The 72,089-nt window shown below is 35.1% G+C and overlaps 4 protein-coding genes across 7 annotated transcripts; 2 read left to right on the top strand and 2 right to left on the bottom strand.

Moving 5' to 3' along the window:
- Positions 1-11,400: 11,400 nt before the first annotated feature.
- LOC110632625 (6,7,8-trihydroxycoumarin synthase) lies at positions 11,401-13,448 on the top strand. Its single transcript, XM_021780901.2, is given in 2 exon segments — positions 11,401-12,351; positions 12,715-13,448. Coding segments are annotated over 2 exon segments (1,506 nt in total). The 5' UTR covers positions 11,401-11,451; the 3' UTR covers positions 13,321-13,448.
- A 10,936-nt stretch (positions 13,449-24,384) lies between these two features.
- On the top strand, positions 24,385-46,025 carry LOC110632640 (RNA cytidine acetyltransferase 1). 2 transcript variants are annotated; one of them, XM_058150374.1, is made up of 26 exons: positions 24,385-24,828; positions 24,997-25,088; positions 25,276-25,447; positions 25,561-25,683; positions 36,728-36,901; positions 37,169-37,279; positions 37,387-37,520; positions 37,644-37,737; positions 38,394-38,492; positions 38,620-38,756; positions 38,913-39,010; positions 39,636-39,759; positions 39,884-39,971; positions 40,071-40,170; positions 40,247-40,299; positions 40,962-41,138; positions 41,236-41,273; positions 42,358-42,451; positions 42,716-42,895; positions 43,022-43,130; positions 43,256-43,325; positions 43,408-43,561; positions 44,383-44,511; positions 44,851-44,976; positions 45,385-45,450; positions 45,538-46,025. In XM_058150374.1, exons 1-26 carry the CDS (start codon positions 24,724-24,726, stop codon positions 45,784-45,786), a joined length of 3,096 nt encoding a protein of 1,031 aa, XP_058006357.1. In that variant the 5' UTR covers positions 24,385-24,723; the 3' UTR covers positions 45,787-46,025. The 2 variants fall into 2 exon arrangements, with proteins under 2 accessions (XP_058006357.1, XP_058006358.1); XM_058150375.1 differs by lacking the exon at positions 24,997-25,088 and having other exon boundaries at positions 24,416-24,828.
- A 17,465-nt stretch (positions 46,026-63,490) lies between these two features.
- LOC110632644 (probable ATP synthase 24 kDa subunit, mitochondrial) lies at positions 63,491-67,925 on the bottom strand. Its single transcript, XM_021780938.2, has 7 exons — positions 67,759-67,925; positions 66,736-66,829; positions 65,799-65,943; positions 65,238-65,348; positions 64,754-64,900; positions 64,309-64,431; positions 63,491-63,808 (listed from the first exon to the last, which is right to left on the bottom strand). Exons 1-7 carry the CDS (start codon positions 67,795-67,797, stop codon positions 63,745-63,747), a joined length of 723 nt encoding a protein of 240 aa, XP_021636630.2. The 5' UTR covers positions 67,798-67,925; the 3' UTR covers positions 63,491-63,744.
- A 1,112-nt stretch (positions 67,926-69,037) lies between these two features.
- On the bottom strand, positions 69,038-71,079 carry LOC110632643 (ras-related protein Rab7). Of its 3 annotated transcripts, none has more exons than XM_021780935.2 (7): positions 70,667-71,077; positions 70,477-70,503; positions 70,053-70,152; positions 69,823-69,969; positions 69,658-69,738; positions 69,428-69,573; positions 69,038-69,357 (listed from the first exon to the last, which is right to left on the bottom strand). In XM_021780935.2, the coding sequence occupies exons 1-7, from the start codon at positions 70,726-70,728 to the stop codon at positions 69,285-69,287; spliced, it is 636 nt and encodes a 211-aa protein (XP_021636627.2). In that variant the 5' UTR covers positions 70,729-71,077; the 3' UTR covers positions 69,038-69,284. The 3 variants fall into 3 exon arrangements, with proteins under 3 accessions (XP_021636627.2, XP_021636628.2, XP_058006359.1); XM_021780936.2 differs by having other exon boundaries at positions 69,038-69,348; positions 70,667-71,066; XM_058150376.1 differs by lacking the exon at positions 70,477-70,503 and having other exon boundaries at positions 70,667-71,079.
- Between the last annotated feature and the right edge of the window lie 1,010 nt (positions 71,080-72,089).

The following is a 72,089-nucleotide window of genomic DNA, read 5'->3' as shown; positions in this document are numbered from 1 at the left end:
CTAACTAATGGAAATTTGCCAAGTCATTTAAAAGGGATAATTATCACTAATTGAGACTAGAAAAATGAAAGAAAATTCTGTTCTTCTTCTTCATTTTTTTGGCAGCTCTCTCTCACACCTCTCAACCACCATTAAAGTCTTCTTTACTCTCTCTCTTCTTTAACCTAGTTCCATACCATAAAACCTCATTCTCCCTTCATGAAAAATTGTCCCTACCACTAGAGCAAGCCTTGGACAACAATTTGAAGAAGGAAAAAGGAAGTTTTAGAGACTTGGAAGAGTTAGCAATTGAGGTTAGTGTCCAGTCTTTTACTTTTTTTACTTAAGCCATGTTTAATACCTTGAAATAAGTGGAAAGTGTAAGAAAACAAAATAAAAATTTGTGTGTGTGCATCCCTATAATTTTGGCAGCTTAAGAATGGTTAGGGTTTGATGAATTTGCTTAAAGTAAAGTAGTTATGAGCTGCCCTTGGCATGAGATGAGTGGTTGAACATGTGAGAGCAAGTGTAATGCAAGTGTGATGTATGAATGAACCTTGAAAATGTGGACACTTGAACAACATTAGGGTTTTCTCATGAAATGGTATATTAACTTTGTAATGGTCAATTAGTGACCATTTGAATGTGTGTGGAGAGGAATTGAAGTGAGTAAGGATAATGGAGTTGAGTTTAGGCATGCTGCCCTTGGTGACTTGCAGGACTGGTTGTGAGTCCAGTAGGTTTGGGCAATTATAAATGGAGTTGTATAGGTTCAATTGGTGCAAGACCAATTGAAAATGAAACTAAACACATAATGACACAACTTTGGTGAAGAAACTCTACTTAGAAAACCAAACCAAGTTGACCTAAAAATTAACCTAATCCTGGTGACTAACATTCTGCTTGGGCAAAATGACCAAATGAATAGTGTTCATTCATTTGGTCATAAATCAGTGTAGAAAGGTCCAATTGACCTAAAATTTTACCAGTAGAAAGCGGAGACATAGCCCTACAACTTTCATGAAGAAAACAAACCCAAATTTTGACCATAACATGTCTAAAAACTGACCTGCAGTCAGTGTACAAAAAGGGCAGAATTGGTTCTGCCAAGAAAATCTGGAAAAGTACAATCCGGCCAGTTATGGTGTTTAGGCCATAACTTGAGCTACAAAACTCCAAATGGAGTTATTCAAAAAAAAGAAATTTAACTAGACACAATAAGAAACAACTTTCATGAAGATAATTTTGCCAAATTTCTACTATACAAAAACCAATAGAATAGTAAACTTAGTGCTTGAAATTTAAAAATTGTGAATAACTAACACTAAGCTTTGAAATGGTATTGGCAACCAATACCAACAACTTTAGAATGCAAAATGTGGTATATTGGGGATATTAGAACCAATGTACCTATTGTCTATGTAAAAGTTAACATTTTAGTTGACTAATAAAATGAATAGTAACAATTAAACTTCAATTTCAAGAATTGTAAAATTTAAAAGTGTAACATGCCCTAGTACACCTAGTAAGATTGGTTTGAATAGGTTGGCATGCCAATAGGGTTCAGTTAGTAGTACTGCACATGACATTATGTCATTCTGTGATTTTATGGCTTTTAGCCATTCTGATATTATGATGATACTTGGCCTTGTGCCTAATGTTTATTACAGCTTATCAATTATTCTGTTGCACACCGGGAGATATATATATGACCAATGGTGTGACGGCCCGAGGTACTTGATACCCAGTGCCAATTTACCCGTTTATCCAGTCCAGTCATCCAGTATAGGTTACTTGGGCAATCAAAAATGAAAGTTGATAAATTTAATGAAATAATGAATCTAACAAGTACCAAATAAATAAGACTACAAATAATTATCAAAAATTTGTCTGCATGAGACATCAATTTATTCTCCCAAAAGTTTATATGGAGGACTTAAAGAAAAGGAATCAGGAAGGAATTACTGCTGAAAGACATGACTGCTTTTATCCATGGAAGAAACAAACAGGTAAGGAACCTCTTTCTTTGACTTGTAATGATGTTGGGCCAAAGATAGATCAGTTAAGTATGGGCCAGGTGGGCTAGAAAAGGAGAATGAGTCTTATAACAAGCCCCTCCCACTTAGCCAGCCTAACTCATAAAGATAGCAATAGCCCCACAACATGGGAAGTTCGAAAAAAGGCCTTTTCAACTTTCTTTACCCAATTTGGAGATTAATCAGCCCATTTCTCAGGAGTCGATTTCTATAGAATTGAAGCCTTTTGACTTCCTAGTGCATCTTGCTTGTAGCATTAAAAAACCTGAATCCATTATTTTCAACCTAAGCCCAACTACCATAGCTAAGATTCTAGGGGCAGAACATCTTCTCTTCCAATCTTCTCAACTGGATAACACCTATAAAACATTTATACATCAAAAGGGAGGTTTTCCAAATCATGTCTCGAGTTCATCCAATGATAAAATAATTCAAGAGGAATCTAGAAATATTATAGTTCTAAAGAAATGGAAAAGGAGGGCTAGAAAGATTAAGCATGATGAGACAGAAGCCAAGGAAGAACTTATGGGGCTGAAGGAGGTTGGAAAAACAAATAGTCAAGAAGATGACAATGAGGCAGAGAAAGCACAACACCTCTCTGAGGCCTTAATGGCTAGCCTTAAGCCACCATAGGTGCCATGACGTATCTGGCCTAGAACTGCCAGGGGTTTGGGCAGGCCCAGGTGGTTTGAGCTCTGAGGAAGCTCAATTTCAAATATCACCCCTCCATTTATTTATTTAATAGAGAGAAAGAATAAAACAAATTATATGGAGAAGGTTAGAAGAATATAGGTTTTGAGTAAAGCTACTATGTGGAACCAATTGGAAAATCAGGTGGTCGGATGAAGTAGATATTTCTGTCAATGATGCCTGTAACTATTTTATTAATACTGTGATTAATATTAAGGGTAGAGACTTATGCTCGCATACCACCTTTATTTATGGTTGTCCACAGAGAGAAGATAAAAGCTGGCTACGGAATAGAATCAAAAGTTTAAAATCGAGCCAACTAGAACCATGGGTTTGTTTGGGGGACATAAATGCCATTTTGTCTCATGAAGAAAAATTTGGGGGTAGTCAAGTGAGATGGTCCCAGGTGCATGACTTTTATGAATTTATTATTGACTATGATTTGATAGATATGGATTTCAAAGGCCCAAAGTTTACTTGGTTCAACAAACACTTTGGCCCTACTGTAATTCAAGAAAGACTAGATAGAGTGCTAGTTTTTGTTGAATGGCGAGAGTTGTTTCTGAAAGCTTGGGTCTATCATGAATCTCTTATTGCATCTGATCATAGACCGATGGTTCTTTACTTAGATCCAGCTCCTCCCAAGAAATGCTTTCTATTTCGGTTTGAAGCAAAATGGCTCTAACATCAAGATTATACAGATATTATTTTTGAGGCTTCGAATGTTGATCATAGAGGTATTCCCATGTTTACTTTCATGAAGAGACTAAAGGGATGTCATGCCACTCTTAGTCGTTGGAATAAGGATCATTTCCATGGGAATAAGGCTGAAATAAATAGTCTGAATCAGTAATTTGAAGCAATATATGCCAATCTATCAGATGAAGAGAATAAGGAAACTAAAAGGGAGGTCCTGTTGCGCCTCCTTTGGAGGCACAGGTCTAGATTGTCTTGGCTTCAGTCTAGAGATCACAACACCAGGTTTTTCCATATGACCACAATTCAAAGGAGAAGCTGTAACAACATCTTCAGATTGCAAAATCATCAGGGGATTTGGTTAGACACAGAGGCTGATGTTAGAGCTGAAATTTATTCTATATAGAGCAATACTATAATCACTAATCCTAGCATAGTTATCAATCTTCTTCCAAGTCTTATTACTCATCAGATTAATTAACATCTTTTAGCTCCTGTCAGTGATCTTGAGATTCATGATGCAGTGTTTGGGTTAGGGGGTTTGAAGGCACCGGGTCCATATGGTTTTTCCGGTGTGTTCTACCAATATAGCTGGGATGTTATTGATCAAGTTGTATGCTCTATTGTTAAAAGCTTTTTTGATAGAGGGTTTATGTCTAGGAGATGAATAGAATGAATATTGTTCTTATTCCTAAATGTAAAAACCCTGTTTCAGTTAATTAATACAGACCAATAAGTCTGTGTAATTTCAATTACAAAGTGGTGTCAAAAATTATTATTAATCGTTTGAAACCATAGATGAATTCTCTTATTTTGCAAGATTAGGTGGCTTTCATCCCTAATAAGGCAATCCAGGATAATATTCCACTATTTGTGTTGCTCTAAATCAAAGGATCACTCCATGGCCATTAAACTAGATCTCCACAAAACCTATGATCAAGTTGACTGGGGTTTTCTATAAAGGGCTCTCTTGCAGTATGGGTTTCATCCTAGATGGTTGCATTAGGTAATGCAGTGCATAACTACTGTTTCCTACTCAATTTTAATCAATGGCCGGCCTACTGAAGCTTTTACCCCATTAAGCTGCCTCTGCCAAGGCAACCCTCTCTTGCCATACTTATTCCTTCTGTCACACCTTACCCCTCTGTAAGGCATAACATGATCCCGTAGTATACCTAATGAATTACCGACTCCGTCTACCGATAACCCATTAAATACACTACAAGGGATTTTAAAACAATTTTGTTACCTTTTGAAAGTGGTGAGCTTTTATAGCAGGTATTAAAAACATTTAATTGAAGTTTAAAAACTAGTTAATATTTTTGTCCGTTTTTATTTTTACGCAAATCTTAGAAAAATTTCGGCAAAGTGTCTTCTATATTTGGAAAAAACAGTTCTTCAAACTCCTGTAAAAATACTTCCAATATTTTCAAAACAACCACAACTCCAATACACTCATTTTCATATCCTCATTCATCACAATCAATTCAATTCACTTATCAAGCCAAATTCATCATAAGAGAAACCGTCCATAATTTTCAATTTCCAAAAGAAAGTAAATAATACATTCATTAAGGTACTAAAATTATTGTTACAATTAAATTTGCATTTCCATTACACACCCAAAAAAACATTTTAAAAGTTTTATACATCTGCTCAAATAATTTACACACATACATTTACATGCATATTCAAAATCTAATATACAAGGGTATATCTATAATATACCTGAAGCTAATTCCAATGAGTCTTCAAGGCGCAACTATCGGAAATCTCACTCGGCTGCTCTAGCTTTGCTTTTACCTACGACAGCATACAGAGCTATCGCTGAGTGATGAACTCAGTGATGCACAACTATAATTTAAAATTTAATATAATATACATTGACAATAATTATACCAAAAATGTTGGAATCTCGAAATTTAACCAATTTCTAAATGTCAAAATTTTCATTGCCAATAATAGTAGTCACTTGTTAAAATAACCTTGATTAAAATTTCAGTTTGTCAAATCACAACTGAATAATAAAAAAAAATAATTCCTGCAATTATGGAAATAAACAATTACTTTAACAAAATCATTTGTGCACAATCTCATTTAAAATCACAATTTCTTATCAATCAAAACCTATTATTTATCTCACTAACTATGTAAGACTACTTCGAAAGGGTCATCTTCGGGGTGATTCTAACTCCTTAAAGTCGGGGAGGTCGAATCGGGATTCTAACTCCCTATGGCCGGGGAGGTCGAATCATCGTGCACAGTACACAACACAATAATGAAACTTCTGACGGGACCATAACAATTACTTAGATCTAACCTCTAATAAGAGGAAGATCTAAGCCTGTGCACATACCATGGTATTCAAAACAAAACAAAGCTAACTCCATTGTCTCATCAACAAATGATATAGAGATGGGTAATAACCTAGTCAAGCATCTATAGTGAAATATAAAACCATATCATGCATTTCTTTGTCCTTTTTGTGAGCATAAATCACAACACAATATTAATTCAAGATCAATTCCAATGTTTCATAATTTTTTTTATGCTCATCACAATCCAAAATAAAATTTTGTATTTTATTCATACAAATTGCCCGTCACAATTCAAAACATAATTTATCCAGTCCAAAACAATATTTAATAATTGTTGAAATAATAGTTTACAAAACAAAACTTATGCTTGTTATACCAATTTCAATAATTATTGAAATAAATCTCATAATTAATAAACATAGTGCATAAGGAAAAATAAAATCATTTACTTATGTAAAATATTCAAAACAAATTCAATCAAAAACTAGTTGTGTATAAACTTCTTTTATCGACTCAATTTACTCAAACTTTCGTTTCTCCTTCGAAGATCCCTTTCCAATTGAAACACATAAATTTAAAGTGCTTTAGCATCCATTTCTAATACTTAAATTTTAACAATTTCTTTACAGACTTATTCTACCTATTACGGTTTATAAATTTTGGGTCTTTCACATTTTTGTTTATGGTGGCACTATTTATGGCACTATTCAAGTCAAAATATTGACTTTTCCATACTTAATAGGTTTATTAGTTCTAATTACACCCATATACCACATTTTGGGTGTTAATTTTATTGGCATTGATTGCTAATTCAATTTCTAAGTCTCCTAAGAGAAATTATAATTTTTCAGTTTTGATCCTCTGTATTCTATTATTCCATTGTTCTGGTTACTGTGAGAATTTGGCTAAGTGTCCTTCATCAATGTTGTTCCTTATTGTCTTAAATTTATTTTCCTTTTTGAATCACTCCATTTAGAGTTTTGTAGCCCAAGTTATGCCTATTTTCCTAAGGCTAGTCGGATTTGGTGTTACCCAAAATTCTGGGCATTTTCTGGATATTGGTAGTTTTTGGTAGTTTTTGGTGTGTTGACTGCAGGTAACTTTTTAGATAGGTTATGATCAAAATTTGGGTTTGTTTTCTTCATAAAAGTTGTAGGGATATATCTCAACTTTCCATCGATATAAAATTCAGGTCATTTGGATCTTCCTAGACCAAGTTATGGTCATTTATGTAACTACTGTTAGTGTACCCTAATCCGAATTTGGCCTCATGGTTCACTAAGTTATGGTCATTTTCTAGGCATGATTCTTAAATAAAAAATGGTCCATTTTGTGTCTAGTTTCATTTCCAATTGATCTCACACCAATTGGGTTGGTAAATTTTCAGTTTTGGTCCCTGAAATGGACCTAGGTCAAGTTGTCTGCGTATTGACCCTAACCAATCCAAATTGAAACTTGGTTCTAACAATTCACACACACCACAAATGGTCACAATTGACCATTTCTCAACTCAAATAAGGTCATTTACATCAATTGACCAATTTTCAACTTTTTCCCTAATTTTTTACATGTTTAAAACCCTAATTACATAGGGTTCAAATCTAATGTATTCAAAACATATATCCATACTTTATATACACAACTCAACCTAAACAACCATTCAAACACCTCAAAATCATTCATTTCAAACCCTAACTAAGGCTGGCCAAAATTTTTGTTTGGTCCCCCAACAATTGTTTTCTTTTGATTTTAAGTTAATTTTTAAGTTACACTAAAAACGTAGGTATTAAACATAAATTTTCAATTAAATTCACTAACCTTAAACTTTGAAGTTCAATCTTCCCTTTCTTCATTTTTTTCTTTTCTTTCCTTCTTCTAAAGCTTCCTCAAGTTGATCTAACAAGTTTTTATGGATTAGTTTGGGATCAAAATAGGTTTAAGTGGTTGAAATCAAGCTTAAACTCAAGCTTTCATGGTGGTGCTACAATGGTGGTTTAAGAGAGAGAGGTAGGGCGGCACACTTGGGTGGAAGAAGAAGAAAATGGTTTTTCTTTTCTTTTTTTAGATATTTTATGTCTTTAAAAATGCTTTTGACTTTGTCAGTTTAGGTAGGAAAATTAAAATTGTATTTTGACATCATTCATGATGTCATCCAATGATGTAAGCATGATGTAATCAACTTTTTTCTTTTTCTTTTTCTTTTACATTTATTTTTTCATTAGTTCTTTAATTTAATTCTTGATCCTGAAATTTTCTTCTCTCTAATTTTATTGGACAATTAGGTCAGGAGTCAGCTTTAGGGGTGAATTGACCAAATCGTCCATCGCTGGTTCAATCTGGTTTGCAAGTTATTCAATATTTCTTTCAAATCCTTGACCTAATTATTTGACCTGCTTAACAACTCTTTTTCACGATTTTCTCTTTTCCATTGTGTTCGTAATAGTCCTAAGGATCGCGACGTCACATTTTCCGATTCAGAATTCGGGTTACGATTGACCTCACAGTCATTTCCTGAGAATGTCACCCATCGTTGTGACTCCCTGCTCATTTAACTTTTTATGCTTTGTTTTTCTTTTTTATACTTAACTATTTGGCAATTACTAATTATTTGCATTCAAGGCTTATCTAGGTGTCTTAGATGTGATTCTAATCCCTTTAATTATCCGAACCGATACCGGTCACCAAAACAGTAAAATATACCAGGCTATGCAAATAGGGGTGTTACACCTTCTTTATGTCCTAAGCACTATTTTATCTTATTCAGAAGGAAGCTAGTGAGGGGAATTTGAAAGGAATTAAGTTAGCAAGGAGCACTCCAAGAATTACTAATATTCTGTTTATGGATGATTCTTTGCTGTTCAGTCATGCATCCTGCCAAAAAGCTCACATCTTTAAAAATATTCTGGATAAACATTCATTCTCGACGGGTTAAAAAATAAATCTTCACAAATCTAGCATCCAATTCAACAGAAAGGCTCCTCTCAATCTGAAGAGAGAGATTTTACAATTAATGGGTATGCAGGAAATGGATAAGTAAGAGAAATACTTAAGTCTCCCTTTAGTTTGGGGACGATCAAAATCTCAAGTCCTTGATTTTGTGAAGGATAGAATTATGGTGAAAATGCAATCCTGGAAGCAAAAGCTTCTCTCCCAAGTAGGAGAAGAGGTACTTATCAAATCAATGCTTAGTGTTATCCCCTCTTTTTCCATGGTTCTCTTTAATTTTCCAAAAGCATGTGCTCTACCTTGAATAGTTATATTTTGAGTTTTTGGTGGGGAAGGAAAGATAAAGAGAAAAAAATGTGTTGGCTTAATTGGATTACACCAAGCTGCCCTAAAGCTTTAGGAGGGATGGGATTTCGAGATTTTGAGAAATTTAATCTTTCATGCCTAGCTAAGCAATGCTGGCGTCTTTTGAATAATCTTACCAATTTATGGGCTCAGATCCTCAAAGGATTATACTTTCCACATAATTCCTTTTGGCAAGCTCAAAAACCTCATAATGCTTCATGGATTTGGCAAAGCCTTCTTGCAAGTAGGATAATTCTCAAGGAAGGATATCATTTCAATATTGGAGATGGGTGTAAAACATGATTTGGGATGAACCCTGGATTCCTTCTCTTCCCTAATTCAAAGTTTCTCACCCTCATAATTGCCCTACTAACATTAATCTTGTGTTAGATTTGATTGATCATAGAAGGCTGGAATGGAAGATAGATGTGATCAATGGTTTATTCAGTTAAGATGTGGCCAGTGCGATCACTTCTATCCCTATTACCCCCTGAGGCCATGAGGAGCACATAGTGTGGCACTTTGAACAACATGGGAAATATACTGTAAGATTAGGATATCTACTGCTTCTTAAAAAAACCATGGCTCTTCACAATTCTTAGCCGAGAACATCCATTCAAACCCCAGCTCAGGTATGTAAAGGCATTTGGAAACTGGATCTGCAACCAAAGATTAAGCATTCCATTTGGAGGACTATGCATGATGCTCTCCCAGTCTAGCTAAATCTTAGAAGGTAAGGCATGCCTATTGATCCCTTGTGCCCAATTTGTTATAAAGAGGAGGAATCTTTAGAACACACAATTTTCTGGTGTGATCATGCTAGGGCAACTTGGTTCCTTAGCCCCTACAGTTACAAACCAAATCCTGTATGCTTTTCATCAATAGCAGAGTAGTAGAGTAGAATGTTTCAAGAGTTTACTGCTGACTCCTTTTTTTAAGATCATTTGAAGTATTTAGCTATTACAAATTGGCAAATCTTGAAGGAAAGGAACAAGGTTGTTTTTTTTATTCTTGTACTCTTAATCCTCATTCTACTGTGATGAGAATCAATGGTAGAGTTCAAGAGATGGAAGCGGAGGGTAGGTTCTCCTTTAGAAATCAATTGAGTCTTGCTATGGGGTCCACTCCAATGTTACGGTCCAAACCTGTTAGGTTCAATTGTGACGTTGCTTAGACTGATTCCTCTTCCTTCTCATCTGTTGCTGCTATTGCTAGAGATTGGACAGGTAGAGTTATTGATGGTAATGTTAAGAGAGTTAGATGTTCTTCCCCTTTGAGTGGAGAGGTGACAGCTGTGTTGGAGAGAACTTGTCTAACTTATGATATGGGGTGCATTAATATAATGCTGGAATCGGATTCTCTTAAGCTTATCAAAGCTTTGAAAGATCATAGTAGGAATGCTTGATGGGAAATCTGAGCTGTGACCCAAGCAATTCAGTCTTTTGCTCCTTTATTTAGAAGGATAAGCTTTTCTCATGTGAAGAGATTTGCAAATGAGGCTGCACATATTCATGCTAAGCTTTGTAAGCATAAACTTTTGCCTTGTAATTGGTTAATTGCCACTACTCATCCTCTTCAGTTAGCTTGCTGTAAAGATGCCCTTAGGATCTTGTAATGTAACTTTTATTGCATCTTAATATATATATATATATATATATATATATATATATATATATATATATATATATATATTGAAAAGAATGGCTCGATGCACGAAATATTTTTGAGAATGATTGATGGATTCATCTTTATTTTTTAAAAGGTTGTGATAATATCATAAACACGCAGCTTTTAATCACAAGTGAAATAGTTGTATTATTATATCAAATTAAGTCACAATTTTAATAAAATTAAATCCAATCATTTAAAAAAAAGAAAATAAAAAATCTACTACCAATGAATTGATAGCTCTTTTAAATATTAATTGTTCTGGTTGTTTTTAACCATTTAATTAGTTATCAACTATTTTATTAATCGTTGATTATTAAATATTAATTTTTAATAATTAATTATTTATATAATGATTTAAAGTAAAAGTGTTTCGTAGAAATGACTGTTAGAGCTGTTAAATATAAAAATAATTATGTTATCTTTTTAGATTTTAATTAAAATACTTTTATAACTTTTAAAAGTTAAAATAGTAATATTTTATGAATCACTATTTTAATTTTTAAATGCTATTATAAATTATGCACAAAATTATATTCAATTAATTAAAATACTAAAAGCTAACTTAAAAACTTATTGCGGTGCCCATGTCAAAACAAAAATTTCAAGGTTATAAATATCCAACCTTAACGCATGAAGTGAGAGATGCGTAGAAACAGTAACTCATGACTGTTCGAGAGTTTTGAGTTGATCTTGGGTTATTGAGTTCATAAACAGAGTCTTTCTTTTTTTCCTCACTTGTGTAGAGGAAGGAGAGGTTATAACTCAAACACATGATCATGGTTTCTTTTATCTTCCTTGCATTAGCTCTTCCTATCTTCCTCTTGTTTCTTCTCCGAAATCACAAAACTAGAACAAATATTCATTTGCCACCAGGCCCCCGAGGGCTTCCCTTCATAGGCAACTTACATCAAGTTGATAACTCATCCTCTTATCTCTACCTATGGAAACTTTCTCAGAAGTACGGACCTCTAATGTCCTTGCGTATAGGTTTTGTACCAATCCTAGTGGTTTCCTCAGCCAAAATAGCTAAAGAAATAATGAAAACCCATGATCTTTTATTTTGTGGTAGGCCTTCCATGCTTAGCCAGCAGAAGTTGTCCTACAATGGCTTAGACTTAACCTTTGCACCTTATGGTTCTTATTGGAAAGAGATGAGGAAGATATGTGTAATTCATCTCTTCAACTCTAATAGAGTGAGAAGTTTCCGTCCCATTAGAGAGTCTGAGGTTTCCCATATGCTTGGAAAGATCTCGAATTCAGTTGTTGCTTCCAAACCTGTAGATTTGACTGAGGCTGTGATGTCCCTTACAAGAACTATAACTTGTAAGGTTACTTTTGGGCAGGGGTACAAGGAAGAGGGGAGTGAAGAAAGTACTAGATTTCAAGCTTTACTTAGGGAAATTGAAACCCTTTTCACAAGTTTCTTTGTTTCAGACTATTTTCCTTTCATGTGTTTTGTTGATAAATTTACTGGATTGATCCATCGCTTGGAAAAAAATTTCCAAAAATTTGACAATTTTTATGATAAGATGATTCAAGAACACCTTGATTCTTGTAGATCAAAGCTTCATGATCATCAAGAAGTCATTCTTGATATCTTGCTTCAAATTCAGAATGATCCTTCTCTTAAAGTTCATGTCACCTTCAATCACATCAAAGCAATGCTAATGGTTGTTATTACATTACTTTTTATTCTTTTTTTTTTTCTAATATATCATTTTAACACAAAAATAATTAATCTTACCTTTCCTTTCTTTTCTTTTTCATAACCAACAAACACAATTTTTTGGATTTTTCAATGAATTTATTGATTAAAGTTTTCCTTATTTTTGTGGTTTTTTCACTTTATAATAACTCAAATTTAACAATTTGTTCACTTATTCATTAATAAAATGAGAAAATTATACAATTTATGGATGTAATTAATAAGCTTTTCCCAATTAATTAATTTCGAGGTAAACTTTTGTATTATAATTTTCTCATATGCTTCCTTGCACCCATTGATAATTCTACCTTTTCACCCCATGTTACAAAATATATTTTTTGGTGGAACAAACACTATTGCAGCTACTGTGATTTGGGCCATGACATTCCTGATGAAGAATCCGATAAAAATGAAGAAAGCTCAAGAAGAAGTCAGGCGTATTGCAGGAAAGAAAGGTTTTATAAATGAAGATGAAATCCAAAAACTATCTTATCTGAAAGCAGTGGTGAAGGAGACAATGAGATTACAACCTACAATTCCCATAATCCCAAGAGAAACATCTCAGCATTGCAATTTAGATGGTTTCCGAATACCTCCCAAAACTGTAGTTCATGTGAATGTATGGGCAATTGGAAGAGACCCTGAAGTTTGGGAAAACCCAGAAGAGTTTTGTCCTGAGAGATTCATCAACAAATCTATTGATTTGAAAGGGCAAAATTTTGAGCTAATCCCATTTGGAGCTGGCAGAAGAATGTGTCCTGGTATGGTTACGGGCCTGACAACTGTGGAGTTAGCTCTTGCTAATTTACTTTACATATTTGACTAGGAATTGCCTATTGGAATGAGCAATGAAGACTTGGACATGGAAGTGCAGCCAGGCCTCACCATGCATAAGAAAAATACTCTTTGCCTCATGGCTAGGAAGTATATTTGAGATGAATAAGAGTTTTAAGTGTTACTTACAGCTATAATATATAGGTGCATTATGCCTTATCTGTTTTTCTAATTTGGTGTAAATTACCCTTGTGCTTAATATATATGTTTAGTAGTTTCTTTGTAATATGAAGTTGGATGATAATTTATGTCACGACCCAAACTATGGGCCGGACCGGCACTAGGACCTGGGCCAGCCTAAAGCCCCCGAGGCCCGTAGTAAGCCTAACTATTCACTTAACCCAACTCTAAGGCCCATTTGGGCCCAATTTCAAGAAATCAACCAGACAGAGTCCGGCCATAAAATGGACCTACCAACGGGGAGTTTTTGACTCACCCGACCTGTAAATACAGTAAATACTCAATTGGGGAGCTCAGCTCACTCTTCACATACTCATATCATCATAAAAACATATGGGAGCTCAGCTCCCTCATCCAGTCCATCAAACATACATATCATTATATGTTTACAGGTCCAACATGATAATAATATTACAGACCAAAATCAAATAAATACTTCTAACACATGCGGAAATTCTAGGAGTTAATAAAATTACACAAACATTGATAAACCACCTGCGAGGGAAGAAAGCAGGTTAACCTCAAAAATATCCTCCTGTGGCCTGGAAAAATATAGAACAGGAGTGAGCGTTCGACTCAGAGAGTAAAATATCAATTTTAACCATAATCTCAATAACTATCTAAAACTAGTGCACCCTGTAGAGTGAAATGCAGCATTAGCAATAAATTCATATCATAACATCAAAAAGGTAATTTGGAGCACTCACACACCCTGTAATATCATTCATAATATATGGGAGCTGATCCTCTATACAGCTCTCTAAAATCCAACCTGGTGCCAGCGAAGAACTCAAGCCGGACTTTCGCTTAATAAATCAAATCGGGGGTCCCAGCGAAGAACTCAAGCCGTGACTACCCCCCGAAGGATCGGGCCCCAGCGAAGATCTCAAGCCGTGACTACCCGTCCTATCCATAGTCCACACCGCATCACACGCACGCCAACGCACGCACACTGCTCCAAATTATCACAACAACATACATGACACTTTCACAGTTATGAATACAACATAAATCGTGCCTAAAGTTTATCTACATAGATATATGCATATAAGTGATGCATGGGCATGCTTGAACATATAATAATAGTGAAATTATAATTAAAATTAATATTTTACTCACAGACTTGATAACGGTCACTGTGGCGGCTGGGCGGAGGAAGAAGGCTGTCCCGGCTCACCTGACAATTACATTACAATTATTTAATACAAATGACTCAATACAATCAAGAAAAGACTAAATACGTCCTAAGTCGTGCCGAAAATCCGGCAGAGTCTCCCTTATACCTAGGACCTACCCAACCTGCAAAATGGCTCAAAACACACTTCTATATTCACAATCCATATATCCACAACTCAATCACATCACACAGCCCCTCCTGGGCCCATCAAATCAGTCATCCATCACAATATGTAAAATTTCAATTTAGTCCTTATAATTGATCATTTTTGCAAAACCTACACAAAACAAGCTCTAAAAATTCTAAAACTTTGCCCCGCGGTCCTTAGCAATATTACTAGGCTATTGCAAAAAGAATCATAATTTTCTGAGCTACCACGAATATTTTATGGATTTTTAATCCTATTTAAGCACTAGAAAATTACGAAAAAGCAAGGTTCGGGTTTACCTTTGCCGATTCCGACTTCGGGAACACGCTCAAGATGTCTGACAATGTGGGGGTAGCCAAAACCTCGGTCTAATTCGGAGACTTTTCCGGTAACAGGTCTATTTAGCCCGAAATTTGCAGACCCGGTCAACTATCGAATTTCCGCGAATTGAGGATACCTACACGAAGCCCACAACACGGGGGTTAGTACATAAATTTTTCAGAATTTTCTAAGCTCATTTAATGCTCGGAAAAACACTGCGAAGTTCCGTGGGACCCATCGAAAAACGGTGTCGGAAAAATTCGAAATTTATGTCGCCGCGAAGCTCTCGATGAGTGGAGCGCTCTGGTACTCTCAGTTTTCTCGTGGGATTCACGGTTTGTGAGAAATCTAGCCCGAAAGTCAAAATGGGCTAAAACTTCCCGGGCAAAAATTGGACAAACCGTTCGATGGATTTCGGTGTTCTTGATGTCTATGGAAAGCTCTCGATGAGTAGATGAGTTTAGACACAAGACCCGGTCAGATTGGTGGCCGGATCGGCCGAATTTTGGTCGGGAAGTCGAAACGTCGCGTGCGCGAGGGAGGGGAGTTCGCGCGCGTTTTCAGGCCGTTTGGGGCGGCGGCCGGCCGGAGGAAGGAGGTGGGACGGCGCGCCGGTGAGCTAGGGTGGCGGGGGAGGTGGCTGGCCGGCGGGCTGGGGCAGGAGGAGAGAGAAAACGGGAGAAAGAAGAACGAGGAGGAGACGCGCGCGGGAGGAAGAAAAAGGGGAGGGAGTCGGACCGGTCCGATCCGGTCCGGTTCGATTTGAAATACAAAATTTTGAATTTTTACTCTGCCTCGGGACCGAAAACGAGGTCCAAAAATTCCGAAAAAATTTCAGAAAACTCAGAAAAATTCGTAGACTCCAAATATATTTTTAGTTTTGCCACGTGGTCTTTAAATTAATTTTTAAAAATCATCAAAGTTTATATTTTCGAAAAATCGAACCCGATTTTTTTAAAATCCGAAAAATCTCAAATAATTTCTTAAAATTTAAATAAAATTAAAATACCAAAAATACTCATAAAATAATAAAATTTAAAATTTTGGGGTGTTACATTCTTCCCCCCTTACAGAAAATTTGTCCTCGAATTTTTTTACACAAGGCAGAATAAAGCACATGATTATACATTGAACAGATAAGGGTACTTGCTACGCATGTCCCGTTCTGACTCCCAGGTGCACTCTTCCACTGACTGGCTCCTCCACAAAACCTTAACCATAGGGATCTGTTTTGATCTTAGCTGTTTCACTTGGCAGTCCACTATGGCTACAGGTTGCTCCTCAAATGTCAAGTTCTCCATTAGTTCTATTACATCTGGTTGTAGTACATGAGAAGGATCTGGAATGTATTTCCTGAGCATGGAGATGTGAAATACGGGATGAACGTGAGAAAGGTTGGGTGGTAGCTCCAACCGGTAGGCAACCGCTCCAACTCTATCAGTAACCTCAAAAGGTCCGATATACCGAGGTGCCAACTTGCCCTTCTTTCCAAATCTCGTGACTCCCTTCATCGGAGAAACCTTCAGGAATACATAGTCGCCTACTGCAAACTCTACATCTCTCCGTCTGGGGTCTGCATAACTCTTGTGCCTACTGAAAGCTGTTTTCAATCGTTCCCTGATTAAAAGAACAACCTCTGAAGTGTATTGCACTAGGTCTACATCATGCACCTTCGCTTCTCTCATTTTCGTCCAACACAGAGGAGACCTACACTTTCTTCCATATAGTGCCTCATAGGGTGCCATCCCTATGCTGGAATGGTAACTGTTGTTGTAGGCAAACTCCACCAAAGCTAGCTGATCATCCCATTGACCTCCAAAATCCAAAACACTCATGCGAAGCATGTCTTCCAGTGTTTGGATTGTCCTTTTGGACTGTCCGTCTGTCTGAGGGTGGAAGGCCGTACTGAAGTTCAACTGTGTGCCAAGTGCCTCTTGCAACTTTCTCCAAAATCGAGAAGTGAACTGGGGCCTTCTGTCAGATATTATGGAAGCCGAAACTCCATGCAATCTGACTATTTCTCGAATGTAGAGTCGGGCGTACTGTGCCACAGAATACGTAGTCTTCACAGGCAAGAAGTGAGCCGATTTGGTTTGATGGTCTACAATTACCCATATCGAATCATATCCTCGCGTGGTACGAGGCAACCCAGTCACAAAATCCATAGTAATCATTTCCCACTTCCATTCTGGGATAGGGAGCTCTTGTAGCTTCCCTAACGGTCTCTGGTATTCAAACTTCACCTTCTGACAAGTCAAGCACTTGGACACGAAGTCTGCTATGTCTCTCTTCATGCCATTCCACCAATAGCTATCCTTCACATCATGGTATATCTTGGTGGAGCCTGGGTGGACATTGTACAGTGTATAGTGTGCCTCTTGCATGATTTCATTTCTGAGATTGTCCACGTCGGACACACATATCCTAGAACCTTGCATAAGGGCGCCATCGTTGGCAAATCCAAACTCGCCACCTTCACCTTGTTGTACTTTTTCTATGATTTTCATCAATTGTTGGTCTCTGTGCTGGAAAACTCTAACTCTGTCTCGCAAGTCTGGCCTCACTGAAAAATGAGCCAACAATAGCCTCTCATCTGAAAGATCTAGGATTAAACCTTGATCCATTAACTCATGTACTTCCCGAATCAACGGTCTTTTCTCTGCTGAAATGTGCGCCAAACTGCCAGAAGATTTTCTGCTCAAAGCATCTACTACTACATTGGCCTTCCCAGGGTGGTACTGGATAGTGCAATCATAGTCTTTCAGAAGCTCCATCCATCTCCTCTGTCTCAAGTTTAAATCCCTCTGTTGGAAGATGTACTTCAAACTCTTGTGGTCTGTGTATATCTTGCACACTTCACCATACAGGTAGTGTCTCCAGATTTTTAGTGCAAAGATTACAGCCGCCATTTCCAAATCATGGGTGGGATAGTTCTGCTCATGCCTCTTCAGCTGTCTTGAAGCATAAGCCACTACTTTTCCATTCTGCATCAAAATACACCCTAGGCCAACTCTGGAGGCATCACAGTACACGGTGTATCCTTCACCACTCATAGGTAGTGTCAACACAGGGGCGGTGGTTAGACACTCCTTAAGCTTCTGGAAACTCCTCTCATAGTCATCTGTCCAAATGAATGGAACATTCTTCCGAGTTAACTTAGTTAGGAGAGCCACTATCCTGGAGAAATCTTGCACAAAACGCCTATAGTAGCCAGCTAGACCCAGAAAACTTCGCACCTCAGTGACTGTTGTAGGCCTAAGCCAATCAGTTACAGCTTCAATTTTCTTGGGATCCACTTGAATGCCGTCACTAGAAACCACGTGTCCCAAGAATGAGATGCTTTCTAGCCAAAATTCACATTTTGAAAATTTGGCATATAGCTGGTGCTCCCTCAAAGTCTGCAACACCATTCTCAAGTGCCACACGTGTTCTTCCTCGGTCCGAGAGTATACCAAAATGTCATCTATGAATACGATGACAAAACGGTCCAAAAATGGCTTGAACACCCTGTTCATCAAGTCCATGAAGGTCTTTGGTGCATTAGTGAGTCCAAAAGACATCACCAAGAACTCATAATGACCATATCTTGTCCTGAATGCCGTTTTGGACACGTCCTCATTCCTGATTCTCAACTGATGGTAGCCTGATTGCAGGTCTATCTTGGAAAAGAATCTAGCCCCTTGAAGCTGATCAAACAGATCGTCGATCCGAGGAAGTGGATACTTGTTCTTCACAGTCACCTTGTTCAGCTGTCTATAGTCAATGCACAACCTCAATGACCCATCCTTCTTTCTCACAAATATAACAGGAGCACCCCAGGGTGAAGTGCTCGGACATATGAAACCTTTGTCCAACATCTCCTGTAGTTGCTCTTTTAACTCTTTCAATTCTGCTGGGGCCATCCTGTAAGGTGGCATGGATATGGGGTTTGTACCCGGAACAACATCAATGCAGAACTCTATTCCCCTTTCTGGTGGCAACCCTGGAAGCTCTTCAGGGAAGACATCCATGAATTCTCTGACAACAGGAACATTTTCCATGTTGACACCTTCTACAGATGTGTCTCTCACCAATGCCAAATACCCTTGGCATCCATGCCTCAACATTTTTCTAGCACTAATTGCTGACACCAAGTTATATGGAGCCACGCTCCTGTCACCATCAAAGCTAAACTCTTCCACACTAGGTACGTGGAAATGCACCTTTTTGTTCCTGCAGTCTAAAGTGGCATAATGAGTTGCCAACCAGTCCATCCCCAAAATTACATCAAAATCAATCATTGGTAGAGGAACCAAGTCTGCTGGGAGGATCTTTCCATCCACTACTACTGGGCTACCCGGAAAAACCATATCTACATCTATGTTGTCACTAAGTGGGGTAGCTACCGACAAAGGACATTCTAAGGTTATAGGGTTTCTACCCAACCTCATGGCAAACACAGGGGAGATAAATGAGTGCGTAGCACCCGGATCTATTAAAACACGAGCCTCATAGGAATGCACTGTAAGAATACACGCCACAACCGCATTTGAAGCTTGAGCATCCCGGTGGGTCGGTGAAAACCCGAGCTTGACCCTACCCCGAGTGGCGTAACCACGACATCGACTTCTACCTCGACCGCCTCCAAATCCACGTCTCCCTTGTCCGCGGCCCAGTTGGCCACTAAATCGATCGCCGCCATGCTTTGGAAGCACCGGATACAATCGACGAGGAACATTCACAATGTAACCACGTGACCCCATCCGTGGCTCATTGAACACGGGCATTCCCTAGCAAAGTGACACGTTGGCCACACACAAGCATACTCTGAACCCATCAAACAAGGTCTGAATGTCCTCTTCCACACTTGTGCACAAGGTGCTAAGGAAGATCTGAACTGCACTCTTAATCGCCATTTGAATCGTGACTACCATCTGGATCCGTATCCATGTCTGAACCCTCGAGGTTTGTGTCTAAAACCACTCTTCTTGTTCCTACTTTTTCCTCTGTAATTACTCTGGTCACCACTGTTTGGAGTACCCATTTGGGGAACACCAGAGAACCCTCTCGCCTGCTTTTTCTTTACTCTTCCATTTGTCATCCACAAAGATAGCTAATCTCAATCTGTCTGGCTCGATCAACCACCACATCAAAAGACTGATCAGACATCATGGCCAGGTTCGCATACCTTCTGTCAAGCCCCTTTAGGAATCTTTTCACCTTCATAGTTTCTGTAGCTACTGCTGTAGGGGCATATCTGCTCAATTCCAGAAATTCTATAGCATATTCATCTACAGACCTGCCATTCTGTCTTAAGGCCTCAAAGGCCCACTGCTTCTGATCTCTGAAGCTTTCTGGCACAAACCGATTGATGAACAGTTCCACAAACTGAGTCCACGACAAACCCTCCATCCGAGGTAATATGTAGTCATTCATCCATTGTCTAGGCATAGGCCCCATGACATGCTGCATACACTCTATAAGTCTTCTATCACCAATCAGACTGCTCTCGCCGTCACAGGAATCCAAAAACCGATATGCATCATCTGACACATCATAAGTACCAGGCACCAACTTCTTAAAATTGATTATCTGTTTGTAAGGTTCCCCTCTTGGTGCGGTGGACTGCTGCTGCTGTGGAGGGTGGACCATATACTGCGCCATCATATCGATGGTCCTCTGCAAACCAGCTAGAGTAGCTGCCATGGGGTCCATGGGACCCTGTGCCATGAAAGACTGATCCTGAACTGTTGGCAGCTGCTCTTCTACTTGAGCAGCTCTAGGCCTCCTACCCCGCCTCCTCGGGGCAGGCGCCTCATCCTGTGCTGACACCTCGTCAGGCACATCTGGTTCTGGTGCAGTGGCAGCTCTCCTGCTTCTACGCATTTTCCTGAAATTCAGCAGCATTAGCCCACAAAATTCAAAACAGCATGTTACACAGCTCTATAGACTCATATTTATACATAATTATATGAAGCAGAAACTAGAAGCAAAGATGACAATGCAAGACGAATGTGGACCCTATTTTTTCGCATGTGACTCCTAGTAGACTCTTCCCAACACTTAGACAATTTTTCCCTAAGAATCTGGAGCCTAAGCTCTGATACCACATTTGTCACGACCCAACCTATGGGCCGGACCGGCACTAGGACCTGGGCCAGCCTAAAGCCTCCGAGACCCGTAGTAAGCCTAACTATTTACTTAACCCAACTCTAAGGCCCATTTGGGCCTAATTTCAAGAAATCAACTGGACAGAGTCCGGCCATAAAATGGACCTACCAACGGGGAGTTTTTGACTCACCCGACCTGTAAACACAGTAAATACTCAATTGGGGAGCTCAGCTCACCCTCCACATACTCATATCATCATAAAAACATATGGGAGCTCAGCTCCCTCATCCAGTCCATCAAACATACATATCATTATATGTTTACAGGTCCAACATGATAATAATATTACAGACCAAAATCAAATAAATACTTCTAACACATGCGGAAATTCTAGGAGTTAATAAAATTACACAAACATTGATAAACCACCTGCGAGGGAAGAAAGCAGGTTAACCTCAAAAATATCCTCCTGTGGCCTGGAAAAATATTGAACAGGAGTGAGCGTTCGACTCAGAGAGTAAAATATCAATTTTAACCATAATCTCTATAACTACTAGAACTAGTGCACCCTGTAGAGTGAAATGCAACATTAGCAATAAATTCACATCATAACATCAAAAAGGTAAATTGGAGCACTCACACACCCTGTAATATCATTCATAATATATGGAGCCGATCCCTATCTGACTCTCTTAAATCCAACTCGGTGCCGTGAAGAACTCAAGCCGGACTTTCGCTTAATAAACCAAATTGGGGGTCCCAGCGAAGAACTCAAGCCGTGACTACCCCCCGAAGGATCGGGCCCCAGCGAAGATCTCAAGTCGTGACTACCCGTCCTATCCATAGTCCACACCACATCACACGTACGCCAACGCACGCACACTGCTCCAAATTACCACAGCAACATACATGACACTTTCACAGTTATGAATGCAACATAAATCGTGCCTAAAGTTTATCTACATAGATATATGCATATAAGTGATGCATGGGCATGCTTGTACATATAATAATAGTGAAATTACAATTAAAATTAATATTTTACTCACAGACTTGACAACGGTCACTGTGGTGGCTGGGCGGAGGAATAAGGCTGTCCCGGCTCACCTGACAATTACATTACAATTATTTAATACAAATGACTCAATACAATCAAGAAAAGACCGGCAGAGTCTCCCCTATACCTAGGACCTACCCAACCTGTAAAATGGCTCAAAACACACTTCTATATTCACAATCCATATATCCACAACTCAATCACATCACACAGCCCCTCCTGGGCCCATCAAATCAGTCATCCATCACAATATGTAAAATTTCAATTTAGTCCTTATAATTAATCATTTTTGCAAAAACTACCCAAACAAGCTCTAAAAATTCTAAAACTTTGCACCATGTCCTTAGCAATATTACTAGGCTATTGCAAAAAGAATCATAATTTTCTGAGCTACCACGAATATTTTATGGATTTTTAATCCTATTTAAGCACTAGAAAATTATGAAAAAGCAAGGTTCGGGTTTACCTTTGCCGATTCCGACTTCGGGAACGCGCTCGGGATGTCTGACAATATGGGGGTAGCCAAAACCTCGGTCCAATTCGGAGACTTTTCCAGTGCAGTGCATGCGGCGAAATTTGCGAACCAGTCAATCGTCGAATTTCCGCGAATTGAGGATACCTACACGAAGCCCACAACACGGGGGTTAGTACATAAATTTTTCAGAATTTTCTAAGCTCATTTAATGCTCGGAAAAACACTGCGAAGTTTCGTGGGACCCATCAAAAAACGGTGTCGGAAAAATTCGAAATTTATGTCGCCGCAAAGCTCTCGACGAGTGGAGCGCTCTGGTACTCTCAGTTTTCTTGTGGGATTCACGGTTTGTGAGAAATCTAGCCCGAAAGTCAAAATGGGCTAAAACTTCCCGGGCAAAAATTGGACAAACAGCTCGATGGATTTCGGTGTTCTTGGTGTCTATGGAAAGCTCTCGATTAGTAGATGAGTTTAGACACAAGACCCGGTCCGATTGGTGGCCGGATCGGCCGGATTTTGGCCGGAAAATCGAAACGTCGCGTGCGCAAGGGAAGGGAGTTCGCGCGCGTTTTCAGGCCGTTTGGGGCGGCGGCCGGGGAAAGGAGGTGGGACGGCGCGCCGGTGAGCTGGGGTGGCAGGGGAGGTGGCTGGCCGGCGGGCTGGGGCGGGAGGAGAGAAAAAACTGGAGAAAGAGAGAAGGAGGAGGAGACGCCCGCGGGAGGAAGAAAAAGGGGAGGGAGTCGGACCGGTCCGATCCGGTCCGGTTCTATTCGAAATACAAAATTTTGAATTTTTACTCTGCCTCGGGACCGAAAACGAGGTCCAAAAATTCCGAAAAAATTTCAGAAAACTCAGAAAAATTCGTAGACTCCAAATATATTTTTAGTTTTACCACGTGGTCTTTAAATTAATTTTTAAAAATCATCAAAGTTTATATTTTCGGAAAATCAAACCCGATTTTTTTAAAATCCGAAAAATCTCAAATAATTTCTTAAAATTTAAATAAAATTAAAATACCAAAAATATTCATAAAATAATAAAATTTAAAATTTTAGGGTGTTACAATTTACAATTCAATAAGCTTTTCACTTGTTTTATATATCTAGGCACATGGAAATTACCCATTTTCTATAGGAGCATGACATGTGTACTACCATCATTAGTTTGGATTTTTGGTTTCATCTATTAAAAATTTATATAAAACTCAATTTGTTAATATTAATTTAAATTATTTGAATTTGAAATTATATTTATGTAAGACTTAATCCTAGTTAATAATAATAATAATAGACCAAGTTTTAATAAAGATATAGACCTATAAACAGTAGATATAACTTATAAATGTGACAAGTTAATTAATTTATTGGATCATTATAATATAATATACTTTCATAAATAAGTTATACTAACTAAATATATATTTATTATTAAAAAAATCTAAATATGTCACCTCTTCGGGATTTAAGCAAATTAGAGATTGTAGTTATTCTCGATTCGATTTAATTTTCTTTTAATTTGATCAATTTTTTTTTACTTCATCTTGATTTTGATATTGTATGGAACGAATTTCTATAATTCACATTGATGATAATATATTATTATTTTAAAATTTTATTAATGTATTTAAATATTATAATTTTAATAAATATATAATAAATTTATATTATATAATAATAAATTAAATTAAAAAATAAACTCACTTGCCATGCTCGTAAGAAAGTCTTCGTCCCGCCTTCTATCTTCTGCGGGGCAAGAAGGGTGGACGAACCCGGCCCGGCCTATTGCCATGCATACGTCAAACAGATGCGGTTCAAGTAGAACCCGTTCATAGACTAAACGTCTACCCTAGCATGGGTTCAATGGTCGAATTTAACCGCCATCTTATAAAACCCTCGCATAAGCCCTAAAAACACAGAGAGTGGAGCGTAACAGAAGCAGAGTAATCTTAAGCTCAAAACTCAAAATCTGCAGAAGAACTATATCATAATTAATCGATAAGGCCAAAGCTTAAGCTTCACTTTGCTTACTTCTCGAGGTGAAGAGAAAAGGAGGAATAAAATGAGAAAGAAGGTGGACGAGCGTATCAGAACTCTCATTGAAAATGGCGTCAAATTACGGCACCGTTCTATGTTCCTCATCATCGGTGACAAGTCGCGCGACCAGGCAATCCATTCTTTTATACTATTCCTCATTTCCTACCTGTTCCGAGTCTGCCAAATGATGGAGCTTGGAATTTGGTTTTTGTATTTAAAATTTTTAGGGATTTGGAAATGTGGATTCCAATTGGGTTATGGAAGTTTATTTACTTGCTAAAGTTTTTATTTTATGCAGATTGTTAATCTTCACTATATGCTAAGCAAGGCAGTGGTCAAATCCAGGCCAACTGTCTTATGGTGCTATAAAGACAAGCTTGAACTTAGCAGGTTTCTTCTTTATCTTTATAATTTCTTTTTTTATGTTTTCGAGGAGGGTCTTGGAGGGATATTCATTTTGGTGCTAAAGTTTTGAATGTTTTAGTTGTAGCAATGTTCATGATATAGTAGTCTTAGTTTTGAAATTAACTGCTTAATGTAATCATGAATGATGTTTGGGTTGATTATGGTTATGCAGTCACAAGAAAAAGAGAGCGAAACAGATAAAAAAGCTAATGCAGAGGGGACTGTTGGATCCTGAGAAAGTTGATCCTTTTTCACTTTTTGTTGAAACCGGAGGACTAACGTATTGCTTGTACAAGGATTCTGAAAGAATACTTGGGAATACTTTTGGAATGTGCATATTGCAGGTGACTCTTCCATTTTCCTTTTACTAGCTTTTGCAACTGCAAATATCTCTTAACGACTTTTTATTGTGGTCTCTTCCACTTTGATTATGTTGATAATGTTTCCTTTATGGTAGGACTTTGAGGCTTTGACTCCAAATCTCTTGGCTAGAACAATAGAGACAGTAGAAGGTGGTGGATTGATTGTCTTGCTGCTACGGTCTCTCTCCTCATTGACCAGTCTTTACACCATGGTCATGGTATAAATTCATATCGCCTGTAGCTAAATAGCTTTTTAGTTTGGCCTTTATGAGCAGGATGCTATAACAAACATTTTACTACTTGACACGAGATATTTCTATTTAAAACAGTTTTATGCATTCCTTTAGGATTTTATGAGTTATATTATATTTTTTCTAGAGATCATGATTTTCTCTAAAATCTTAAGTTGTTTGGTGTTAGATGGAGCTATCATCTCTGGAAATTATGTTTCGATTTGCCATTTAAACATATGCTGAAATGTGCATATGCTTATTGGGGATGCTCCATTATCAATATGACACAAGGAGTTAGATGTTTTTTGGTCAAGTGATATTGGTTGCAAAGTTGATGAAAACATTTACAGACCTGTCAAGACTCGAGATTTAATGGTCTGGTTAGTTGATTGTATGCATCAATTGCATTCTGAAGGTGTTGATTTTGGTAAAGTAATAACCAAGTGATATATGGAGAAGACGCCCATGTGCTTCATTTATAAACAAACCTATAGAGACTTGAAGAGTTATATTCTGGTTGGCTCACTGAGTACATAAGTTGAATTGTGTAGCAATTGAATTTGGTAAATAAAAGGCTTCAACAACTGCATTCATATTAAGTCTCTTCCTATCAATGCATCAAAAAGGTAAAATTTTAAGTGCATTCGTGTTGTGTATGCACTTGTGTAACTGAGGTCTAAATTATATGTGTTGTGTGTATTAACAGGGTCTAAATACTTCAAATTTATTCTGTGTAAACAATATGGCATTATTTTTTGTCAATTTGGTTGATCGTATCTGTTGCATTTGTGCTCTCATGCCTAGCTTATCTCTTGAATTTCAATAATGTCTGTGAAGGATGTTTTAATGGTGACAAAGTTTTTGAATCAAATGACCAATTTTTATTACAGTAAGCACTATAATTTATTTTCCTTCCTCAACAGGTTTGTGCATATATGTGGCCTTACATGTATACTTTCTACTCTTATTTTTTTAGGTCTATTTTATATTTATTTTACCTAAAATACTTTGAAATGTTGTCTTTGGATGATACCTCAAAAATCTGAACTGTAAAAAAGGGAGAAATACTGAAAGGAAACTCTCAATGAATTAAGCATCCTGTGGAATGTTTTTCTGCTGCACACAATTGACTTGTTAGATACAATTTCCTTCTTGATTTGCAAGTCTATATTTAAAGTTTATACTGATCCCTTAACTGAAGGAACGGAAGCGTGAAAAACACAAGATTATACCATTGAATTCAAAAATTTTCACCTAGGGTCACATGCATCATGCAAGATTTATTTTTTTTCTATTTGATTTCAATGATAAACAACATATTAAAAATCTTTTAATATGTTTTTGGATCTGTATTTGCCATTTAAGATTTTAAAATTAATCAGATTAATTTTAGAACCCTAGATTAAATCAAGAACGATTACACTAACCTCTTGATGTGCTGCAGCGTGTCTGCGCCTTTGTGATTCGTCTTCAGGACACCAGATGTTGTCCCTCTAGCTTGTCCACACCAAGAACACCTATGGCAGCCCTTGAACAGCTTCTAAAGCCTTTTCTATTAATTAGAAATTCAAGTTCTGCCTTTTAAGAGATTAGAGATGTAAACAGGACACTAGAAACAATTTCTAGTGTTCTTAATTCAAGAGATTGATGGCTAATCTCTTTGAATTGATGAGAGATGAAGAAGAATGGCTGGAGAGGCTCAAAGTGGCGTGACATATGAGAGGAGAGGCTGCTGGTTGTGTTTTCTTTTCATAACCCCACTTAAATAGCTAGGTTAACACATTAAACCCTAGCCACATGTCACCTTTTGATTAGCTCTAGGTTTAAGTGACTCAATCACATTGTGCCAAGTGTCAAACCTATATTTAATCTTGATTTTAATCATCTTACATGATTAAAAATATTTGGCAAGCTTATGTGTTATGCCATGTGTCACCATCTCATAGTGCCACGTGTCACACTGCAAAATGACCAAAATGCCCTTGTGTCTTAATTTTGAGTTCTCAACCCAAAATAATTATTTTCTTCTTCTAATTAATTTATATCAAATATAAATTAATTAATTAATCTCTATTAATTAATTTCTCATCAATTAAATTCATATTTAAACACTTTAAATATAAATTTAATTTATACTACACATCCAATAATCTAGATTTGGTTTCAAGTCATGCTAGGGACTTTGCAATTTTATTGCAAACCAAATCTATTTAATTAATCAATTAAACTCTTTAATTAATTAATTAAATCATATTTAATTAGGTGATAACTTGTGTATGTGTGTGACTTACTAGGCTCATCACTAATTGGCAATGAGATATGATATCAACTCTTAATATCATTAGAACTCTTTCTTACCATAAATGATTTCTCTAAATCATTTTATGAACCTCATAGACCATGGTTAACACCTAGCATAGCATGCCATGGCCACCCAATTAGTAATAAGGTTTACCTTAAATGAACCTATAATCATATGTTACCATGCACTAGAATCTCTCTGTTACAAAATCCCAACTCAAGCTGGAGTCATGGTTTATGTCAAACTCCATTTGCTATGAATATTATGTTCTCTTTTAATTCCAGTTCTTGATTAAAAGATTTTTCTCATCAGAAACTCTTTTCTGAATAAATCTATCTGTCCTGGCCAGGAACTTGAAACATCAAGAACAATTAAATGAACATAGGATTTTATCTCTATTTACTTAGAGAGCAGATTCCTTCTTGATCAACACCTACCTCCATATATAACTAGCAGAGCCAACACATGCCCATATACCCATACATAGTACAAGTATGAAAGCGATATCAAACTCAAACTACCTATATACAAGATAATGTGCTATCTCAGTCTAAAGATTATATGCACTGATATGATTTATGACAAAACATTGACAAGAGTAAACTCCATGTGCTTGTCATAAGTGTCACTGGTTCGGCCTATTTATCATTTATAAGTGCCTATCATGTTTGTTATATGGCATGAGACTCACCATTCCATCTTATTTATATCTCATATAAATAACTTGGGAACAAACATGAATACAATCTTTCTGGATAAGTCATGTCCTTATTATGAAGTATCCTCGATTGTGAACCTATTTATGATACTTTGTGCTAGAAATATTGTCACTCATATTCTTAACAACTTAAGAATAATATTTCTAACAAAATATCAATGGACCTTTTCTATTACACATAAATATATTATGTAAACGGAAAAGTGGAAATGCCTTTTATTAATAAAAATATATACAAGATACATACTAAATGATATGCTCTAGGGCATACTACTAACAATCTCCCACTAGCACTAGAGCCATTCATTACAATATCTTAGACCCATCTTCTCAAGATGACAGTCTAACTGAGCTTGTGACAAAGGCTTAGTGCATGGATCAGCTGAATTTTTTCAGCTGATGTTATTTTTCTGCATGGCTATATCGCCTTTGCCCAACTATATGTCTGATAATGTGGTAGTGCCTTTCTATGTGTTTGGATTTTGTGTGAGACCTTAGTTCCTTAGCTCAGTATGATCGCTCCATTATTGTCACGGTGTAGTGGAGCTGGCGACTCAATGGAAGGAACTCTGTAAGTTCTGTCACGAACTTCTTTATCCAAACGACTTCCTTTGCGACATCGATGCAACAATATACTCGACCTCGATGAGTGGAATCTGCGATCGTGCTCTATTTGGAACTCTTCCAACTGACTGCATCTCCATTACAAATGAACACATATCCAGAGGTAGACTTTCTATCATCGATATCTGATTGGAAATCAGAATCAGTATAACCATCCAATTGCAAGTCTCCACCTCCATAAATCAAGAATAAATCCTTAGTTCTTCTCAAGTACTTAAGGATATTCTTGTGACTATCGATGTTCCAAACACGGATTAGATTGATACCGCTAGTCAAACTAACGGCATATGCGATATCAGGCCTAGTACACAACATTGCATACATTAAACTTCCAATAGCCAAGCATATGGAATCTGGCCATCTTATCTCTTTCTTGTGTGTCTTTGGAGACATCTCTTTAGAAAGGTGGATACCATGTCTCACTGGTAACAATCCTCTCTTGGAATCAAGCACGTTAAACCTCTTTAACACCTTTTCCAAGTATAGACTTTGGGATAAACCAATTATTCTTTTCGCTCTATCTCTATAGATGCGAATCCCAAGAATATAGGTTGCCTCCCCTAAGTCTTTCATGGAGAATGTATTTGACAACCATACCTTTATAGTCATCAACATACCTGTATCATTACCTATCAACGATGTCATCCACATATAAGACAAGGAAAGTGATAGCACAGTCACTAACCTTCTTATATACACATGGCTCATCCTCATTTTTGATAAAACCAAAAGATTTAATGGCTTCATCAAAACGGATGTTCCAACTCCTCGAAGCTTGTTTCAACCCATAAATGGATCGCTTTAGCTTGCATACCTTGGAACCATCTTGGGATTCAAATCCCTTAGGTTGTTCCATGAAAATGTTTTCTTCAATGTATCCATTGAGAAAATCGCTTTGACATCCATCCGCCAAATCTCATAATCATAGTATGCACTATTGCTAATAAAATCCTAATTGATTTAAGCATGGCAACAAAGCAGAAAGTCTCCTCATAGTCTATTCCTTGCCTTTGGCGAAACCCTTTCGCTACTAGCCTTGCCTTATAGGTCTCTACCTTTCCATCAGAACCAATTTTCTTCTTGAAAACCCATTTGTTCCCTATAGGTACAATACCTTTAGGTGGGTCAACAAGATCCCAAACTTGATTCTTATACATGGAATCAATCTCGGATTTCATAGCATCAATCCATTTTGAAGAGTCTATATCTGATATAGCTTCTTCATAGGTAAGTGGATCATCTCCATGATCTACTTCTTCATGAGTAGACAACTCTTGTTCTTCTTCATGAAGAAAACCATATCTCACTGGTGGGTGAGATACCCTGGTTGTTCTACGAGGAACAGTTGTAGATGTTTCATCAATGGGTATAGGTTGACTAGATGGATCAATATCCATCTGATCTGTTGGTTAGTCTGAATTCTCCAATTCTAACTCTATTTGCCTTTGCCTCCTTCTTGAACAAACTGTTGTTCAAGAAATGTGGCATCTCTACTTATCACAACCTTTTGTGAAGTAGGCAAATAAAAATAATATCCAAAACTATCTTTTGGATATCCAACAAATCGACCTCTTTCTGATCTGGTCTCCAATTTATCAGTGTTCAGCTTTTTTATATAAGCTGGACAACCCCAAATCTTAACATGCTTAAGACTTGGTTTTCTTCCATGCCATATCTCATAAGGTGTGAAAAAAACTAATTTTGATGGAATCCTATTCAGAATATACAAAGCTGATTCTAATGCAAATCCCCAAAAGAAGATTGGCATATCAGTATAGCTCATCATACTACGTACCATATCCAATAGGGTACGATTTCTCCTTTCAGATACACCATTCAGCTGTGGCGTTCCTGGAGGAGTCAGCTGAGAAACAATGCCATGCTCTCTAAAGTATTCATCAAATTCAGTACTCAAATATTCACCTCCACGATCTGATCGAAGAACTTTAATATTCTTTCCTGTTTGATTTTCTACTTCAAATTTAAATTCTTTGAACTTTTCAAAAGATTCATGTTTGTATTTCATCAAATACAAATACCCAAACCTTGATTTATCATCAGTAAAGGTAATAAAATAATGAAAACCCCCTCTAGCCATTTCTTTAAATGGACTACATACATCACTATGTATTAGCTCCAAAATATTTTCAGCTCTTAGCCCTTGTCCAACAAAGGGTGATCTAGTCATTTTGCCTCAAGGCAAGATTCACAAGTTGGAGTAGGCTCGAGCCCAATGAGGATAGAATCCCCATTTTCTCCAATATTGCAATCCTATCTTCTGCAACATGAAATAAACTTAAGTACCAAAGATATTTTGAACTGGAGTTGGTTTTCACCATGGCATTGCATTCATTTAGATTTCTATACTCGCCGTTGGAAACACTTTCATCGGCAATGGAAACACTTTCCTGTTGGCAGTGGAAACACTTTTCTTTGCCTTTGTCAGCTTTGGTTTTCCTTTTCTGTTTAGCTATTTTCTTGGAAGGACCGAGAATCTGAGGTTTCTTTTTCTTATTGCCCTTCTTCTTGTAGGACTTATCAGAAGAAGAAGATGCAAACAAAGCTACATCTTTTCCTTAATTGATCGGCATATTCTGTTGGACAATAACAAGCATGTTGAGTAATTCACTAAGGTGCATTCTGTTTAGTCATATGGAAATTTGTCACAAAATTCCCAAAAGACTCGTGAAGGGATCAAGGATCAAATCCGTTTGTAGTTGGAAATCCATGTTGAAGTCAAGATGTTCCAACTGCTCAATCAGCCGAATCATCTTGTGGACATGATCCCCAACATTCTGTCCCTCAGACATCCTCATGCGGAACAGCTGCCTAGATATCTCATACCTAGCATTCCTGCTGTGCTCACCTTACAACTCTTGTAGGTGAAGGAGGATCTCACTTACACTCTGCATGTTCTCATGTTGCTTCTGTAACTCATTACTCATAGAAGCAAGCATGTAACACTTAGCTCTCATATCATGCTCCTTCCACTTGTCCAAAGTTTCATGTTCCTCTTGTGTGGCCTCTGGAGGTAAGGGACCAGGAACATTTGAATATAGAACATATCCTATATGCTCAAGGTTCAGGACAAGTTTCAAATTTCTTAGCCAATCGCATGATTAGGTCTGTCAACTGTTGTGATCAAGTATGCTTGCAAGGATATTGGATGGTGGTGGTTGTTTTGTGCTCATTTTTATCAGAAAATTAACTGCAGAAAATAACCAGATTAATTAGTAAATGTATCATGTAATTAACCAAAATGATTATGGTCTTTTAATCAAATTGGTCCTCCCACTAACTTGGCGAATCCTACACTTCCAAAGTAGAAAACGGAAATCCTAGTTGGATGGATTTCTAGTGGGTGATTGAATTCTTATAATTCTATTGATCATCCTCAGGTACATCCATTATTGGAATTACAATAAACTATAAGTGAGCAACTCCTTGCCCATCACATCTCATGTGAGGTTCAATCCTTTTACTAGCCTCTAATGCTCAAAATCTCAGGTACATCCAATATTGACTTATCTTGCATTAGTTAAGTTGATCCCATTGAGCCAGTAATTATGCAAATAATTTTAATGTCCTCAGGTACATCCAATATTGGCCACCAAACCATTTACATATTTACAACATCTCATGCTTAACAATTATTCTTAAGAAAATCTCTTAAATTAATTGCATCTCATGCAACTATTTAAAATTTCTTAAAATAATTGCCCCAATGGAGGGCTTATATTATAATTACTTTAATTATAGCATTTCCAACTTAATCATTTGTTTGGAAGATTTTATAGCCATCCTAATTACTATTAAGGTCTCACTTTGCACATTATCCATTTAGCATGCATATATCATATAATTGCATACATTCCCATACATCTCATGCATTCATGGATAAGCAGTAAATATGGTATGATCATGGACTTTCTAAGGGATTCAATTCTGAGCCACCAAGAATTGAATCAGGGCATTCCTAGGTGCATTTCATTCATTCATTTTACAAGAGTTGCTGAAGGAGTACATAATCAACACTTGATATTGAATTCCTCCCACTGGTCCCACCAATGCTCTTGACCTCCTTGAACTTCTTGCAATCCAATATTACATAGTAATCCTTGGCATACCAAGGCGAATTTACAAGAACTTAAATAAATGAAATTACAACCCAAAAATATTACAAACTTAATAATACATGCCCAAAATAAATTAAAATAAATTAATTAATTTACAATCCCAAAGAAACATAAAAGAAATAAATCCAATCACATTGGTCTTTTATAGTCCATGATCATCCATCATGCATATCACTATTTAACAATTAAATAAAACATACATTCTTAAATTAAATTGAATATCTCATATTCAACTTAAAATTCCAGATTTGAATATGATTCAAATAAATTTAAAAATTCAGATTTGAATCTCATTCAAACAAATTTAAAAATTCAGATTTGAATCACATTCAAACAACTTCAAAAATTCAGATTTGAATCACATTCAAACATTTTTTAAAAAATCAGATTTGAATCACATTCAAATATTTTTTAAAAAATCAGATCTGAATTTTATTGAATCAATTTTAAAAAAATCAGATTTAAATATGATTCAAACAACTTTAAAAATTCAGATTTGAATCTCATTCAAACAACTTTTAAAATTCAGATTTGAATCACATTCAAACATTTTTTAAAATTCTGATTTGAATCATAATTTAATTGTGTGATTAAAACAACTAATTAAACACTTTAATTAGTCAAAGAATAGGCCTTAGATCATACAACAATTGCAGAATTAAAAGCCAAACCTTGAATCACCCATGGAACCATTGTTGCCGCCACCAATGGTGGCTTCTCCATGTGTGACGCCACATCTCATGATCCAACCAGCAATGAATCTCTTGATCTCATGATCAAACACACAATTAAATTATATAATCAACAATCTAAATGGCAAATATAGTGGCTCTGATACCAATTGAAGGAACGGAAGCGTGAAAAACACAAGATTATACCATTGAATTCAAAAATTTTCACCTAGGGTCACATGCATCATGCAAGATTTATTTTTTTTCTATTTGATTTCAATGATAAACAACATATTAAAAATCTTTTAATATGTTTTTGGATCTGTATTTGCCATTTAAGATTTTAAAATTAATCAGATTAATTTTAGAACCCTAGATTAAATCAAGAACGATTACACTAACCTCTTGATGTGCTGCAGCGTGTCTGCGCCTTTGAGATTCATCTTCAGGACACCAGATGTTGTCCCTCTAGCTTGTCCACACCAAGAACACCTATGGCAGCCCTTGAACAGCTTCTAAAGCCTTTTCTATTAATTAGAAATTCAAGTTCTGCCTTTTAAGAGATTAGAGATGTAAACAGGACACTAGAAACAATTTCTAGTGTTCTTAATTCAAGAGATTGATGGCTAATCTCTTTGAATTGATGAGAGATGAAGAAGAATGGCTGGAGAGGCTCAAAGTGGCGTGACATATGAGAGGAGAGGCTGCTGGTTGTGTTTTCTTTTCATAACCCCACTTAAATAGCTAGGTTAACACAATAAACCCTAGCCACATGTCACCTTTTGATTAGCTCTAGGTTTAAGTGACTCAATCACATTGTGCCAAGTGTCAAACCTATATTTAATCTTGATTTTAATCATCTTACATGATTAAAAATATTTGGCAAGCTTATGTGTTATGCCATGTGTCACCATCTCATGGTGCCACGTGTCACACTGCAAAATGACCAAAATGCCCCTGTGTCTTAATTTTGAGTTCTCAACCCAAAATAATTATTTTCTTCTTCTAATTAATTTATATCAAATATAAATTAATTAATTAATCTCTATTAATTAATTTCTCATCAATTAAATTCATATTTAAACACTTTAAATATAAATTTAATTTATACTACACATCCAATAATCTAGATTTGGTTTCAAGTCATGCTAGGGACTTTGCAATTTTATTGCAAACCAAATCTATTTAATTAATCAATTAAACTCTTTAATTAATTAATTAAATCATATTTAATTAGGTGATAACTTGTGTATGTGTGTGACTTACTAGGCTCATCACTAATTGGCAATGAGACATGATATCAACTCTTAATATCATCAGAACTCTTTCTTACCATAAATGATTTCTCTAAATCATTTTATGAACCTCATAGACCATGGTTAACACCTAGCATAGCATGCCATGGCCACCCAATTAGTAATAAGGTTTACCTTAAATGAACCTATAATCATATGTTACCATGCACTAGAATCTCTCACATAAAAATCCCAACTCAAGCCGGAGTCATGGTTTATGTCAAACTCCATTTGCTATGAATATTATGTTCTCTTTTAATTCCAGTTCTTGATTAAAAGATTTTTCTCATCGTAAACTCTTTCTCGAATAAATCTATCTGTCAGTGCCTGGAACTTGAAACATCAAGAACAATTAAATGAACATAGGATTTTATCTCTATTTACTTAGAGGAACATATTCCTTCTTGATCAACACCTACCTCCATATATAACTAGCAGGAGCCAACACATGCCCATATACCCATACATAGTACAAGTATGAAAGCAGTATCAAACTCAAACTACCTATATACAAGATAACTGTGCTATCTCAGGTCTAAAGATTATATGCACTGATATGATTTATGACAAAACATTGACAAGAGTAAACTCCATGTGCTTGTCATAAGTGTCACTGGTTCGGCCTATTTATCATTTATAAGTGCCTATCATGTTTGTTATATGGCATGAGACTCACCATTCCATCTTATTTATATCTCATATAAATAACTTGGGAACAAACATGAATACAATCTTTCTGGATAAGTCATGTCCTTATTATGAAGTATCCTCGATTGTGAACCTATTTATGATACTTTGTGCTAGAAATATTGTCACTCATATTCTTAACAACTTAAGAATAATATTTCTAACAAAATATCAATGGACCTTTTCTATTACACATAAATATATTATGTAAACGGAAAAGTGGAAATGCCTTTTATTAATAAAAATATATACAAGATACATACTAAATGATATGCTCTAGGGCATACTACTAACATTAACATATTATGCTTGGTACGTTATGGGCTTATGGCACTGTTGATGAGTAGTTTCAGCAGTTGAGCGTGCTTGAAATATGATAACTATGTTGGTGGCAGTTCATTCCTTACAATATCATTAGTTGACAGTTGAAGAATGCATGTCTCTTACAATTTTACTAGTGATGATATTATTTAATCCTGTGACCATTATAAGTCTTACAATTTTGTGATAAGATTCATGAGACAGCCTCGTCTTCATACTTCAATATTTGCTTGAACCATAAGCATAAAGCTTTATTGAAAGTTTGCTTATTGCAGGATGTCCATGAGAGGTTTCGTACTGAATCCCATTCTGAGGCTGCTGGGCGCTTTAATGAGCGTTTCCTTCTTTCACTTGCTTCATGCAAAGCATGTGTGGTTATGGATGATGAGCTGAATATTTTACCAATTTCATCTCATATACGGTCAATTACTCCAGTTCCAGTTAAAGAGGTAATAGTTCTTTTTGACAATTTTAGCATTGCAGACATGAAATTTATGATGTGGAAATGTTTCAAAATGCTTTCACTATGTGTTGTTTCTTGTTAATCGCAGTTTTTGCTTTATCATAGCATCGTGGCAAAAAATTTTAATGAAGCTTTTGTTTTGTTTGATCTTTTCTAGTGAGATTTTCTTATTATGATTAGCTGATATCATTAATTGATGCACAAAGTATTCAACTTTTACAAAACCTTTTCTTTTCTCCCTCTTGGATTAAAGGACTCTGAAGGTCTTTCAGAAGCAGAACGAGACCTGAAGAATTTGAAGGATCAACTGCATGATGATTTTCCCGTTGGTCCTCTAATAAAAAAGTGTTGCACACTAGATCAGGTAGAGAATGCTTGGCATGTATTAGATTTTCATTCTATTTTTTAACTGATGTGACTGACACTTAAAATGGCTTTAGCGGCATATAAAAACTTTCGACCTTTGAACAGGGAAAAGCTGTCATCACATTTCTTGATGCAATTTTGGATAAGACACTACGTAGTACACTTGCTTTACTTGCTGCTCGTGGCCGTGGAAAATCTGCTGCACTTGGTTTAGCAGTTGCTGGAGCTATTGCAGCTGGGTAATGTGAATTATTAAATTCTACACTTTTCATATGTATTGCATGTGTGCATGAGAGTGTGTGTGAATTTATGTTTTTTGCTTCCTTGATTTGTTATTCCAATGAGAAAAATCACCTTTACAGGTATTCAAATATATTTGTAACTGCACCCAGCCCTGAAAACCTGAAAACTTTGTTTGAGTTCATCTGCAAGGGTTTTGATGCACTTGAATATAAGGTACAATTTTTTTCTCCTCTCTTTCTGGAAGGAATGAAGTGTTCCCTTGGTTATATTATTCATCATGCTTTTTTTTTCTTTTTTTTTTTTGCAATTTTTACTGTTCTACTTTTCTAGTTGTATGTGGTCTGAAACTAGCAATATATTATAGCCATTTATATATTTCCTGGTTACTTTAACATATGTGAATTAAGCAATATAAATGATGAATTTCACAACATTGTGAGATAGCATACCAGTCGGTCATGTAATGATTATTCTTTGATCTGACAACATATATTATGATCTATGAAGAAAATATGGAGTCCATGTTGCAGTCTTGTGGGCTGACAAGCTCAGCCTATATAAGTTCAACAAAAAAGTTATAACACTTAGCTTCCTTTTTTTTTTTTTTTTTTCTTTTTAAGTAAATAACATTTAGCTTTTTCTTTGAAGGAAATAACATTTAGTTTTAACCATCTGTTTTGTGCTATGAATATCCAGACTTTGTTTCAGGTTTTTTGTTTGAAAACCTTTTTCTTTTAATGTATGCCTTTCCTGTTTTAGATGAGTTTCCCATTTGTTTTATTTTATCTATTTGTTTAAATTTGCACTGCTGTAAAAATGTTAATTAGCTATTATTTATTATAAGCTTATATTGCAGCCTTCTTTTACAGGAACATATTGATTATGATATTGTGAAAAGTGCAAATCCTGAGTTCAAGAAAGCAACTGTGCGGATCAATATCTATAAACGGCACAGACAAACGATTCAGGTTAGGAGATTTAAATGGATGTTTCATGCAAAGTGATGTGTTCTTGTCAGTGTCTTGTTTGTTGGTACATGAGCACAGCTATAGATCATGTGCTTGATTATTTATGTTTCTGTGTCGTTTCTTACAGTACATACAGCCACATGAACATGAAAAGCTCTCCCAAGTGGAACTACTGGTAGTTGATGAGGCTGCTGCCATTCCATTGCCAGTTGTGAAGTCCCTGCTGGGTCCATACTTGGTCTTCCTTTCATCTACTGTGAATGGGTATGTTATTGACTTGCATTGGGAGTATCATTTTTCACAATAAACAATCAACCTGCATGCTTAATGCACTACTTGAGTTTAGGAGTCTAGTTCTAGTTCTAGTTCAAGTATCTACATACTCATATACTGTTATTGTATGGTTTTTCCCATTTCAAGCTATGAAGGCACTGGTCGGTCTTTGTCGCTAAAACTTCTGCAGAAACTGGAAGAACAAAGCCACATGACTGCCAAGAATGTGGAGGGTTCTCTTTCTGGTATATCTGATCTTTACATGGCTTTTGTAGCTATGAGTCAATAGTATGCAAGAAACCTTCTGTTAATATTATTTTATCTTAGTGGGTAGTCACTAGTCACTTGATGAGAATATTGCTTGTTATAAGATCAACTTTGTTTTTTGTGGAACCCGTGTATATGTTAAATGTTATGGGCAAATGCTAAATTCCTTTGATCTGAATGCTTAACTTCAACCTAATTGCAACTTTCTTGAGAATACAACTTACAACCTCACTCCAGAAATATGAGGAATATTATTTTGTTTCCTAGAGTCTAGACATCTAGTCAATCAGGCTAATTTATTTGGCCTTCTTATTTGCTCAATCTCCTCAAATGAAATTGGTGACAAAGAGTTCAGTAATTTAGAATGAATAAGATAACTAATCCATCATTGACCTATATGTTTAGGCTAATGCAAGGCCTAATAAAAATTATCTAGAATGAACTATTGTTTGAATGTTCTTTTTGCTTCTTTTTATAATCCATGGATTGCACACCACTAAGAGTTATTTTCTTTTACAATACTTGGTATCTGACAACTTGTTTTTACATGTATAGATGATTTGTTTGAAAGATTTTATGAGTTCACCATTGTGTTGCCTGCAGGTCGTCTTTTCAAAAAGATAGAGCTTAACGAGTCTATCAGATATGCTTCTGCTGATCCAATTGAATCCTGGCTTAATGCTTTACTTTGCTTGGATGTTACAAATTCCATACCTAGTATCAGCAGGTTGGTATTAAATCATTAAAGATGTGGGAGCTGAAAACAGCCTCCATCATCTCCATGAAGACCCTCTATAAAAATCATCTCTATATTCTATATTCTTGTTGATGCAATTCTTTTCTGGAATTAGATTACCTCCACCCAGTGAGTGTGATCTCTATTATGTTAATCGGGATACGCTTTTTTCCTATCACAAAGACAGTGAGTTGTTTTTGCAGGTAAAATACTTCATGATTCAATATTTTCCTAGTATTATTATTGTTCAGCATTGTGATACAAACTGGTTGACTGATTCTCATCTATATTAATTTGTGCAGCGAATGATGGCATTATATGTTGCATCTCACTATAAAAATTCTCCTAATGATTTACAACTAATGGCTGATGCTCCTGCGCATCATTTGTTTGTGTTACTTGGTATATACTCTCTTTGAGCTGATTTTATTTGATTTAGTCGTTGTGCAAGAAGTGTCCTCTAATCTTGTATATGCAGGCCCTGTTGATGAGTCAGAAAATAAACTTCCTGACATCTTATGTGTCATTCAGGTAACCTAGTGAAGACATGTTTTAAATATTTCAGACATGTTTTAAATATTTCTATCTGTTGCTACAGTATAGTCATATATCGAGTACAATGATCAATATTCAAAATTATCATTTGTCTCCTTTATGAATTGTGATTCTTGAAATTTGCATTTCATAATCTCCTTCCTGCATTCTTCCACTTGGTTTCTACACACTGTAACTTATTTTTCTTCAACTAATTTTATTTTTTTAATCCACTGTTATTGTATTTTATTATGTAATAGTAAATTTCCTCAACCAAAGAAATTAGTTCCTTATTGTTGCTTTCTCAATGCTGATGTTTATTTTCATCTAATATATAATATACCCTCTATGCTAGTCCAAGATTCTAACTCAACCTCTACTTTGCTCTATTCTCTTCTTTAACTCATTGTTTTGATTCCTATGAACTTTCTGTTTTCTCAAATCTTACTAGGTATTTTCAATCAGCTTGTGTCCATGCATTCCAGATAGACAGGCTCTTCATATCATTTTCTTAGACTTGATATGTACCTTTTTATGTTGAGTTTTGTGCTAATTTATTTTCTTGAATCACAGTAAGCAGTCTTCGCAATCTGAAGTCTTTACAATAATACTATATATATGATGTTGATGATCATGTCACTTGGTCAATTCATTGACAGGTCAGTCTTGAAGGCCAGATTTCTCGTAAATCTGCAGTCAAAAGCTTAAGTGATGGCCATCAACCATTTGGTGATCAAATTCCTTGGAAATTCTGTGAGCAATTCCGGGACACAGTTTTCCCCAGCCTTTCGGGTGCTCGTATCGTACGCATTGCCACCCATCCAAGTGCCATGAAGGTAGTTCTTTATTCCATACATTCCAAATTATTTATTTATTTTTTCTGAAATCTAAACGTTGTCATGCATTGTAATACTTTCTGGGGGGTTAATGCAGCTTGGTTATGGTTCTGCCGCAATGGAACTTTTAACAAGGTATGTGCATCTTTGACTTACTTCTAACCTTGTCAGTAAACTAGATGTCGAAACGGACCTTGTTAGGATGTTAAGGTATTTATGGGAAGACTAATTCTTTGTAAAAAGAGGCGATGGAAGAAATGTGATTGAATTCAACAAACAATGAATATATTTTTCGGTTATTTTTCTTGGTTCATTATGTTAAACATGAAGTTTCCTCTAAAAGCTTAGGTTGTTGAGTGTGGACCATTATTGTACTTGACATATTGTACAGTTAAACCAAGAATAAGGATGCTCGACTTTCAAATAATGGTCCAATTGTGTCAACTTTATAGCCTGAAGATTGCTCCTGTTTAGGTACATGGGCTATTAAATGCACAGAAGATTAGTTGGATCTAGATGATTATCGCAGATGCAATGCAAGCGCCCCAAAACTTAATGTTCTATGAAGGCATTATGCCAATGTTGGAATGTGGAGCAATTGCTTCCTCTAGAAATAGTGCCTGTGGTTGGTATTGTATTGAGATGTTTATTTTGCTCTAAATCTTTGCCAGGTTTCAGAAACTCGCAATTCCACACGAGTATGTAACCATTGTTGAAAGATATTTTACTTTCATTAAAACTAAGCATTATCTTTGTAATCAAGAGGCACATTCTTGACTGATGAGTGATGATTCATGAAGCTGAGGCTAAAGATAAAGGCTAACATTATTAATTGAAATAATATTAGAAGACTGAGTCAACATTCACTTAGAGTATTAGACCAACGAAAATAGTGGAAAATAACTGATTACATAATGGAGAAATTGATATAATGTAGCATGCTTTGATTCCTAGAGAAAAAAGGAGAATATTAAAAAATGCACACTATTATATCCTTAAACCCATGCAAAAAATGGTTTTATCAGTTTGAGGATATAATTGCAACTATTTGTTCTGTGAAGAGACTTCCAAAGAGTGCAACACGTGACAAATCAACATAATAAGTGCTACACTGTACAGGAGAGAGCGATTGTATTTACTGTGCTAACTTTGGTCATGCTGTGACGGTTCTAATTTTTTCTAATTTTTAAAGAGGGGTTTATAATTTAACTGTGTATAGGTACTATGAAGGACAGTTTACTCCTATTTCTGAAGTGGATTTTGAAACCAATGTGGACTCTCCCCAAACTAGAGTTACAGAAGCTGCAGAGAAGGTTCATTCACAGAACCAAGAATGATTTCATAATTGTTTGAAGAATTATGTTTTTAGAACCAACCTTGGTTTCATAATTGTTTGAAGAATAATGTTTTCTATATATTTTTCTATTGATTATTGGAATAAATTGTTTCATAAATAATTTTCACTTTCTTTCCATCATTTTGTATGGGACTTTGTTTTTCATACATCAGCACTCCCACATTCTCTTTCATTGTATGTTGGTATGGACTTATTTGCTTCTATCATATTATTCTCACAGGTTTCCTTGCTAGAAGAAAATATAAAACCAAGGACAGACCTTCCACATTTGCTAGTACATCTTCGTGAACGACGACCTGAAAAGCTCCACTACCTTGGTGTATCTTTTGGGCTTACTTTGGAGCTGTTTCGCTTTTGGAGGAAACATAAATTTGCCCCATTCTACATTGGCCAAATTCCAGTAATGCAACTTACTTTATATCATCTTGTTCATTGCTCTCTCTTAGATTACTGCACAAATATTATTTATGTTTTTATGCATTGAAGAACTAGTTAATTTAATTTTCCCCCATTGTCCTTTGAATAGAGTACTGTAACTGGTGAGCACACATGTATGGTCCTGAAACCATTAAACAGTGATGATATTGAAGTCAGCGGATCAGATAATTGGGGATTTTTTGGTCCATTTTACCAAGGTTAGTCCTATTTTGTATTTAATGTGGCGCACCTGAGCACCCCCCCCACAACCAAAAACCCAGCTGCTCACCCACCTTTTTTCTATCTAATCCATGTATCATAGCTTAATTTCTCAACTCCTCAGATTTCAGGCTAAGGTTTTCTAGGTTGCTGGAATCTAGTTTCCGGACAATGGAATATAAGCTTGCTATGAGGTTAGAATTGGAACTTTACCTACTAGCAAGTTTTTCCTTTAGTTATCAGTTATGCTCATTCCTACTCTTTCAAATCTTCTAGTGTCCTTGATCCCAAGATCAACTATGCGGATACAGATGTAGAAACTACATTATCCACCCCAGAAGGATTTTTGAGGTCACTTAGATTTGATCTATCACCATATGATATGGAACGGCTCAGAGTATATACTGAAAATCTTGCTGATTTTCATTTGGTAAGATATTGATATGATTGCTCCATGTATTCTCCACAATTTGTTATTGAAGCAATAAGTGCCATAATTTTAAGACCATGCTTTGCTGACAATGCCTTGAAGCCCTGAACCTTTTGGGTTTCCCTAATGACTTTTGGGAGTGTTCTTACAAGTCATCTGGTATACCAAGGCATAAGGCTATTTCTTGTGCAAATGGTATATATTTCCTCTCAATGCAATATATTCTTCGTTGTATAGGATAAAGATAATGCAAACTGTTTTGTTTGTGTATTTTGGTGGACTAGTAATGCTTTGCCTATATTATCAAGTTCACTGGCCCCAAGCTAACAGAATGCCTATTGATCCTATGCATGTGGGCATGTGTCTTCAAATACTGGTTGAGTCTTAAAGGGAATTTTTGGATTTTCATGTATGGTTATGCAAGTCCTGAAGTTTCTCTAGTATAATGTGTGTTTGGGACTTATACATTCTAATTTATGTAAGTACACATATTTGGGAGAAATGAAACTAGATAATTTATCTTATCTAATTCTTTACTGTTAAATATTTGAAAGAAATAATTCTAATTCTTCCCTTTCTTTTATCCTTTTTTATGAAGCTCAATAATGAATTGTTGAACAATCCTGGAAATCATTCATGCTCCAATACTATCACCATCTCATCAGTGTAAAACATATCTTATTTGAAAGATAGTGATCTTTTATTGGCAATATAATTAATTAATATTAATTTAACAATGTTGAAAGATTTTTCAAGCACTTTTATCATCAAATTTGTAATTAAAAGATGTTTATGTGCTGTTCTTGCTACATTTGTTCCAGATATTAGACATTGTTCAGATCCTTGCTCGTCTATATTTTCAAGGGAAGCTTCCTATTACAATGTCATATGTTCAGGCTTCTGTTTTGCTATGCATTGGTTTGCAGCATCAGAACATTACATGCATGGAGGTTTGATTCTCAACTAAGCCATTAGATAATTTATCACATACGTAAATGCATGTGCACATGGTTGTGCTCACTTGCACTCACACATGGGTGCACAAGAGTGGATATGGAGTTTTTGGACCTCCTTGGGCATCATGTTTCTTTTGGAAAAAGTGGATTACAAACTGCTTATTGCTCAAGAATCTACGTCTTTTGTCCGAGGCTCAGATGCCAAAACCTTCCAGCTCCTATAATTTATCAAATGGCAGTGGATCTGTGCAGTTCTTATATATATATATATATATATATATAATTTTTACTTATTTTGTACTTGAGCATTCTCCCACTGATTTGTTATTACAGGAACAAATGAAGTTGGAAAGGACGCAGATTCTGTCCCTTTTCATAAAGGTTATGAAGAAGTTCCATAAATATCTTAATGGTATTGCATCCAATGAGATTGAATCAACCTTACCCCGATTAAAAGAGGTAAGCTCAGAGAAATCCAAACCTTATGTGCCAGAATGAATAATGTTTAGAGATGCATGTCACATGTTGGGTACATTATATAGCTGTCATTAATAAGGTGATGTTGGATGCGGTGCTATAGTAAAGCAACATCTGAAGCAAAAGCTTGACTGGGTACACCACGATATGAGTAGCATTACTAGTGTCTATGACTGAGTAGACATCATCAAGATGCGTGTCAGTGGGATTGAATCAAGAATCTATCTGAGCATATAGATTCAGATTGAAGGCAACTTGCTTTGATTAACTAGATTTTCCATACTGTATTCTTCAACCTTTTTTCTAAAGAACTGTGTTTTTCTGTCCATTTTTTCCTTGAATTTTTAATTGATGACGTGAAATGTTGATCTGATCAAATTTTTTATTCAGAGAGTGCTGGAACCTCACAACATCTCTGTGGAGGATGATCTCAATGAAGCAGCAAAACAAGTTGAGGTATGCTCCATTTATTTTAGCTCTCTTTTTCCTTTGTTTAATCTAGTTGTCTCTTTCTATGTTTTCTGAGTGCTGAACTGACTGTAGGATGGGATGAAAACCAAAATGGAGGATATGCTGAATCCTGAGCTTCTCCAACAGTATGCCATCGTCGACAGAGAAGGTGATTTTGAGAATGCATTGGAAAATGGTGGAAAGATAACCTTAGGTGGCCTTATTAGTGTGAAATCCAGTAGAACTAGAGTGGAAAAACATGGAAAGCATGATGGTCACAAGAGTGGGAAAAAGCGGAAAGGGGATGACGGCTCCAAATCAAATAAAAAGAGCAAATCTTAATAACCAATCATAATGATATTATGAGAATATTAGTCATGCTTGAAAGCCTCGTGAAAGGTGAGTAGGGTGGATGCCCGCTGCATTTAGTGTTGTTAACCATTCATGACGCGAAAATTTACTTTAGGTGGTTCAGAATTTTGGAACTAAAGACCGAGTACCTGATTTACTGGTAACACATAATTTTTGGTTGTTGTAAATAACATACACGGTTGCGTTTGATTAAAAAAAAATTTCTGTTATTTGTTTGTTGATTAGGGTGATGTCTCTGGTTGTATAAGGCTGACCATGGTTAATTAGCCCGACTGGAATCACCAAGTTTGATCTGTTGGGTTGGTCGTACACTTCATTAAATTCGCAGGCCTACGTGCTACGTGTAGTTGGATATTCTGATGGCTTGACATAGGAAGTGATGTGCATCGAACAATGAGCATTGTTCAAGACGAGCCACCGGGTCTCCCGTAATTTTGATTTCAATTCAATTTCTATTTTTAACGAAATGGAAACATCATTAATGAAGAAATCGAGATACAAGACTCCAGCCCTAAGCCCATTAGTCAAATACATTTGAATTCATTACTTATTCCCGTTAGAGATGTTGGGTTTAGTATTCATGAAAATTACTTTATTTTAATTTAAATTTAATTATTATTATTAAAATTTAAATTTATTCTAAACTCGTTTAAAATTTATTTTCAATAATACGAATGTATTTTAAATCTGATTATTATTACTTGAAAAAATTTTAATTTTTTTTAATTTTATATATTTTAATTAATATTTTGTATAAAAATAATTTTAATTAATAATTTATATTTTAAAAATTTAATAATTTTATAAAATATTTAAATTTTATTTTATATAGAATAAAATATATAAAAATTTATAAATATTATTATAAAAATATATATTTTATATTTAATTAAATATTTATGTAAATGGATTCGGATAACAAATCTCAATATGTAAAATCTGAATCCAATTATATAATACCTAAACCAGTCCTATTAGGGTTCGGTTGAATTGAGTATCCACAAAAATTCGATCCGTTGTCATCTCTAATTCCCGTCTCATAAAGAAAAAGATTGAAGGCCTGAGCAAGAAGAAAAAGTCTACATCCCAACTCGGTAACTATCGCCAGAAATGACGCTATCACTGCCTGCCTACAGGGAACCAGCCACCATCGAGGGAAGCACATATCAAGCATAAACTCGGAGGAGTTTCACCAAAGCAATCAAGCCATAAGGAACAAAGCCCTTAAATAAAAAACTAATGAGCTAGGTAGCAATCCATGTTGGCCAAGGGAACGAAGAGCCATGGAAATGCTAGATAAGTAGGGAATAAGCATGGCAGAACTTGACTTCTCTATCGCGTGAAGTCAGGAGAAAACTAGAAACCCATTTGTTCCACACCTTTTGAGAATACCAACCAAAAGGAGACTCATTGAGAGACTAAAGTTGAACATATCTTCACAAAAATCCTCACGCACAAACGCCAGATCTGCAACCCACTACAACTAACGCACCAAAAAGATATTCACACTCAAAACTGGGATGAGTGGGAGGAATCCATTCTCCTGGTTGGGAAAGAGCCATTGATGCAAACCTCAAGAGCGATGCCTTGAAACCCATGAACATGTTTGATTTGTAATGCCTTGACCTATCAATTATAAAGAATTGAAAACCAAGATAATTTCAAAGGTAGAATTAAGGATTCTTGACCTAAAGTTTACAATCAAATAAGAACAAAAAAATCAAGATTGTTAAATTCTATAAGATTAATCACTCTTAGATAATTTAGTTTAGTTCAAGAAAGAACTTAAGAAAAATCTCGCTCTTGTATTAATTTAATCAAAAGTAATGTTCCCCTGAAAAAGTATTAAGTTAGCCCTATATATGCTGCTGAAATCCTAAATCCCTAAACTCAAAAAAATAAAATAAAACCCTAAATCCCTAAACTTAAAAAAATAAAATAAAACCCTAAAAACTAATAAAGAAGCTGGAGTAGGCTACACACCTACTTGAGGCCCAAAAACACATAAAACTGACCAAAATAATTAAATAAAACTATTCAGACCTATCTTAGATTAAAAAAAAAAAACTAAATTTGTGTAGAAACCCGTCAATTTTGTTCAAATATTTCTTGATCATCTCCCAAGCAAACTTTGATCAAATTAAGCTACTTTTCATCTTCTTGTAACTCCAATTTATTGATTGTATCTCCATATTTGGCTTTCTGTGCAACTGCTTCCTCAATCAACTTTCGCATCTTCTTAACTCTAGTCCTTGTGATTGGAGCTTCTTGTGCAATTGCATCTTGAATCATCTCACGAACATTCCTATGATCTTGTTGCTCTTATTGATTTCCTTCATCCCCTTCCTCTTCAAAAGGATTCGTCCTTGAATCTTGACCTACATCAAAAGGGGAAAGATCAACAACATTAGAAGTAGCACTCACCAGAAAGATTCAACTTATAAGCATTGTCATTAATCTTGGCCACCACTTGAAATGGACTATCTCCTCTAGAATGAAGCTTAGACTTCTTTTGAATTGGAAATCATTCCTTCCTCATATGCACCCAAACCCAATCTACTAGTTGGAAAGTAACTCTCTTTCTTTCTTTATTTGCTTGGGCTACATATCTCTTATTCTTCTTCTCAATATGCTGTTTAGCTTGTTCATGGATCCTTTTAACCAACTCAGCCTTCTTCTTTCTATCTAAACTTGAAATCTCATGCACAGGCAAAGGAATCAAATCTAAAGGCGTTAAAGGATTAAACCCATAAACAATCTCAAAAGGTGAAAAACCAATAAAAGAATGCACACTTCGGTTATATGCAAATTCAACAAATGGTATACATCTTTCCAATGATTTCAAATTCTTTTTAACAACATCAAGCAAAAGAGTTATTAAAGTTCTATTAACTATTTTAGTTTGTCCATCAGTCTGTGGGTGACATGTAGTAGAAAATAGCAGCTTACTACCCAACTTACCCCATAATACTTTTCAAAAGTAGCTTAGGATCACTAACAATGCTCCTAAGGATGCCATGGAACCTCATAACTTCCTTAAAGAATAAATTAGCAATATTTGTGGCATCATCAGTTTTATGGTAAAGAATGAAAAGTGCCATAGAAAATCTGTCCACTATCACAAATATAGAATCTTTGCCTTCCCTAAACCTAGGCAACCCTAAAATAAAGTCCATAAACAAATCAACCCATGGTTCACTAGGTATAGTCAAAGGTGCATATAAGCCTTGAGGTAAGACTTTAGACTTTGCTTTCTTACATGTGATACACCTAGAACACACTCTCTCCACATCTCTCTTCATATGAGGCCAAAAGAAGTATTCCCTCAATGTATCCAAAGTCTTAGTAACCCCAAAATGTCCCGTGAGACCACCACCATGTGACTCACGCAAAATTAACTCCCTCATAGAGTAATTAGGCACACATAATTTATTCTCATGAAATAAAAAACCATCATGCCTATAAAGCTTTTGAAAAGCAGTTTTCTCACATGCATTATAAACAACAGCAAAATTAGAATCCCTAACATACAACTCTTTTATGTATTCAAAACCTAACAATTTAGCATTAACAGTAGAGATAAGAGCATACCTGCGTGACAATGCATCAGTAACTATATTTTCCTTACCTTGCTTATACTGAATAACATAAGGAAAAGTCTCAATAAATTTCACCCGCTTGGCATGCCTACGGTTGAGCTTATTTTGCCCCTTCAAATGTTTTAATGATTCATGGTCAGAAGGAATTACGAACTCCTTGGGCCACAAGTAGTGCTGCCATGTCTCCAATGCTTGCACCAAGGCATAAAGCTCTTTGTCATATGTTGAGTAGTTCAATGTTGCACCATTCAGCTTTTCACTAAAATATGTAATGAGACGTCTCTCCTGTATCAAAATAGCACCTATACCAATTCCATAAGCATTACATTCTATTTCAAATGTTTTAGTGAAATCAGGAAGACTCAGTAATGCAGTAGAACATAACTTATCTTTGATTAAGTTAAAAGCACGGTTTTGTTCATCACCCCATGTAAAGCCAACATTCTTTTTAACAATCTCAATCAAAGGTGCAACTAAGTACTAAAATCCTTAAAAAACCTTCTATAAAAACTAGCTAAACCATGAAAAATACGTACCTTAGTAATAGATATAAGAATTGGCCAGTCACGGGTAGCTTTCATCTTCATTTCATCTACCTCAATACCTTTTGCACTAATCACATAACCTAAAAACACAACTTTTTCCATGCAAAAAGTACACTTTTTAAGATTAGCATACAATTTCTCTTTTCTAAGCACTTTAAACACACACGTCAAATGAGGCATGTGTTCTTCCATATTTTTACTGTACACTAATATATCTTCAAAGTATACCACCATAAACTTACTAATGAATGCACACAAAATATGGTTCATTATTCTCATGAATGTACTAGGTTCATTAGTCAATACAAAAGGCATAACTAACCATTCATATAAACCATATTTTGTTTTGAAAGCAGTTTTTCACTCATCTCCTACTCTCATCCTAATTTGGTAGTATCCACTTTTCAAACCAATTTTTGAAAAGACACAAGCACCATGCAATTCATCTAACATGTCATTTAGCCTAGGAATGGGATGTCCATACTTTACCATAATCTTGTTGACAACTTAACAGTTAAAACACATCCTCCAAGAACCATCCTTGTTAGGCACTAATAGTACTGAAACTGCACATAGACTCATGCTCTCTCACATGCCCTTTTACTAATAACTCCTCAACTTGCCTTTGAAGTTCCTTTGTCTCCTCAAGATTACTTTTGTAAGCTGGTCAATTAGGAATTACTGCTCCAGAGACAAAATCAATTTGATGTTCCATCCCTCTAATAAGTGGCAACTCATTCGACATCTCCTCAGGAAAGACGTATTTAAACTCCTATAAAAGAGAAACAGCAGAACTAGGCAAAAAAGTGGTAAGGTCAGTAAGATTCAAATCAGTCTTTATACATAAGGACAATCATTGGCTTTTTAACATAGAATGCACTCTTAACATCTCTTTCTTTTCCAAATAAGCTTACTTTTCTCTCTTTGCTCTCCTTTTGCACTGGACTTACTTTATTTCCAGTCTCACTCAATAACTTTTTACTCTCTTTATTTTTACTCTCAATCACTCTCTTCTCCTTACTAGAACTCTCGGTTTCTTCTTGTTTTACACTTTTACTCTTAGTCTCACTAGTGTTTTCCTTCTCAATTGATCTCCTCAACTTCACTTGATCCTTATATACTTGTCTAGGAGCAATGGAGCCAATGCTACTTTTCGGCCATTCTTTTCAAAGGAATACTGATTTCTGTAATTATCATGTACCGCTCGCCTATCAAACTGCCATGTTTTACTAAGCAATAGATGACCAACTTGCATAGGCACCACATCACATATAACCTCATCATGATATCTATAAATGAAAAAAGCAACTAGTGCTTGCTTAGTCACCTTAACTTCTCCATATTCATTCAACCATTGTAACTTATATGGCCTAAGATGTTTCAAAGTAAGCAACTTCAATTTCTCAACCAATAGTGTACTAGCTACATTGGTACAACTATCTTCATCTATTATGATACTACATGCTTTATCCTGAATGAGGCATCTAGTATAAAATATATTTTCCCTTTGCTCCTCTTCACCTACCTCTCCCTTCACTTGCATATTCAATGCTCTCATAGTGACTAATGCACTCTTCTCTACAGCATACTCCACATTAGTAGCATATTCTAATGGAGGTCTAGAATCACTATCTTCATCACTCTCAGTCTCTATATCCCCATTATCCCTTAAGATCATTGCCCTTTTATTGGGGCATTGTGAGGCAATATGACCTGTCCCCAAACATCTAAAGCACTTCATATCCCTATTTCTTTGAGATTGGGAAGAGTTTATACTTTTATCTTTGTTATCCCCATGAAGCTTACTCTTACTTTCTTCATGCTTAGGCTCAGAAATAGCCTTATCCTCCTTCTTGGGCCAATTCGGTTTCCTTGAGCTCTTAGGAACCGAACTTGTGCTACTCCCATACCTCAGCATCCTTTTCCTCCTGAGCAGTTTTTCAATTTTCATGGCCATATACACCATGTCCTCTAGCTCCACATAATGCTGCAACTCAACTAAATCAATTATTTCTTTATTCAAACCACCTAGGAATCAAGCCATTGTGGCTTCTTTGTCCTTCTCAACATTTGCCCGAATCATAGCCATCTCCATCTCTTTTTGGTATTCTTTCATACTCTTTGTCCCTTGTGTGAGTCTTTGCAACCTTTGATGCAATTCTCTGTAATAGTGGTTACGGATAAATCTTCTTCTCATGATAGCTTTCATCTCATCCTAAGCGTCAATAGGCCTCTCTCTTTTTCTTCTCCTGCTCAAAATCATTTGATCCCACCATACAAGAGCACAATCAGTAAATTCAACAGCAACAAGTTTTACCTTTTTCTCTTCTGAATTGTTGTGATAGTTAAAGACTATCTCAACTTTGCATTCCCACTCAAGGTAAACATCCGGATCATTCTTCCCTTGGAAAGATGGAATTTTCATTTTGATGCTCCCAATGTTTCAATCAACACCATCTCTACCCCTATCATCTCTCCTCAGCCTCCTTTCATGCCTTTCTCTCCTTTGATAAAATCTGCCATCATTTATGATTGAAGCTCGATCATATCATTCTCATCTTCCCCATCCTGCTCATCTTGGAACTCTTCAGGGGGAGGGTTATTGTTTTTGTGTCTAGCTTGCCTCCTGACATTAGGCCTCTCTCTTTTTTCAAGTTACCTATAGTAGCATCTTGCCTATTTAGTCTAGCCTCTTGCCTTTCCATTTGATTCCTTATATCTCCATGCATCAAAGTCAATTGCTCATACTGTTGTTAAATAGCTAGCATTGTGAAGAATTGATCTGGTTTCCCTTCTTCACTATTTTTGTGTGACATAATTGTAAAACTTGCAAAAAATGTTAGTAAATATCCTCACAATGCTCCCTCACGTTTTTACACTCAATCAATGTCACTCCACTCGTGTTTCACACAATTTAGGCTTTTACCCTTTTATGTGCTCACACACTCTTGCCTTTTTCCACTCTTTAATTTTTCATTTTAGCTCTTTAAGGAACTAATCAAACTCACTCAAAGTAACCAAATTGTAATATTCAAGAAAATTGATATTCAAGACAAGACTAAAGACACGAAATAAAGACAAGCAATAGAAAGATGAACACAAAGATAGAATGATAAAGGACTCTAGAATTCAAAGAAATGAAATAAGACATCAAATTATTAGAAACTAAAACAAACGAAACAGTAAAGAAGCAACAACCTTGGTGAAAATTCAACCATTTAGGGTGTGTAGTGAACCCTAATTGTGCCACACCAAATCTGCCTCTTTTTTTATTTTTTTTAATTGACTAGTAGTAGACCTAAAATTCTACAAAAAAAAAAAAATTTGCAGTTCTTTTTTTTTTTTTTTACTCTAATGGCATATTTGAAATTCTACAGAAAAAGATCTGCAATTCTATGTTATTATTATTATTTTTTTACTCTAATGGCATATCTGAATTCTACAGAAAAAAATCTATAGTTATATGTTTTTTTACTCTAATGGCAGATCTGAAATTCTACAAAAAAAAAAATCTGCAATTCTATGTTTTTTTCTATACTCTAATGGCATATCTGAAATTCTGTAGAAAAAATTTGCAGTTTTGTGTTTTTTTTTTTTTTTTTTTTTGAAACAAGAGACACAAAAGGAAGGGAAAGAAGAAACAAAAAAATTTTAGATTAAGAATTACTGAAAAATCCTTAATTCTACCTTTGAATTTTCTTGGTTTTCAGTTCTTGATAATTGATAGGTCAAGGTATTCCTTGGTGTTTGAACTTGATTTTGACTTTCTTGGGATTATAAACCAAATCTGTTCATGGGTTTCAAGGCATCGTTCGATTTGTATCAATTTTGATATCAGAGCCTTACTCTGTATGGGTCAGTGAACTATGTACAAAGGCCCCTAACATTCTTCGGGAGAGGTTGAGATGAACAAGTCATGATCCCGGTTGCTTCACAATGACATTCAGTCTAAAGGAATTGAAAATAATGCATTCCACATCGGTTCTGCAAAGGGGTCTTGGGTATTATATATATAGGTTTGCAAACCTCTCCTTATGAGCTAGCTTTTAAAATGGAATTAGACAAGTTCATATCAGCTATCTCATGGCTACCAATCAGATTTAGAGAAAAGTAAGAGAGTGAATAAGGGATTCTCTCAAGGAAAAGGGGACGAGTTCCCACAATTTCAATTCAATTTATATTCAAGAGAAATAAAAGAAGAAATCAAATATAACTTGCCTTTAATTTCATTAGTAATTTGATTTCAATTTAATAAAATTCATAAAATTTTTTATTTTTAAAATTAATTTTAATTCAAAATCAAACTGATTAATTTTATTCCAACTTAAAATTAATTTTAATCAATTTACATTGATTAAATTTTGATCGATTTTAGTTTTGGACTGGCACTTGTCGAGGTCTAGCCTCTAAATACAGATTCATGGATTACAAAGGTGGATGGTAAATGCAAGGGATTGTAGACCCTTATTTTGTGATGAGTATGTGCATTGAGGCTGTGAAAAACCTGATGATGAAAAATTATATGACTGTAAGATGTAATTGGAGGCATGGAGCTGAATTATTAATTTCGTGACATGATCTTGAAAAAAAATAATAATATGTTTTTTTTTTGAAGCGAATTTAATTAAATTTAAATAAAATTTTGTTTTGTTTAAATTTAATATGGGTAATTTTTAAATGTACCTAATTAAGTTTAATTGAGCCCCATGGGCCTAAAAAAGTCTAGTTAGGAATTTTAAATAAGACCTATTTAATTTATTTTTTGAAAATTAAAATAAAAAAAATATATTTTTTTTTTCTCTATCCCTTTCTTCCTATTAGTTGGAATACCTCATCCATATCCCAGTGTCATCCAAATTCCTCAATTCCAGTTGTTTAAGTTATCTGAACCTTATCACACTAGGACTTAAAATCCTATCACACATCTTCCTCACTTTCTATTAGTACCTTCCCCTTCCCCTCTCTTCCTATTGGTTGAAACGCCTCATCCATATCTCAGTTTCACCCAAATTCTGCAATCCTAGTTGTTTAAATTATCTGAACTTTATCACCCTAGGACTCCAAACCCTATCACACCTCTCTCCCAAAACCCTATAAATACCCCACTGATAAAAAATAAAAAATAAAAAAGAAAAAGGAGGAGAAAAAGAAGAAAAAAAGAAAAAAAAAGGAAAGAGGTGGAGGAGAAGACAAAAAAAAAAAATTAAAAAGAGAAATAGCCAAAATTCTTTAGTTCTTCTTTTTTCCTAGCGATATTTCTTAAAGAGCATTTGCGTGGAGCTTATATGGAGCTAAACGGGAGTAAGCTAGGGATATCATTGCCATACTAGAAAAGAAGACCTTTTTTTAAGGGTAGCTTACCTTAATGGCAACTGCATTTACCAACAGCTAAGTAGCTCTAGACTTCTCGAATAACCATTGGCATGAAATTGTAGTAATAATAGAACTTTTATTTGATAAATTAAAACTAACTTTATTTTCAATTTAACTGACTTTTGCATGTAATTAATTTAAATAAATACTTTGTAAATTAAAATTAATCTTGTTTATAAATTAAACTAACATTGACATGTAAAATAAATTTAATTTAACACTTGCTAATTGTAAAATAAATTTGCATGATAGAAATCTTTATTAGGTTGTGATTGTTTGGGCCTTATGTGATATTAGAATAAATTATACATGTACATAGTTAACTTAGTTCAATTATCCTTAGGGTAATTTTTTGAAAATTAATTAATTAGGTTAAATAAAAATGTAGGGTTATTTGAAATTAAATTTGTTTGTCAATTAAATTCTCAATAATAAATTAATTTTAGTCATATAGTAAATATCATTTAAATAATTAGTAACCCCATAGATAGAAATTACTTGTGCATGAAAATTGTGTGTAAACAATAACCCTTTGTGAATTACTTGCGTGTGTAGGATTAGAATTACATTTTTTAGGATAAAGTTTAATAAAGGAATAATAAATAAGACTTCTAGAAACATTAGTAGAGGACTGGCACTCGAATCAACAAGTTAGACCAGGCGTAAGGGGTGCCTAACACCTTCCCCTTACATACCCACTATCCCGAACCTAGACATTGGACTATGGTAATGACGGTTGTGGAAACTCTGCAAGGAGTAAGTTGCCATCCATGACCCTCGAAAGAAACACTGAATATGTCCCGGTTATTACCCGGGTGGTGACTCCTGTCTATCTATGTCTTCGTGGCATAAATCTTTAATACCGTGGTAGTGTTATGGGAAGACGATACTTACCAGTGGTTTGATTCTATTAGGATTCTATGAAGCGCATGTCTAGGAAATGCTATCTAAGGACGTGGTACTTAAGTGAGACCATTGTGACTCCATCATCTTTCCTGGGCATTACCTGGTGTATTTTATATAATTCTAATGGATTATATTTCACATCACGCCCCCCTCCCCACAGTTTGGCAAATCCGTTGGGGACTAAATGGATAGTTACTCCAACATGTTTCTATTAATCTAATATTATTCCTCTGTTAAACTTCTTACATTGCACTACACTATCACACGAATCACCCTTACCCTTTTAGGCCCGTTAGTACTAGCCAAGGAGACCATGGTTCTACTCGAGCTATGACGAATTGGTGAATGCTAGCACCCCATGCCCGTACCTTTGAGTATATAAAAGAGCCACAGCTCCGGCTGTTGTGCTTAATGGATAAGCTCTCGCATGGGTGACCCTTTTCCTACCCGATGAAGCCCATGAGCCATAGATTTTAACCCTAGGTACCTCGTAGATTTTTGTTATGCTAGATTTATAACCTTTCTGTTCAAACCATAAATTCTAGTGGTAGTTGAGATGAACCTAGGCCTATGCATAGGCCCAATGTGTGTATAGGCCCAAGTCCATTTCAAAACCCATGTTAAGCAAGAGGATGCTTATTTATGGTTAAACTTTAAGGATATAAATCCTTTGTTTGTGAGGGGAGGATCGTCCTGGACCACCCCTATTGGTGTGTCCAGTGTACCATAGCCTAGATAGAATTTTTTTCTTACCCTGCACATGAGAGTTAAAGGTATAAGGGGGCAAAGATTCAGTTCTGGAGATTTTTTTTCGGTTTTGATTCAGTCTTTGGTCTGATTTTAGTTCAGTTTATATGGTCTGGTTTTGGTTCAGGTTTGGTTCTATTGGTATGGTTCGGTTTTGGTTTTGTAAAAGTAAAGGCAAAAAAAAAAAAAAAAGTCCATTCATGCATTACATTTATGTACGTAGCATACTTTGGTTAACCCTTAAATCCTATTTTTTGAGCAAACATAGCCTCAAAGCACACCAAAGAGACTTCCAATCAGGTCACTTGGGTTAGAGAAGGGAAGAGACTAGTAAGGATTTCACCTGTACTACTTAAGATGGAAGAAACTATAGCTGTGCTTGATGAAACATTGAACGCCAAAATGTTTGAGCTAGAAGAGAAAATTATGGTCAACTTTAGAAAGAGGCCCCGAGGCAGGCCAATTAAGTGGCATTAAAGTTATTGAGGTTCAAATTGTGTCTCACACCCCAAGGAGATTTTTCCAATATAGCCAACCCTTATCTGAAGTTTTGAAGTGTCTCAAAACTCAAGACCTCCTATAACTCTTAGCGCCCAGACCACTATCAAATTCACTCCCACCTAGCTATGATATTAACCAATGTTGCCGGTTCTACCAAGCCCACAGTCATGACACCGACTGATGCTTTCAATCTGAGCATGATATCTAAGACCTAATGGATGCCAAAAGGATAATTGACCCAGAAAATCAACCAAAAAGCCCCATGCCTAACTAAAATTTTCACCTACACCAGGTCTCTATATGATCTCCATCACCTCAAATAATCCTAACAGAATTATTGACTTTATCCAACCCATCCAAAAGCCCAATGAACCTATCCAACCCCTCCAAAAGCCCAATGAACCTCAATCTATAATGTTTGTTGATATTTGTGATAATTCTAGCTATGATGAGGGTCCTTTGGATGTCTGAACTGATTCTGATGAGGAGATAGTTGCATTACAACTAGATGGTTCAGTTCCACTAGTGTCTGATTTTCAAGTTGTAGGGATCTATGAAAACTAGATGGATCTAAAAGTGGCTACTATGAAGAAAGGGATGAAGTTTTTTCTTAGCATAGGCCTAGGAGAAAGTATAAATGGTCTGGTGACTTTTCTCAAGATGAAGGGGTAGATCACGAGTCATGGTTTGGGCTATGAGCCAACAGAAGAGGAAGAAGAGCCAATGCCTCCTAAGTTCTTGAAAGAGGGGGCAATTACCTTGACATATGATTAGGGGTTATCATATGTGAAAGAATTAGAGCAGAAAATCAGCATCATTGATCTAAAGACTGTATGGAAGCTAAGAACCTAAAGTTACACTCCTAAGTTTGAGTTTGTCTTTTATAATGCTCACAGTAGTGATACTGATGTTTCCATTTCTAATATACTTGATGATGATTTTAAGGCGAAGATCAATAACATGAGTAATCCTTCTGCTTACTTGTTTGATGTTTATTCTAATGGGCATATGCATGGCATTCATAATCATTTAGAATCTATTTTTGCTAATGCATCAAAATCGATCTCTATTAATTTGGGTACACCAAATAATCCTAAAGACATTAAGTTAGCTAAAGATTTAACCTAAGAAGAAAGAGATAAATTTGTAGCCTTGTTAACAAAGTACCAAGAAACACATGCCTCGAGCTTAAAATCAGATGGCCGATTCCCAAGCCACGCTGGTGTCCCCATAGGAAAAGAGTGATCAAAAGTTGACTTAGCTAGTTATCCTAATGAGGAGTAAAATTTTATGCTATGAAGGATTAGTAGTAGCACATGTGGATCTAAAGGGAGAAGGAAAATGATATGAAGACATAATGAGATCTCTGAAAGTGAGAGAATATTCGCAATAAGCCTACAAAAGAGATAGAATAACAATTCATAGATTAGCCACTCAACTTACTGTAGCTGGGGGGCAATTCTACAAACTCTTATATGTGATAGAAAAATAGGCTGAGCAAATAATGAAAGAAGTAGATGCAGGAATGTGTGGTCCCCATATGAATAGAAAGGTTCTAATTGGAAAAAAAAATGTTCGAAACATATAAAGATTGGCCTGAAAAACTCCTTTATGTTCTTTAAGGTTATTGTAGTACTACAAGGACATTCACGAGGGCAACCCCATTCTCTTTAGTGTATGGGACTAAAGTAGTGCTATCCATTAAGCAAGAGGTCAAATCCTTAAGAGTGATGCTAGAAGCTAAGATCCTAGAAAATGAGTGGGCCTAGAAGAGATATGAAGAACTAGCTTTGATTGATGAAAAGAGGATGTGAGCTTTGTATCATACGCAGGCTTATCAGAGGAAGATAGCTAGAGCCTTTAATAAGAAGGTGAAGCCAAGAAAGGTCAAAGAGGGATACATGGTTTTGAAACAAACTCGGCCCATCCCTTTTGATTTAAGAGAAAAGTTTACCCAAGCTAGGATGGTCCATACATAGTCAACAAGATCTTACCACAGTAAGAATATTAGACCTGGATGGGAATGAATTTTAAGAACTAGTCAATTTAGACAGGCTTAAATGGTGCTTTGTGTGAGATAGGCCCGCTAGGCTGAAAACCTGCAAAAGGCGGTCTATGCAAAAGTGAGGGTCAAAGAAAAAAGAACGAAAGAAAAAAAAAGAAAAAGAAAAAAAAATAAAAGAAAAGAAAAAATGCTAGATTGAAAACCTGCAAAAGGCAGTCTAGGTAAAAGGAGAGATGAAAGAAGATCTGGATACAAAACCTGAAAAGGTCATTCAGCAGGTTATAAAGCTAATTTCTAACTTTGGAAGGTTAGAAATTTAGTAAAACTAAATGTAAGAGGGAGTAATAGTGTACCTGAATAAATAAAGAAGTTTTTATTGCATTAATTAGGAATAGACTTTATTTAATTATGATCGTGAATGTTTGTGTCTTGAGAGATACATCAAATGATTAAGTAATTAAACTGCATTGTTTAATTTAACCTATTATTTTGTAAGCATAACAGGATAGGTGCTTGATTTGAATGCCCTTGTGATTTTCTAATTTCAAAAAAAAAAAGAGAAAAAAGAACAAGAAAAAGAAAAGAAAAAAAGAGAGCTCGCTAGGTGGAAAAACTGAAAGGTCCGCTTAGGCAAAAAGTTAGAGCAAGCCCGCTAAGATGAAAACCCAAAAGGGCATTTCAGGCAAAAGTTAGGGCATAGAGAATGGAGTTCATGGAAGACAAATAAGTCAAGGCAGAAACCATAAGAGGAGAGAAGAAAAAGAAAAATCAGAGGGAAATTATATTATGACCTTGAGGAAGTCTTTTTTGGTGAACAATTCTTCTAAAAAACTTTTGAGGCTATAAGAAAGTTTTTGCAAAAAAAGATCCCCCCAAGGACTAAGTTTTTTTTTAGAATCTCTAGTAAAATCAGCATACCCATGATAGGAAGTAGCATACAGGAAGCATAAAAATTAGAGAGAATTTTGAGACCCAGTCATCCTAATTTTTTTTTTCAAATCATGAATTAGATATTTTTTAATAAGTCCTTAGACGTTGTTTAGGAAGCATGACATAGTTGTATAAGGCATAGAAGAACATGCATCAACATGTCACCTGTAGGTGTATAAGTCATAGAATAACATGCATCACCATAGTTTCAATTGTCGAACTACGAGGGGGTCTGATTCTTCCTCAGGATAGCGAGGAGGATACATAGGCAGTTTAAGACAGCGGTCCTAAATATGAACCCATAACATTTCATGACAGATTTTTTTTGGTAAGTCTTTAGACATTATTTAGGGCATATGGCATAGTTGTGTAAGGCGTAGAAGAACACGCATCAACATGTCACTTGTAGGTGTGTAAGGCGTTGAAGAACATGCATCACCACAGTTTCAAGTGTCGAACTACGAGTGTGTCTGATTCTTCCTTAGGATAGCGAGGGGGATACGTAGGTAGTTTAAGACTGCGGTCCTAAATATGAATCCACAACATTTCAAATCACACAGTTGCCATTGTCATGAGACCGTAGCTAGTCTCATGACACAGAGTGTATCGACATAGCAAGATGCACTCAATTTTCACATGACACAATTATCATTATTATGAGACTGTAGCTAGTCTCATGATGCAAAGTGTATCGACAGAGCAAGATACACTCAATTTTCACATGACACAATTATCACTGTTATGAGACCGTAGCTAGTCTCATGATGCAAAGTGTATTGACAGAGCAAGATACACTCATTTTTCACATGATACAATTTTTACTGTTATGAGACCGTAGCTAGTCTCATAACATAGAGTATGTCGACCGAGCAAGATATACTTGATCCTCATAGCCAATGTTTCATAGTTATTAGAAATTTGAGTTTCACTTTGACGAAACTTGAGCAATGTTATCGCATTGATTTCAACTTTCGCCAAAGTGGTAGGGCAAACTGTAGACCCTTATTTTGTGATGAGTATGTGCATTGAGACTGTGAAAACCCGATGATGAAAAATAATTTGACTGTAAGATGTAATTAGAGGCATGGAGCTGAATTATTAATTCCGTGGCATGATCTTGAAAAAAAATAATAATATGTTTTTTGTTTGAAGCAAATTTAATTAAATTTAAATAAAATTTTGTTTTATTTAAATTTAATATGGGTAATTTTTAAATGTACCTAATTAAGTTTAATTGGGCCCCATGGGCCTAAGAAAGTCTATTTAGGAATTTTAAATAAGACCTATTTAATTTATTTTTTGAAAATTAAAATAAAAAAAAATTTTTCTCTATCCCTCTCTTTCTATTGGTTGGAACAACTCACCCATATCCCAGTGTCACCCAAATTCCTCAATTCCAGTTGTTTAAGTTATCTAAACCTTATCACACTAGGACTTCAAATCCTACCACACATCTTCCTCGCTTTCTATTGTTACCTTCCCCTTCCCCTCTCTTCCTATTGGTTGAAACGCCTCATCCATATCTCAGTCTCACCCAAATTCTGTAATCTTAATTGTTTAAATTATCTGAACTTTATCACCCTAGGACTCCAAACCCTATCACACCTCTCTCCCAAAATCCTATAAATACCCCACTGATAAAAAAAAAAAAAGAGGAGAAAAAGAAGAAAAAAAGAAAAAAAAAAGGAAGGAGGTGGAGGAGAAGACAAAAAAAAAATTAAAGAGAGGAACAACCAAAATTCTTTTAGTTCTTCTTTCTTCCTAGCGATATTTCTTAAAGGGCATTTGCGTGAAGCTTATATGGAGTTAAACGGGAGTAAGCCAGGGATATCATTGCCATACTAGAATAGAAGACCATTTTTTAAGAGTAGCTTGCCCCAATGGTAACTGCATTTACCAACAGGTAAGTAGCTCTAGACTTCTCGAATAACCATTAGCATGAAATTATAGTAATAATAGAACTTTTATTTAATAAATTAAAATTAACTTTGTTTTCAATTTAACTGACTTTTGCATATAATTAATTTAAATAAATACTTTGTAAATTAAAATTAATCTTGTTTGTAAATTAAACTAACATTGACATGTAAAATAAATTTGCATGATAGAAATCTTTATTAGGTTGTGATTGTTTGGGCCTTATGTGATATTAGAATAAATTACACATGTACATAATTAACTTAGTTTAATTATCCTTAGGGTAATTTTTTAAAAATTAATTAATTATGTTAAATAGAAACGTAGGGTTATTTAAAATTGAAATTTGTTTGTAAATTAAATTCTCAATAATAAATTAATTTTAATCATATGGTAAATATCATTTAAATAATTAGCAACCCTATAGACAGGAATTATTTGTGCATGAAAATTGTGTGTAAACAATAACCCTTTGTGAATTACTTGCGTATATAGGATTAAAATTGTATTTTTTAGGATAAAATTTAATAAAGGAATAATAAATAAGATTTCTATAAACATTAGTAAAAGACTAGCACTCGAATCAACGAGGTTAAACCAAGCATAAGGGGTGCCTAACACCTTCCCCTTACATACCCACTATCCCAAACCTAGACATTGGGCTATGATAATGACGATTATGGAAACTCTGCAAGGAATAAGTTACCATCCATGACCCTCGAAAGAAACACTGAATATGTCCCGATTATTACCCGAGTGACGACTCCTGTCTATCTATACCTTCATGGCATAAATCCTTAATACCATGATAGTGTAATGGGAAGACGATACTTACCAGTGGTTTGATTCTATTAGGATTCTATGAAGCGCATATCTAGGAAATATTGAAAAGGTGATACTTAAGTGAGACCATTGTAACTCCACCATCTTTCCTTTTCCTGGGCATTACCTGATGCATTTTATATAATTCTAATGAATGATATTTTGCCTCACGCCCCCCTCCCCACAGGGATATAATCCACTCAACAGCTACCTAGCACCACGATCGAACTTGCTCTTCCGAAAGCAATTGGAATAAGCAAACACCCACGAGCAGAAGAGGAGATTTTCGAGGTTGAAAATGACACCACAAGGCTGTTGAATATTAATCGTTAAAGAGAACTTCCTGAAATATCATTTCATAGCAAAAGCAGCGACAAAATATCTCCAGCTCTTCATTTCAATTAAATTGAATACATAACAGCAGCACAATATCTACTCAGTTGCTGCAGTTGTAACTGCAATCCTTTTTATTATCAAGCAAAACAGATGAGGTAGTCTCCACATCCTATGCAGGTTGGCCTCCTTTGTGTCAGACCAGTTGTTTAACATCAAATCAAAACCCATCAACAAGCACTGCACATTCTCAAAGGAAATTCCGGATATCCAAAGATTTCACATCCACCGTTGCCTCGTCCTTGAATTCTTCCCTGAAAAGAGCAGAACGCATATCAATAACAAACTTCATGCAAAACTTTTTCTATCTACAACATGTCGAACCCAAATTAAAATGCCCTAGGAAAACATCAACATACTATCTCAATGATTGTCATTCAGAAAAGTGTATATCAAACTTTCAATATTTGATATCTAAACATTACTACTTGATAGAGATGTAGTTAGATGTTTATGCTTTGCTCGTAAGCAGACTTCTTGCCTATCATTCATCAACCTCACAAAAGCTACAGACCGTAACTTTTTCCCATGAGAAACACTTAAAGTTGATTCATCCAAAGACATTGTCTTCAGTCTCAGACCAAAAACCTCATAACTAAATTTAGAATTATGAAGGATCTTCTAAAGGCTTTGTAAGGAACTCCTTTCTTTTAGTCAAATACTGACATGGGACCTACATCAGTTCAATCCCAACCTGCCTACAGAAGTATAGGTTGATAATAGAAAGATCATAAGCAAGGCACCAAAAGCATACCTCTTCTTTTGGGCTTCCATGGCCTCAAGAGCATCTTTCTTCAGCTCCTCTAATTGTGCTTTGGCAATTTTGAGTTCTAACTCTTCTTCATACTTTGGAAGATCTTCCTTGCGAATTCCAAGCCTGATAACATGAATAGCGAAGATATAAAGCTCCAGCATAAGGAAACCTAAATTCTGGCAACATCATAACTCTAAATAAAACCAAAAAGTATAACAGCATTCATTAGCATGAAACCACAGGGAAATGATATAAAATGTGCAGGCAACAACTCATTGAGCTAGCACTCAACAACACTAAATAATATAGGGAATATAATTTAGTGACTAGTCCTATCCTTTCAGATGGAAAATGTAAGTCTCATATGAAAGATAAAGCAAGCCTGATCATAATACAACATAATAATAACAAAACAAAATAAATTCCATTGGTTAATGATTCTTACTTCTTATTAATTTTATCAAACTCTGTCATTAGAAGAGCCATTCCTTTCTTATCACTCCTCATGAGAGGTTTCTTGATTTCCTTTTCAACTCTCTCCAAAGCATCCATCATCATAGCTTCTGCACCAAGTTCATCAGTGAGACCTCTCCTGCAGTGGTAAAAGCCCACATTAATTACATAAACAAATGGGAATTGGGAAAGGCAATTTTTTATGCTGGAGAATATAACTTTCAGGTTTGCTACAAACAAAAGCATTGGAAACGAAAAAAAAAAGAAAGAAAAAAAAGAAGCTAATACCAAATACATATATGGCAGGTCATAAAAAGGAATATCTTTTATCTTCATAAACAAGATATAGGGGAAAGAAATTGTTAACCATGTTCACCAACATCAATGATGCATGAACATAGATGTGAAGCCTAAATTGCAACATCCATAATATCTAGAACAGGATAGGAAACAAATTTAAAAAGGACAGTACATACTTAATTCGTATTTCCTTCAATGTCAACAAATATGTCCGAGCATCTGGAATATCCTTAGTTCGTGTCTCGATAGTGTGTTTTATTCTCTGTGACTCAGAGAACAAATCAGCCCTGCAGGAAATACAACATTTAACTCAAATACTCATAGTACATACTTCAAGAGCAGTTATATAATAGCAGGAGCCAAAGGCATACAGAAAAAACATTAAGGAGATGCTAATCATGGAGATGTTATTCTAAATCTGTCTAAAATAGAATATTGTGATTTCTAGTCAATCTCAAATATTTTGTACTAAACGAAAATAATATGTGCATTAATTACAGAAAAAGAAGGAATGAAAAATTTTAAAAAAGGAATTAGTAGCAATGTCTTGTGCTTATATATAAAATATCCTTGCCATTTTACAGAATTAGATTACGGGAAAAGGATGCTAAACATAGAGATATTATACCTCAGGAGAAAGCCAAGAAACTATAATAACATGTATTTTAGTTCAATTTTTATTTTTTATAGTGAAAGAGAGATGGTAAGGGTAAAAATTAAGGGAAAGATTTGTTTACTTCTCTCTAATTGTCTTCATGACCTTCGCATATTGATTCACAGCAGCTGGATCATCAGGATCTATGGTGATCTTCTCCTTCCTAAGTATTCCAATGGCTGTCTCAAATTTCTTCTTGACATCCAGAAAGATGTTCTTTAGCATCTCTTTTCAGCTCAAATACAAATAATTTATCAGTAAATTATTAAAAATCATCAACACATACTTTTATCGGAAATAAAATGCATTTAACACATCAAATATATAATAGTTAATCATCGATCCATCAAAGAATGAAGACAACCACATGTCTTACTTTTTCACTAAATAATAAAGGTATGCTCATCACAAATCTTTAACATCAGCATCTATAGTAAGATTCCACTCAAAAAAAAAAAAAAGAAAACAGCAAGATCCAGTCAATTAGGCATCTTTAGAAAAACAAAAACAAATAAATAAGAATAACACTGACCTTAAATAGCTATTCTTCCATAACCTAGCTCACAATGCAAATATGCAGCAAGCAAACAAAGCATATTTGATGCATGTAACACAAAAAATGAAATAAAAAATTCATGCACAAACATCTCTGTAAAGGAAGAGTGATTGAGAGCACAAAGCATTCTTTGTGCAAGTTCCCATATCACCTAGGCACAAATGCAACTGCAAATATAGACCAAGGCAAACTAAAATGTGTTTTTCAAAATGTTATAAAAGTAATAGCAATTCACAGCATGCAATTAAAAAGTCTAAAAAAATACAAAAACAGTGAATAGTTAATCTTTAACATAAAATAATGGGGTGTTGTGGAAGTGCAAAACCTACCCAGCAGACCCTTTCCAACATAAAGAGATGGGAATTACTGGAATCACAAGATACAAAACTTTAACATATCATATCAAATTTTATAATATGACACAAGCCCCATTAATACTGATGAAATATTTGCATTTACTAACCATCTCCCTTAAGAGCTGGAGGTTCAGATTTTTTGGCAAAAAAACGGACTGGAATAACATGCTTCTGCTGCAGAATGACTTGACTGCCATACAGCTGTATAATTCCAACAGAAAAAGATGTTGAAACTAGAGGAACCAAATCAAAATAAAAATTAAAAAAATCATAATGATAAACATAAAACACGGTGCTTCCCCAATCAGGATAGAATCTTAAGAACATGAACGAAAATGCCAATAACATCTTATCCAACTTAGATTAAAATGCAGTATGTTTTGTACCCACCTCTGCTTTGTTGATATCACCATCAAAGTTTCTTTCCAGGATTTTGTATGAGAACATTTATTTCAGGTTTCACATTGCAACTCAATGTGAAATCAACCACACTAGTTGCAGCATACCCAATCAATCATAGTTATTTAGTAGAATATTTATCATATTGGTTATGCTAAGAATGGCAGTGAAGAAGACAGTAAAACCACAATAAAACTTGGGTGGACCCAATTCAGTATTCTCAGGAACAAAGCATGGGACCATGATTTAAAACTACATACAATTGTTTCCCCCCAAAACCCAATCAAAGTATAAATTTCCAGTGACAATCTATTCATTTCAGAGTTAATTCCATTTTACCAGCAAATACAGCCATGTTCAGAGCCACCCACTATAAAAAGTTCATAACATCAAACCCTCATGCATGTACATATTAATCCCATATTATCAGTGCAGACCAAAAACACCAATACACATGATCAGATTCATTTCCATATCTAATCTATTAAAATCAAAATCCAAAATTCAAAATAATAACAACAATAACATTGTATAACGCAGCCACTTTGACTTAGATTCGGCATTTCTCTTAGTTCCACTTAATTTTTCCTCGGGCTGCTGTCATTTTCTCGGAAACCAAACGAAGGATAAAAGGAATCGAAAACAGTGAGTAATAATTAAGGGAAATGAGCTTATGATTCGATGAACTAAGGGATGAAAACGTGGATAAAGAGAAATTGATCTGAAAATACCTGTTTGGATCTGGATAGAAGACGTGAAGTGAACGCCATGATCGGAGCTTAGTAGTTTTTGTTCTCTTCTTCTTCGATCTCTATATTTGTTCGCTCGCTAGGGCTTGGGCCTGCGTTTCTGAGGTATCTATCCATCCCTCTGTTTCAGCGTGAGAGACTGTGTCTTTTCGATGAGTACGTCTGCCTTATTTCTGCACCGTTGGATCTATTGGAGATAGATTCCCAGTGCAGTACCTAGACCATTACAACCAATATAAAAAGAAAATAATATAATTGTATGATTATTAAAATTATTTCTTGAATTATTTTTCATTTTATGTGAAAATAATATAATTTAATTTTTTTAATAAATTAAACTCTTATATTTTTCAAAATTACTAAATCAAATTATAAAATAAACTAAATCAAAATTTCAAATTAAAATAGTTTATCTTAAAATTGAGAGTATCTATTTCCACAACTTAAAATGCCTGGGCCACAATTTAAATAAAAAGAAATCCTAAAATAACTTTAAATATTAATTATTTATAAATAAAATAAAAAATTATAACAATCTCATTTCAAATTGCTTATATATTTATATCTTATATTTTTTATCATACCTTTTAAAAGATAGTAAAATTTTGAAAAGGTTTTAATTAAATTAAAAAAATAAAAAATTTTGTACTTTTATTCTTAATAAATTAAATATTTTATATTTAAATTAACAATCAATTATTTGTTAAATAATTTACTAATATTAACAAAAATCTAATTATTTTGTGGGCAAACAATTTTTATAATAATCTTAATAAATTATTTATTAAATTGATAATAACCCTAATAAATTAGGTTATGGAAATAGATTCTCCCTTAAAATTTCGGTTTTAACTTATAAGTGACTTACATTTAGCTCATTTATTAAACTCTTAACTTTAAATATGAGCTTGACTCATTAAATTTAAATAGTTAAATTACTAAAAAATAATTTAATAATTATTATTTAAAACTTATTTAATAATAAATCATAATTATATAGTTATACATTTTGCTTATATTTTTAAATTTTGCAATTATAATTATTTATAATTTAATTCTAACAATTATTATTATTATTATTATTATTATTATTATTAAAGGGAATAAAATTATTAGGATTTGCATCCAGATCTCCTGTAGCACTCAACCATAGGGTTGCTGGATCAAAGGCGTAGAAAGCCGTTGATTGGTTGATGGATTATTGTTCACATTAGCCATATTTGCTGGCATGACAATCACCAATTGCTGGTCAATGATCAGCTAGTGAAGCTAGAGTTCATCATAAATATATAAATTCATACAGATAATTATTGGATTATTAATGCAGATTTATTCTCACTTGAATTTGATTCTCTCCTTTCAAGAATTACAAATTAAACAATCAGTTCGATCTTAAAACAGCTCCCAATTGCCAGTTAGAAATCTTAATCCAAAAATAATAAAAGAATCAAATCAATGAGAAAATTGGAATTTAATTTGATGCTTTTATATGTATATTTGATCCTTTCTCAGCATGCACATCCTCCTCTTTGTTCAACTTCTGATACAGTTTCTGATATACCCTGGAAGTATCTGCAGGAACTGATCATAGATTAGGAAACAAAACAATCAATCTAACAGTTAAGAGTTTTGATCCCTAAGGGACACTTACATGTCATGTTCATGTTCAGTAGCTAGTGCAGTTCTTGCAACGCATAGAAATGCTTCATCCACATTATAATTCTCTTTTGCTGAGGTCTCAAAGTAAGGTATGTTTCCCTTGGAAGCACACCAGTCTGCAGCTTTTTTCTCTGAAACCTGCACACAAAATGTTGCTTTAGTCTGCTTCCATAACTTCAACCTATGGATTATTAACATTGAAAATGCAATTTGCATTTCTACCACTCGGCTGTTTCCGCCATCTAAATCGATCTTGTTTCCAAGTAATATAAAAGGTAACTCATCAGGATGGACTGGATCTGCCTGCCATAGACAAGAAAATTGTCGAGGACTGAGTATACAGATGGACTCTTTTTACCTGCCTCAATGAAAGGAATTATCATATACCTGTTTGAGGAACTCTTCATGCCAATTGTTAAGTGTTTCAAATGATTTAAGAACATTCACATCATACACAAGAACACAGCAATCTGCTCCTCTGTAAAATGCTGCTCCTAAACTCTGAAATCTCTCCTGACCTGCTGTATCCCATATCTGCCGTGAACATTCATGATTAATATTATATCAGAAAAGTTAGAAATTTACTGCAATATATAGGTTTTGTACAAGTTACTCACTTGCAGGGTCACCAGGTTATCATCAACCTGTAGTTCCTTGGTGACAAAATCAGCACCAATTGTAGCTTTATACTGTTGGCTAAATTTCTTATATACATATCTGAATTAATAAGCAGTTAAAGGATGGATTCTGAAGGCAGCAAACTCAAATTCTGTGTATGAAAACTTGCATATTTGGAGGGGGAAAATGTAATTAAGCTGGACTAATAATTAGAAAATATTCACTGAACAAGAAATTGAATAAGGTCAGATATGGCATTATTTAAGAGCTGCACCTATCACCAGGACATTAGCCTGCTAAAACTTCCAAGAAATAGAAACAACATCAAAGAAAATGAATATAACTCAAAAGAAGTGGCAAAATAAATTGAGACTAGTAAAACATTTGAAGATTTTATTATTATCATCATCATGTAATGGATACTGATTCATCAAGGAGGTCTTTCCCACCCTTAAAACATCAGGAAACAAAACCAAAAGGAAAAAAATAAGTAAAGAAGAATTTCTCGAGAACCAGACAGAAAAAAAAAAAACAAATAATCAAACACTAGAAACCAACATGTGAAAAACAACAAACAAGAAGAAAAACGCAAGGGAGTACATGATTTGCATACCCACTATCACCCAGAACAATGACCTTAAGCAAAGCTCTTCTCTTGGTGGTGGAAAGGTCCATGATGACAAAGAAAAACTCTTATAATCAGAGAAGAAAAGCAGCTTAATTTTACTATTAAGTATCTATATATTTAATAATATACTAATTTCTTGCAATCTAAGACGGTAATAGGAATCTGAAAAGAAGTTGATGAACAGGAAAGTATGGAAAAGGAAAGAGAAAGACCACAAACAACAACAAGAACAGTGATTTAAAGAAAAGGGAAGGTCATTTTCGAGGTGGGGTCTTGATTCTTCTCTATTTTTCTCCTTTTTTTTTTTTTTCCTTCTTTTTCTCTGTGTTATGAAAGATCAGAGTGAAAGTCATGTGAATCCTTTGACAACCCCAAAGCAAAAGTTAGGAGCCAGCGAAGCTTAATCTTCAAACTCAGTATTTTTAATGTATGAATTTGTTGGTCTATACAATTTATTTTTTATGTAATTATTTCTCTCGTTGACTTCCTTTTGTGCCTTCTTCGTGCTTACCGCCTTCTTCTTTTAAAATAAAATTTATTCAATGATTAATATCTTATTTTATAATAAATAGAAATTTAAATATTGACATTTTCTTTTAAAAAAAAGGCCAAAAATTAATTAATTAAATTTTAAATTTTTATATAATTAATTATGAAAATTTGATTGGATTCTAACTGGAAATTTAAATAAATAATTTCATAATTTTAGTGGTAAACTCAATATTACAAAGCCGAAACACCATTTAATATTATTTAAATATAAAATTTAATAACGATTAGTGAAAATTAATTCGAGAATAATCCTGACCGTAATAAAAAAAATTAATTATATTATTTGACATGATTATTTATTTCAATTATATCAAATAATCCTATAATATTATTTTTTTTAATATTTTAATAATTTATTTTTTTATCCCACCCTTAAATAATTTTATTAATCTAAAATTAGTTAAAAGAAGAAGAGAAAAAAAGAGATTTTACATAATTATTAAAACAAATGTCAATCATTATAGAAGATACATATTTTATTAATTATTAATTATTATTGTGTACCTAATGTTTACCCCACTAATTGTTAGAGATGCGATATGACAATTTTCTTTTTTATTATTATAATGGCGTATCAATTCTCTCTCATTGTTGGCCTTTTTTCTTGTGACAACTTCACCTATCAAAAACCTTATCTCATTTTCAAAATCAAAGCTGCCTTGATTTGCAAGGAAAAAGGCACCTCTCACGTAACAAACCAAATGCCATCCACACAATTTTTTTTTTTTTTTTATAAAAAAATAGTGCATAAATAAGTTGACAATACATTCAAAATTTATATCGATAAGATTAATTAGATATAAATATATCATTACATTAAGAGGTGTCGAAAGTTCAACTTTAAAATCTCCCTTAA

The sequence above is a fragment of the Hevea brasiliensis genome, chromosome 7 (assembly GCF_030052815.1).
Source record: "Hevea brasiliensis isolate MT/VB/25A 57/8 chromosome 7, ASM3005281v1, whole genome shotgun sequence".
NCBI classification, from domain to species: domain Eukaryota; kingdom Viridiplantae; phylum Streptophyta; class Magnoliopsida; order Malpighiales; family Euphorbiaceae; genus Hevea; species Hevea brasiliensis.
Note: the sequence above shows the minus strand (reverse complement) of the source record. Positions and strands in the feature narration are given on the sequence as shown.

Coding starts and splice junctions, on each gene's coding strand:
- LOC110632644 (XM_021780938.2), bottom strand. CDS start 67,797: ATGGCGTTCACTTCACGTCTTCTATCCAGATCCAAACAG. Junction 65,349..65,798: donor ATGAAGACAATTAGAGAGAA/GTAAACAAATCT, acceptor TATTTCCTGCAG/GGCTGATTTGTTCTCTGAGT. Junction 63,809..64,308: donor ATGGAAGCCCAAAAGAAGAG/GTATGCTTTTGG, acceptor TGCTCTTTTCAG/GGAAGAATTCAAGGACGAGG.
- LOC110632643 (XM_021780935.2), bottom strand. CDS start 70,728: ATGGACCTTTCCACCACCAAGAGAAGAGCTTTGCTTAAGGTCATTGTT. Junction 69,970..70,052: donor ATAACCTGGTGACCCTGCAA/GTGAGTAACTTG, acceptor TGTTCACGGCAG/ATATGGGATACAGCAGGTCA. Junction 69,739..69,822: donor ATGAAGAGTTCCTCAAACAG/GTATATGATAAT, acceptor TGTCTATGGCAG/GCAGATCCAGTCCATCCTGA.
- LOC110632640 (XM_058150374.1), top strand. CDS start 24,724: ATGAGAAAGAAGGTGGACGAGCGTATCAGAACTCTCATTGAAAATGGC. Junction 25,684..36,727: donor GTCTTTACACCATGGTCATG/GTATAAATTCAT, acceptor TGCTTATTGCAG/GATGTCCATGAGAGGTTTCG. Junction 44,977..45,384: donor CCTTACCCCGATTAAAAGAG/GTAAGCTCAGAG, acceptor TTTTTTATTCAG/AGAGTGCTGGAACCTCACAA.